Genomic DNA, 72089 nt, shown 5'->3' on the forward strand with positions numbered 1-72089 from the left:
AACAACTCCTTTATTTGTGTTATACAAACATGAGGGAGTATTATTGCTTGGTTACTTAGAATATGCCATCATCCTCCCCAGCACAGCTTCCAAAGAATTGGAAATTGTGGTCTCTAACTGGGCAGAGACTATGACTGGGGGTGGCCTCTGGTTCTATTTAAATTCTCCATTCCATTTGCCAACCTTTCTTGGGGATCTTTCCCTATTCAAAAGTCTACCTCCTCCCACTCCTCTGGCTTAGTCAGAATTTTTCTGGTTCCTTCAACATACCAGAAAAGCCCCAGAGTTAGGCTGAGGGCAAAGAAAAGGTGTGGCTGTAAGCAAACAAGCATGAAGACTTGGTTGTTGGGAAAGAATTTGGTTGGGGGAATTTCACTCCAAATATTCCTATTCTCTCTCTTTCTGCTTTGTTTTAGACAATTTCTGATATCCAGTGAGAAACAGAAGGAGAAATATTATGGACCTGAGAGATCACTTAACAGCCCTAGACTGGGAGGGATTGACTAATTGGCTTTTGATGTCCCAATCAGTAGGAACTATGATGATACTTTTTTAGGGGAGTTGTCTATATGCACAGGCAGAGTAAGAGGCCACCTACATGATATGATTATTTTTAGAGTGCTGGGAAGATCTCTCAGCTTAAATATATTTCTTCTATTGCCTATTACTGTTGTCAGAAATTATGGCATTAAAAATTCATTTTTTATCTTAACTTTTCTAAGTTCCTCTTAAAATGCAAATTCTTTCCCAAGTCTTCTACACATTCCTCATTTCTTCTAAGTCTTTCATATATTAATGGGAATTACTTTGTGATGGGGTGAAAAAAGTCCTGGGTCTGGCATCAAAATGTGGGATTTGAATCTAGATTCAAATCTTGATTCTGCTATTTATTATCAATGTAATTGTGAGCAAATCAAGTCTTTTCTATCTCTCACATTTTATGATTCCATTGTCTTTTTCCTTCCAGTTTTCACAATTCTATAATTCAATTTTATGACATTATAGATAAGTGATACCATTCAGTACCTGAGGGGAGGGGAGCAGAGAAAAGAGAAGATCTGGATTACAGAGAAACAAAAAGGTGGAAGCCTGGAGTACAGACTATTCATATTTTTTTCATTGGTCCTATACTATTTCCATAAGAGTTTCATGAGATCATACATTTAGAACTAGAAATGATGTTAGAGATCATTTAGTACAACCTGGGTGTTGAGTCAGGGAGACATCTTCCTGAGTTCAAATCCAACCTCAGATACTTACTAGCTGCATGACCCTGGGCAAGTCACTTTATCCTATGTGTCTCAGTTTTCTCATCTGTAAAATGAGCTGGAGAAGGAAATGGCAAAGCATTTCAGTATTTTTGCCAAGGAAGACCCAAATGGGGATCAGGAAGAGGTGAACATCAACAGCATTCCAACCTTCTCTCTCTCCCTCCCTCCCTTCCTCCTTCTTTCTCTGTCTCTCTCTGTCTGTCTCTGTCTCTCTATGGCTCTCTGTGTCTCTCTTTGTGTCTCTGTCTCTGTCCCTCTCTAACAGATAAGGAAACTAAGGCACAAGAACATTAAGCAGGTTTACCCAAGATCATAAAAATAATAAGTAGTCAGAATCAGCATTTTATCCTAGGTATTCTGGCTCCAAATATAATGCTCCCTTCATTGTATCAAACATTGCTTAATTCAATAAACATTTATTGAGTACTTATTGTGTAAAAGAGACTGCTAGATAGGAGGGGAAATGCAAAGATGAAGAAGACACTGTATCTAGCCTCAGTAAATTTAGAATTTAGCTGTATACAAAGGCACATGGAAAGTTAAATAATATGATCAAATAGTCAATGTAAAAAAAGTCAATACATCAAGCATATGTACTCCTAGAGGACAGTCAATAAGTATTATTTTCTACTGTCCAAAGTCTACATGTATATACATGTAGAATATATGTATACTAGTATATTATATACATATTATGTATATGTTTATGTATGTACTATGTATATTCTATATATACTAGTATATAGTGTATATATAATACACACATGTGGAATGTATGTATGCTAGTATATTGTGTATATATATTATGTGTATGTATATGCATGGTATACTATGTGTATATGTATGTATATAAATTATATATACTAGTATATAATGTGTATATAGTACATACATGTAGAATATATATACTAGTGTATTATATATACTAGTATACATAGTACATACATAAACATATATTATATATATATGTTTATGTATGTACTATGTATACTAGTATATAGTGTGTATATAGTACATATATACACATGCTATATATATATACACACTATGGTATATTTTATATAACATAATATATTATTACTAGTGTATATATACGCTATTACTAGTATGTGTATTTAAGTAGTATATGTATATTTTTGTGTCTAACTCTTTATGATCCTGTGGATCATAGCAGGCAATATTGCTCATGGGGTATTCTTGGCAAATATACTGGAGTGGTTTGCTATTTCCTTTTCCAATGGATTATGGCAAATGATGATTCGCCCAGGTCACACAACTGCTAAGTGTCTGGATTTGAATTCAGGTCTTCCTAACTTTAGGTCTGGCACTCCAACCACTTCGCCAAAGAATAGTTTCTTCTCTTTCTCCTATAAACAAAACAAAACAAACAAACTCAGTTTTGTTGCTACAGCTAGATAGTGCAATGGATAGAATACTGGACCTGGAACCAGAATGTCTTGAGTTCAAAATCCCCTATAGATGCTTACTAACAGTGTGATCTTGGGCAAGATATCAGCTTTTAGTTGTCTCCATTTCCTCAACCTTAAAATGAGCATAATAATAGCATCTGCCTCTCAGAGTTATTATGAGGAATAAGTGAGATAATATTTATATAGTCCTTAGTATGGTGTCTAGCATATATTAGGCATTTAGTAAATGCTTATTTTCTCTCTTCCTTATGTTTGCACATCACAGTCATTTCTAAATATGCCTTAAATCAGTAATCCCTCCCTTATAACAAAGAAAAACATACAAAATTAATTAATAGAGACCTCATCTGACTGTATATGAAAAATTCTGCACCTGTAGTAATCTGTTTTCTGAAAAGGAAGAGGTTTCATTTCCTCTTTTCAGGACTGGTTATTATAATAGCCTAAGTTGTTTCTTTGGTGTGGTGTTCAGTTTTTCTTGTATTATTATAAATATTGCTTCCATTCACACCCATTTTCCCATGTTTTCCTGAATTCCTAATTTCTTTATGCCACAGTAATATACCATTAATTTTGTATACTATAATTTGTTCAAGCATTCCTCGGTTGTTGGGCTCCATTCCTCTTTTTTTCCCCTTCTTTTTCCTTCTATTTTTGAATTTAGAGCAACTGTGAAGATGGTATTGGGGTGTGTGAGTGGGGGAGAGTAATAGGTGTGGAGAATCAGCCCAATGGACATGTTTTATTTCTTGATTTATTAGACCAGCAAAGCCATCCTTCAGAATAATTCTATTAAGTTCATCTTCAGTGGATCCCCTTTCTAATAATAAATATGTGTTTATGGTGCTGCAAAGTCTATATATAATTCCCCTCATAGTGATCCTCATATACATTTGCGTTTATCCCTATTTCAAAATGAAGAAGCTGAGGCTCAGAGAGAACAAAACCCATTCATGGTCACACAGGCAGAAAGTATGGAAGTTAAGATTTTTTTTTTTTTTTTTGGAAGTCAAGATTTGAATACAGGGCTCCAGATCCCCAGTTTGGCATTACTTCCACTACACCATTGTGTTTCTGTGTTTTCCCATTCTAGGACTGTGCATTGTCCCATTCTCACTGGTCTTCTCTTTATTTCAAGAAATGCTTTTGGCTCTGGGGTTCCTCTCCCAGGGGCATTTGCCCTTGCTTCCTCATCTCTCCTTTGGGAAGAAAAGCATTTGGTTTTCCAGGATTATCAGGAACAAATCCTGGGATGTTCAGAGGTTGGGATTATCCCTTACACTCTAGAAACCACACCTATAATTTACTTGAGACTGATTCCAGAGAACTTCTTTGTCTTTGCTTCCCCACAATGGGGAAAGTCCTTCCTGGCTTACGTGGAGTCCCTGAAACAATAGAATTCCTAAACCTAAAAGCTCTTACAGATTCTGTCCAAATTGCTGATGATTTCTTTCTTTCTTTCTTTCTTTCTTTCTTTCTTTCTTTCTTTCTTTCTTTCTTTCTTTCTTTCTTTCTTTCTTTCTTTCTTTCTTTCTTTCTTCTTCTTCTTCTTCTTCTTCTTCTTCTTCTTCTTCTTCTTTTCTTCTTCTTCTCTTCTTCTTTTCTTCTTCTTTTCTTCTTCTTCTTCTTTTCTTTTTCTTCTTCTTCTTCTTTTCTTCTTCTTCTTCTCTTCTTCTTCTTCTTCTTCTTCTTCTTCTTCTTCTTCTTCTTCTTCTTCTTCTTCTTCTTCTTCTTCCTCTTCTTCCTCCTCCTCCTCCTTCTCCTCCTCCTCTTCCTCTTCCTCTTCCTCCTCCTCCTTCTTCTTCCTTTTTCTTCTTCTTCCTCCTTTTTCTCTTCTTCCTCTTTCTCCTTCTTCTTCTTTACCAAAGTGTCTTAAAAGCAGGTCCCATTTGCAATGACTTCCATATCTGTTCCATTCAATATAACTGACATCTTGCATTTGTCCTTTGCTATTCATATTGACAGGATAATAGGACCAGGAAGCAAGATAGGGAGACAGTTTTGGAATATGTGTTGGACAATGGCAGAGTGAGAATGATCTCAGTTTTCCCACGATAACATTATAGTAGCTAGCACTTATATAACACTTTAAAGTTTACAAATATCTCATTCTATTCTTACAACAACTCTTAAAAGGCAGGTGTTAGTATCGTCCCCATCTTATACAGGAGAAGTCTGAGACAGTAGCACAGCTTGTAAATGCTTTAGGCAGGACTGAAACTCAGCTCTTCCTAATCTTGGGTCCTCTAGCTGCTTGTCCCAGTTAAGGTGAGAATTAAATCAAATTCAGCCTGCAGAATTCTCAGTCAGAGTCCCTGATTTCCAGTCATAACTTGCTCTTAGAGTCTTCCTTCTCTCTGATCAGAGGTATCAATCACTGATGTTATTTAATTATTCAGTTATGTCTAACTTTATGACCCCATTTGGTGTTTTCTTGGTAAAGACACTGAAATGATTTATCTTTTCTTTTCCAATTCATTTAACAAGTGAGGAAACTGATGTAAACAGGGTAATGTGACTTGTCCAGGGCCACATAGCTAGGAGTATCTGAGGCCCGATTTGGTCTTCCAGTTAAGTGTGCGAGAATCCTGACATCAGACCCAGAGCTCTATCCACTGTGACACATCACATGATTAAGAACAATCTAAGGCATAACCCCTCCCAGGGGACGCTGTGAAGTGCTAGGATACTGTAATGAATACATTCAGGTGTTAGCCAGTGGGTAGGACAGGTATTTTGGGTTGAGGTGGAATTTCCGGGTACTTTGGAAGCTAATCCCCGTTCCATATTTTGATAATTGCCTGTCAACAGTTAAGAATGCCCTCCTTGAGCTTGATGTCACCACCCTCACCCTGAAAATCAACATTGTCAGCCAACAGAGGTAGGATGGAATGGGCTGGGGAGCTAGACTAATTTCTGCTTGGTTTGGCCCTTTCCAGAGATAACTGTTTCCCCATGTCTTTGAATGCTCTAAGTTGGTACTCCTACCCTCTTGTACCTATTACTTGATGGTAACCCTGTCACTCTGACCCCTGCCCCTTCACTTGGGGAAAATAAGGCTTTAGGCCTTATGAGGGACCATGTTAGGGCTGCACACATCACAGAAGAAAGCCTTTTCGAGGATTTAACCCAACTCCATATTTTTAACAGATGAGAAAAGCTGGAATTCATAGAAATGATTGCTCAAGGTCATGTTAGTGGTAACTATCCGACCCAGGATTAAAGCCCAAGGCTTCAGCTCCAAGTTCAGTACAAAATAACATGCTGCCTCCTTCTGTTTTTTATTAATAGTTAAAATTTATGTAGTACTTTAAAGTCTGCAAAAAACACTCGGCAAATATTATGTCATTTGATCATCATCATCATAATTCTGAGAGGTAGATGCTATTATTATCATCTCCATTTTACAGATAAGAAAACCAAGGCAGGCAGAAGTAAAGTGACTGGTCCATCATCACATAGCTAGTGACAAGATCTGAATGCAGGGCCTTCTGATTCTAGGCTCACTTTCCCCTCTGCACCAACCACTGACTTAATGGGGTTAAACAGCTGGTTAGGGAGGACATCAAGAATAGAAATCAAGTTCATCACTATTTTCATTACAACACTTACTCTGGCACCTTCTGGAGGGAAGTGGAGAGGAATGATTTTAATGGGGGGTGGGGATGGTTATGAATTATTTGTGAGGCAGCAGAATGAAAATGAAAATTATTCTGCTTCAGAGGTTTTAATGTACACACAGACTGAACAGTTTGACTCTTTTGCCCTCCCATTAAGCTTTCAGCCATTCCAGAATTCAGGAAAAGATTTTGGGCTCTGCCACTGAGGCCTATGTATGAGCCCTGTTCTCTTGCTATCCTGTCAGATGCTTTTCCTGCCTCTTTGAACTTAGTATGATGGGGATCAGCCCTGGGCTATTGTCCAGGAACTTTGGGACCCTGGACAAACACAACTATTTTTCCCACCTTAGCTTTTAGATATGGTTGAAATCTGATTAACATAAAAGTCAAAGGCAAACTTGGAGGAGTAAAGAAGGCACCAAAAGGCAAACTGCTTAGAACACTGATGAGATGAGAAATCCTATTTGTTTTGTTTTGTTGATGTTGTTTTGTTTGTTCTAACTGAATATCTATGAGCCTCAAATATTTCTCTGCAGCAGCTGGTAAAGATACTTCCTTTCTCCCTGGCCAGCTGCCTCTCAAACCTGGCTATCCACCTATCTGAAGCAGTATGAGAGGTCCGCCTGACCTATATAATAGCCTTGGGATAGGCTTACTCTGAGTCAGAAGAGGGAGAACAAAAGGTCAGGGGGTAAGTTTTGGTGATATTTATAACAAAGAAAGCCTCCCTTTTGTGATTACATTAATGGGGATATTTCAATTAATTTAATCTATTTAAAAAACAATTGATGAGATGAAGCCATAAAGTGGAAGAAAAAAGACTGAATTTGCTAACAGAAGTACTGGATTTGAATCTGTCCTTTGCTCCTTTCTCCTTCCTCTGTGACCCCAAATAAGATCTGGGCCTTAATTTCTTCATTTGTAAAAAGAAGGGCTTTAGCTAGATCATTCCTATCGTCTCTTGCAAACAGGAATGCTCTGGAGCCAGCTTTCAAGGCCCAAAATTATTAATCTTTTCATTAATATATTTTATAATATAAACATAATAGATGTTATTATATATAATTTATGTAACATATATTATACATCATATATAATGTAAATCTTACATGATAAAGTGTAATTTTTTTTGCAAGTTTAATAGTATTTTATTTTTTCCAATTACATGTAAAGACAATTTTAAACATCCATTAAAAAATTTAATCCAGGAACTAGAAAGTAAGTGAAAGATCAAATTTCCAAACCCTCCTCACTGAAAAGATGGAGAAATTTTCTTTCTTCCTCTCTCCCCTTCATCTCTACAATGGTAAGCAATTTGACATGTTTTATATATATGCAATACAAGATGTGTATCAGACAGCTATAAAACAAAGGTATTCTGTGAGGCTTGGAGGTGGGGGGAAAGGTTCCTAATTTAGAAGAATCAAGAACATTTTGTGGGAGGAGGCAGTGTTCCAATTTTAAGTGTCACAAGATCATGAATTTAGAATGGGATAGCACAATCCTCACATTTTAAAAATGAGAAAGCTGAGACCCAGAGAGGTTAAATGCCCCAAGCTCACACTATAGCAAAAGGCAGAACCAAGGTTTAAGCCCAGGTTCTCTGATTGCAAATCCATAAGGCACCATGTAGCAAAGTGAGATCAAGGTTCTGAATAATAGTTTTTCACTAAGGCTAGCTCACCTATAATAGTAGGTTATGTACAACAAATGTCTCTTGATTAGGAAGAATCCCTGGTTGGATTTTAAAACCACACAAAGGCTGGCTAATAGAAGGATGAGTTTTAGGCCCTGCCTTGGGCATGCTGACACCTAGAAGATATGAGGTAGGTCTCTATTCCTCAATGCCAGGAGTTCTTCACCTTTTTTGTGTCATGGATTCCTTTGGCAAGCTGGTGAAGTCATTCAGAATGATATATTTAAATAATTGAAGGAAATGCTAAATAGTCAGAGGTGAGGGAAAATAAGGATATATAATCCTTCCCCCCTGCCCCCATCCAAATGAGGGACGTCCTGGAATTGTTCATTTAGGAGTCTATGAATTAGTGGCCTGGGTATTCTAGAGAATTGGAGGCCTGGCTCTGCCCCCCACTATCCGTGTGACCTTGTATAAATTCCATTCTCAGTTTCCTCAGAAATAAAATGAATAATTTGGACTAGATGACCTCTAAGGTTTCCTATTCCCCCAACTCCACCCCCATGCTCATTCTGATGATTTCTTTGATAGAAAATAAATGTACCTGCAAGGTAACAGGCCTAGGGAGTAGAGATGCAATTTTCTTGCTTCTTGGCCTGAGGGAGAAATGAGGAGGAGAGGAAACCAGAACCATGTGTCACCCTGTTAACAATGTCAGAAAGAAGGAGACAGACCTTCACTGACTGAGGGTAATGAACTGGGAGAACAAGAGAAACTGTGGGAGGCAGGGGAAGAGTCATCAGCTATAAATAAGGCAGGGGACTCTTCCTGCAGAATGGATTTTCTTGCATTCCTTGAGCAAGCTCAGCAAACATCTGAACACTTCCATTGCCCCCAAATGTCATCATTTCAGATAGTTATCACACTCTTTACATAAACCGGGTCTCTTTTCACTCAAAACTGCTTTCACAATCATTATTTCATTACATCTTCATGACATTACATGTTTCAGGATTTACAAAAACAAAAGAGGCCAAAGACTTGTAGATTTGCCATACAGAAGTCTCTCTCCTGTATAGGGATAAGAGATGGTTCAGTGGTTAGGGTCTGGAGTCAGGAAGGTCTGAGTTCAAATCTGGCCTTAGACATTTACTAACTGTGTGTGACCTTGAGCAAGTTCTTTAATTCTGTTTACCTCAGTTTCCTCATCTGTAAAATGAGCTGGAGAAGGCAAGGGCAAACCTTTCCAATATCTTTGCCAAGAAAACACCAAAAAGGCTCACAAAGAATCAAATGACTGAATAAAAATAACAAACTAGAAGTAGTAGAGTGGATAGAGTACTTCATCTGGAGCCAGGAAGACCTGAATTCAAATCCAGCATTATATACTTGCTAACTATATGATCTAGGTAAATCACTTTACCTCTATTTGCCTCAATTTCCAACTGTAAAGTAGCAATAATAATAGCACCTACTTTGCAGAGTTTTTGTGAGGATCAAATTAGAGAATATTTGTAAAACATATAATACAGCATTTGGAATATGTAAATCCTCCCTTTATATAATGAATATAAACTTTAGGTACTAGATGTAATAAGCAGCAAATAATGTCACATGAAACACTATATTTTAATGGAGAGGAAATGATGTGTCACCAGTGTAGAAGCCATTTCCCAACCAAATATCTGTGTATAACCAGAACACTGATTTGTTAGGCTTAAGAACAAAATTAAGCCAAAATTAAGAAATAATAAAGTTGAAAAAATATGGTGTGAAGTTACAACAACTCACAACAAACCTATTTAAGCAATCTGTTGATGTTGAAAAATGGGAAATGGATAAAAGGATAGATGTCAACATAGAAAATTGTCAAATGGGTTTACAAAACACTTCAGAGAACAAGCATTTGAATTCCTTGGGAAAAAAGAGAGATATGACAGCCTTCAGACATACTCTTAGAATACAGGATCAAAGATTTGGAACTGGAAGGTATTTCAAAGGCCATAAAGTTTAATTCCTTATTATACAGAGGAGGGAACTGGATATCAAGGAGGTCAAGTAATTTATGCACAGATGACATAAGTGTTACTGTTTTTGTTTTTTGTTTTTGCCATCTTGTTGATTCCATCAGGATTTTAACCTAGTTCCTCTAAATTTAAACCCTACTGTTTATTCCACTGTCACATTGTTTCTTATATAAAATTTTATTTGTAAAATCTTGTAGAAGAGGAAGGTAGAAGAACATGAGCAGTATTGCCTCAGTGGGAAAGGAGAAAAGAAGATAACAATTGTTTATTAATCACCTACTGCATGCCAGGCACTATGCTAAGAATTTTACAAATCTTATTTCATTTAACCTTGACAATAACTTTGTGAGATAAACTTTATTATTATTATGCTCATTTTACATTTGAGGAAACTGAGGGAGACAGAAATTAAGTGATTTCTCCAGGCTAGTAAATGCCTAAGACTAAATTTGAACTTAGATCTTCCTAATTTCAAGTCTAGTACTATCCACTCTTCCATCTAGCTGCCCCCCCAAATGTTCTTCATAAGGAAGATAAATTCACCAAAGAAAACATAGATAGAAAAACCAGCTGAACAAATATCTAGAGAAAATGTTAGCAACAAAAGTTGGAAGGCTGTAAGGGTTCAATTGATATCCTTGATAAAGGCAGGAAAGGGACAGTTTCAGAGAAAACTAGGAAAAATTGTATGAGCTGATGTTAGGTAATATAAACAGAATCTTGAGAGCAATTTATATGAAACCAGCAACATTATACAAACAAAACAAACAAACAAACAACAACAACAACAACAACAACAACAACAAAACAAAGACCAAAAACTTGGAAAGACCTAAAAAGTCTTATCAATGTATTGACCAATCACAAATTAAAGGATGTACTTCTTAAGAGAGAAGTAATGGATTCAATGTAGAGAATAAAACATACATTTTTGGTAACAACAAATGCGTGGATTGGTTTTTCTAGAATATGCTTGTTACAAGAATTATGTTTTTCTTATATTTGGGGATGGGCATTTGTGTAGAAAGGAGCTAGAGATAGAATTATCAAAACAACAACAAAAAGAAAATATGGTCATTGAAGCATTAAAAAAATACACAGAAGCAGAGCCAAGAGAAAAGGCAGGGAATCACTGCAACTCTCTCAAATTCTCTTTCAAACAACTTTAAATGATGCCTTAAAAGGATTCTGGAGTGGCAGAATCCAAAAAAGCACAGAGTGAGGCAACTTTCCATTTCAGCCCAACATAACTTAGAAGGTTGGTAGGAAAGGAATGTCTCAATGGGGTAAGAGCGTAGCACAGTCAAGAATAGTCAATGCCCTGACAAGCTAACAGCAGACCTTGGGGGCAACTGAATCAGATATTATGGCTTCCAGGACTCTTAACCTATAGACTTTAAGGATCAGACAACTAGTCAGAAGGAATTTATAGAGATTATTTTGTTGGTACTGGATGTAGGAATCTGTTGCATTGCTTATATACCAATCCCAGTCAAAATCCTGACTTCAGTCCCAGGATGAGAAGTAATGCTATTATATCAGAGCTTGGGACTATAAGGGAGCAAAGATCCTGATCACAGTTCCAGTGTGGAAAAGTATGATTACTCACAGAGTAGAGCATAGCTGAAGAGAATAGTAAACACATCTTTCCTTAGATCTTATTGCCTTCGAAGAACTAAAAACTTATAGATCCTCAGAACTAGCTCTGAAAACAGCTGTAAAAAAACCCCAAAACCTTCTAAAGCTTGGGACAGTGTCCCCACACCGCAGGACTAGAGCCCAACTTTAACTTTAGTTAACAAAGTTAACTTTAACAAAGTTAAAAGTCAAAAATTAGATTGGAAAAATGAATAAGCAACAAAAAAGGAACCTGACCATAGATCAGGTGGTGACAGATAAAGTCAAAATAAAAACTTGTAAAGCAACAAAGTCAAAACTACTATGTCCAAAGCCAAAAAAAAAAAAAAAAAAAAAAAAAAAAAAAGCCAAATTGGTCTCAGGACCCAAAAGAATTCATGGAAGAGCTTGAACAATAATTTCAAAAATCAAATTAGAGAGATAGAAGAAAATCTGGGAAAAGTAATGAGAGTGACATAAAAAAATCACACACACAAAAAGAGACAACAGCTTGATAAAGAATCCTGAATCATGAAAAAATACTGAAGAAAATAATCCCTTGAAAAACAAAGTCAACCAAATGGTAAAAAAGGCACAAAAATCCACTGAAGAGAACTTAGAAATCAGAATTGATCACATGGAAAATGATGTGCAAAAATTTGATGAAGGAACTCCTTAAAAAATAGAATTGTTGGGATAGCTAGATGGCTCAGTGGATAGAGCACCAGCCCTGAAGTCATGAGTTCAAATATAGCTTCAGATATGGAACACTTCCTAGCTATATGACCCTGGGCACTTAACCCCAATTGCCTCAGCAAAAAAAAAAAAAAAAAAAAAAAAAAAAAAAAAAAAAAATTGTCCAATTGGAAAAGGAGATACAAAAGCTCATTGAAGAAAATAATTCCTTAAAATTAGAATTGAGCAAATGGAAGTTAACAAAACAAAATCGATAGAATGTAAAAAATGAAAGAATACATGAAATATCTCATTGGAAAAAAAACTCACCTGAAAATTCTGGTGAGATAATTTAAGAATTATTGGACTATCTGAAAGCTATGAGCATTAAAAGAGCCTACACATCATCTTTCAAGAAATCACCAAGGAAAACCGTCTTGTTGTTCTGGAATCAGAGAATAAAATAAAAATGGAAAGAACCAATTACCACCTGAAAGAGATCACCAAATGAAAACTCCTAGGAATATTATAGTCAAATTCCAGAGTTCCCAAGTCAAGGACAAAATATTGCAAGCAACTAGAAGAAAACAATTCAAGTGTTGTAGAGCCACTGTCAGGATAATACAAGATTTGGTAGCTTCTACAATCAAGGAGCAGAGGACTCAGAATAAGATATTTTAGAGAGGAAAGGATCTAGGATTACAAACAAGAATTTCTTACCCAGCACAACTGAGTCTAATTTTTTAGGGGGAAGGGGGAGAAATGGATATTTAATGAAATAGAAACTTTCAAGCATTCTGATAAAAAGACCAGAGCTGAATAGAAAGTATGATTTTCAAATATGAGATTCAAGAGAAGCATGAAAAGGTAAACAGGATAGAGAAATCACAAGGGATTCAATAAAATTAAACTTTTCATTTCTATATGGGAAGATGATAATTGTAACTCCTATCATTATTATTATAGTAGTTAGAGTATACATAGACAGAGGACATGATTATTAAACATGATGAGATGATATCTAAAAAAATGAAATTAAGTAAAATTATGATAAAAAGGAATGTATTGGAAGAGAGAGAAAGGATGAGGTAGAATGGGGTAAATTATTTTACATAAAAGCTTTTACAATGGAAGGGAGGATAGAGTAGGGGCAAGTGCTTGAATTTTGCTCTTATCAGAATGGGCTTAAAGAGGAAATAACATATATTTAGTTGGATATAGAAATCTATTTTACTCTGTAGGAAGTAGGAGGGGAAGGAGACAAAACAAAGTGGTGGGGCTTTTTGATAGAAGGGAGGGTGGATTGGGGAAGATGGAGAGAAAGAGTAGCATAAAGGGAGGAATAAGATATGAAAAAAATTATAGGACATTTTTTTCTGATAAAAACTGCATTTCTCAAATATAAAGAGAACTGAGTGGAATTTTAAAAAATAAGAACCATATGTAAAATTGATAAGTGATCACGGGTTATGAGCAGGTAATTTTCAGATGAAGTAATCAAAGCTATATATAGTCGTATGAAAGTGTTGTAAATCACTACTGATTAGACATATGTAAATTAAAACAACTCTGAGGTACCACTTCATATTCATCAAATTGGCTAATATAATAGAAAATATTGGAGAGGGTATGGGAAAATTCAGACACTAATGCACTGTTGGTGGAGTTGTGAACTGATTGAACTATTCTGGAGAGAAATTTGGAAGTATACCCAAAGGGTATAAAACCATATGTACCCTTTGACTAAGCAATACCAATACTAGATTTGTATTCCCCCCCCCAAAAAAAAAACACCAAAAAGGATAGGAAAATGACCTATATGTACAAAAATATGTATAGAAACTCTTTTAGTTGTAGCAAAACCAAAACAAAACAAAACCAAAACTCTGCAAATTGAGATGTCCATCAATTGGGGATATATCATAAATTGTGGTAGATGATTGTCAATATTATATTATATAAATGATAATCAAGATGCTTTCAGAAAAACTTGGAAAAACTTAATTGAGCTAATGCAAAGTGAAATGAGCAGAACTATGAGAACATTGTGTACAGTAACAGCTATATTATACAATGATCGACTGTGATTGACTTAGCTATTCTCACTAATACAATGATCAAAACAGTTCTGAAGGACTTATGATGAAAAATGCTGTCCATTTCTAGAGGAAGAACTGAAACTGGAATACTAATGAACATATACTTTTAAAAATTTAGTTTCTTTTTCTTTTCTTTTCTATTTTTTTGGTCTGTTTTCTTTCACAACATGACTGGTATGGAAATATTTTGCATGATTACGAATGTATAATCTATATCAAATTGCTTCAATTTGGGGGGGAGAGGAGGAAGAAAGAATTTGGAGCTCAAAATTTAAAAAAAAGAATGTTAAAATTGTTTTTACATATTATTGAGTAAAGTAAAATATTAAAAATGCACAGAATGGAACTAAAAGAAGTTCAGAAGGAAACCAGACAAGTGGGGTAGCTTTGAAAGTATAATATATATCTTGTATTTTAAAACCAAAAGGCAAGTTGTATGTAAGCAAGACTCATGTTTTTACACATAAGCTTCTTTTTCTGTTCTATTCTATACAGAAAAATGTTCTTTTTTTCTTTCTGGGTCTTTGTTAAATTTGGAATTTTTTTTTTTTTTGAAGAAGGAAACAGACAGGCTTTTACAAATGATATTCCACAGTATACCAGATTCTTATAGTTACACAATAACTAAAAAGTGTAGGGAATATAAGATCCCTCTGTGCTTATTGTTTGTTAACTATAAAAAGTATTTAACGTAGCAGAACAAAACACCACCCAAAAGGCTCTTCTCCAACAAGATGTCTCTAGTCAAAATCATTGGATTTTTTGAAAGATGTAACAACAAAGATAACTTTGTTTCACAACCCTCTGATCATTTATATCAATCAAGGCATGAAAAGAGAGTTATATGCTTGCTAAATGTGTTTGTCACTACCAGGAAAGATACCTATTACAGAGCCCAGGAAAAAGTGGTGTTCCCTATACATGTGATGAGGTCTTCCAGGTGCTCTTGTGCTTTTTAAAAAATGATCCTGTGCTGATGGCATTAAGTAAACTACATAACATTGCAAAATCTCCTCAAAGAGATCAATACTTACTTTAAAAAAAGTTTGGCTTAACTATCCAAGCAGGAAAAATCAAATGGCTGAAGAAATCTATTTGTCTAGATTCTGATATGCACTTGGATGGGTTGCCCCTAGAACTGGGGCACAGAGAGAGAGAGAGACAAATAGACAGACACATAGAGACTGGTAGACACAGAAACAGAGACAGAGAAAGAGAGAGACACAGAGAGAAGGCAGGGAGAAAGAAGGGAAGAAGGGAGGGAAAGAAGGAGAGAGGGAGGAAAGGAAAAAAAGGAATGAAGAGAGAGATGGATGGGGTGAGTACAAAGAGAGAGATACAGAGATAAAGGGACACAACACAGACATACAGAGAGAGACACCCACATAAAGATTGGGAGACAGATAGAGATAGAGAGGGAAAGACAGAGACAGAAAGAGCAAAAAATAAAATAGACCAAAAAAATGAAGGATGGAAGATATTTTAAAAAAAATAATTTTATTAATATTTTTATTCTTATATTACCCATATTTCTCAATGTATTCCTTTCCCTTTCTCCTCCCAGTCCTTACTACAAAAAATTTAAAAAGAAAACAAAAGCAGTTTGGCAACCATTTGCCAAAATACCCCAAAAGTCTGATGCTATATGTAGTGTTTCATATGTATAGTCTATCACCTCTGCAAAGAAATAGGGGGAGATGCCTTCTCATGTCTTGGAGGTCAAACTCAGTCATATAATTTTTCAGCATTCAGTTCATCAATATGGATGTATATTACTTCTGTTGTTTTTATATTGCCTATATTTTCCCTGCATCTTCCCTCTAATTACTTCAAGAGAGTTGTCCCATATAAAAAAGATTTTTTTAAAGAAAAAGAAAAAAAAAAGAAAATAATTGAGTAAAATTAATATCCTTAAAAAAAAAATCTGACATTATATTCAGTGTTTTGTATCCATGTTTGATCTCCCTTCTACCATTCTGCAAAGGAACAAAAGTGAGATGTTTTCTCAAATCCCTTCAGTTTGGGTTGTTTCATTATTATTCTTTCTATTTACATTGTTGTAGTCATTGTTCATGTTATTTTTCTGCTTGTGTTTACTTTACTTTACAGCTAGATGACACAGAGGATAGAGCACTAGCCTGGGAATCAGGAAGATTCATCTTTTTCAGTTCAAATCTGGGGCCCCAGACATTTACTTGCTATGTGACTTTGGGCAAGTCACTTCATCCTGTTTGCTTCAGTTTCCTTATCTGTAAAATGAATTGTAGAAAAAGGTGGCAAACCACCCAGTATCTGTGCCAAGAAAACCCCAAATAGAGTCACAAAGAGTCACACATGACTGAAGAACAACATGTCATTATATTCATGTACCACAATTTGCTTAGCCATTCTCCAAATGATTCAAATATACTTGATTTCCAGTTCTTTGTTATCACAAAAATTGCAATTATAAATATTTTATTAAACCTATCTGTCATTTTTGGCCCCCTTGGATGATATGCTTACTAGGGAGATCTCTTGACTCAAGGGTATTTTAGTTCCTTTCTTTGTACAATTTCAGATTTCTTTCCAGAATAGTTTGACTGATTCATAGCTCCACCAATAGTGCATCTTTGTGTTTCTACAACTAGCAGACTTTTTTTTTTTTTTTGCTAATCCTAAAAATGACTGTGATGTAATGACAAAAAGGCACCAATAAAATGTATTTTTTAAATAGATGGACAAAAGGACCAAATTCCATCCTAGGCCTTCCCTGTCCTTGAGACTGATCTATCCATTCAACTTGCATAAGACAAGGGGGAAAAAGAAAAAGATTGCTTCTGTAGCTAAACTATTTTAAAATGGTTCTCCTGATCAAATAACTCCCCTAAAATACCACAAAGCATTAAAACCCCTACTTCAATATCCTTGATCCTTTAAGGTTCTTTCTAATTCAATAAACAGGATTTCAAATCCTGCCTCTTCCTTTCCCCCACCCCCAAACTAGAGAGGACTTGCTTTGCCTTCCCTTTTCAGGCCCCTCTTCCAGGCTCTTTATTGAGCTGTGCAGGCTTATGGCTCTTTAATCTTGCCGAACACATGTTGAGAAGAATAAAAGCAATTTTGTTTAGGAAACCGAAGGCTGAGCTCAGCTGGAAATGAGCTTTTTGGGTAATCTCACCTCTTTGCTCTGACCAAACAGGCCACATGGGTTTTGCCAAGTCACCCTTGAAAGAACAGAAAAGATTTATGTGGTCAACACAAGGAGAAGACCCTCCATTTCAGTTTTCCACTCCAAATCCCTAGGATTCTCTCCCTTTTTTTTTCCTCTGGCCCCTAAAATCATCTCCTATCCTAAGGGTTGCTGGGGGGATCAAAGCTAATCTGAATGTAATTCCTCTCCCAGTTTCCCGTGCCCTTAGCAATGCATAAATACAGATTAAAGGGTTATATAAATGTAATTTTCTAATTAATCAGCTCAAAACTGACTACTGTCTGGACAGGGAGATACAAGGGGATAGGGCTGCCTTTACGTGTTTTCCCTCCCAAGTCAAGTCTTAAAAAGCAAGTCATAAGCTCACTATTTCCTTACCCTGAACTCAGTCGAGTCAGGGAAACTGAGATGCTCTGAAGCCTCCTTAAGTGCAGAGAATATCTGATCTGATCTTCCTTCTGGCATGGAAGGAATACTGGAACAGTATTTTTTCTGATGTACCATTTGGGGATGGTTTAGGTAGTGCAGCTTGTGGACAGTGACAGAGAATGTGGTAAGAAATCAGTTATTTTGGGAGCCTAGGAGTACTCCTGTACTTTGGCCAATGCCATCATGATTAGGTGAGTTCCTATTGAGTGTGCTCAGGGTTTTTGGTTTAACTAATGAAAGGAAATATGATAGGATCATAGATGTGAAACTGGAAGAGGCTTCAGAGACTATTCATTCCATTCTGCCCATTTTACAGACAGGGAGATTAAAGGATTTTCCTAAGGTTGGTAAGTATCAGAGGTAGGATTTCACCCTCAGGTTCCTGATTCTAGAGCCAGTGTTTTTTCTACCATACCTCAACTCTCCTCCCTAACTTTTTAAACTGTTTGAACAGTTTAGGTCAAGTAGTAATAATAATGATAGTTGAGTACTTCAAAGTTTGCAAAGAATTTTAATACATATCTCAGTGGAACTTGTCAAAAACAAAAAACTAAAACCTTGTGAGGTGTGAGATATTATTATCCTTATTTTACAGATCATAAAGTCATAGACTTAGGATTGGAAAGTGGAAAGAATCTCTAAGAGATTTATTTAATCCAAATCCCTCATTTTATAAATGAGGAAATGAAGGCTTCAGTTTATATAGACATCATAAATACATATTTACATGCACACACACAAATATGAGTGGACAAATATACCAATTGGATTAAATATGGTATTATTTTTATTTATTTGATATTTTATTTTTCACAATTATATCTAAAAACAATTTTAATTTTTTTTTTGGAAATTTCGAGTTCCAAATTCTCTCCTTCCTTCCTCTCCCCACTTATTCAGAAAGCAGCAATTTCACATAGGTTATACATGTCATGCAAAACATATTTCCATTAAATATCGTATTTACAAAGGACACATTATATACCAGGCATTCTTCTAAGTGTTGGGAATACAAATAAAAACAGAAAAAAAGACATTCCCTTTCCTCAAGGAGCTAATGAAGAGAGACATCACATAAACAGAGGCTGCATAGACAGATAAAACAACAAAGACAACAACTCAGAAAAGTGGAATGCTTTGGAACAAAATGGAAATGTCCATAGAATCAGGAACAGAACCAGGTCAGAAGTGGATATGGCTGGCATGTATGGCAGGGTAGGGTAGGGGGGACTTCTTTCAATGGAGGTTCCAGGGATAAATTCACCAATCAGAGACACTAAGCAAGTCAAAAGACCAGGGTTTAAATCCTGGCTTTGTTTGGTATTAGTCATATTAGGGATATGACAAGTCACTTTTCTTCTCAGTTTTGATCTTTTCATCTGTAAAATGGGGATGATAATACTTACAATTCATCTCTTACAGATTTGTGGGAAGGCTGAAGCATGTAACTCTAAAGTATCATATATTAGTAACCATTATTAATAATAACACATGGAAGGTCAGAACAAAACCAAAGTAAATACATGCTCATTAAAAAAAGATCCATCTGAATGAGCAAAAAGTTTCAATTTGGTTTTGGCATTTATATGGCCAATTATTCTGATAGTTTTCCAAATATTGAACCAGCCCTGCATTCCCGATATAAATCCCAGCTGGTCAGAATGTATGATCCCAATAAAAAGTTTCAGTTAAATATACTTTCAAAGTCAATCAAATTAAATGATATTTGTAAAATGTTTAGCACAAAGAGTTTAGCACATAGCAGGTAGCTAATAAATGCTTATTCCTTCAAAGTAATAACATTTTTGTACTTGAGTATAGACTAAGTATAAGCTAATATTATATGGCCAAGTAAAAGTTCTTAAGGGGGATGCTTTAATGAATAAATATCAACAATTTGTTTTGTGTCTATGTAATTCAGTCTTTGGATAAAAATTTAATTTTTTTCCCTTAAACATATCTTGAATCTAACTTAAAACTTTCTCACAATAGGCAATTCAACAGCCATTTTTTAAAATAAAAAAAATTTATTTAAAGCTAAATACAAGATAAGAAAAAACAAAATAGAAAAAGAAAGACAAAAAAGGAAAATTAAAAAAACAAACCACAACATTGTCATGTGCAGAGGAAGGATTCAGAATATGTAACAAAAATTTCCATTTCAAGAAATCATATGTGATAATAGAATATATTCATGACTATCCATCTTTGCTTTCTTGTATGTTATTCTTTTGTTCAATGCTGTGCATTTGTTACTTTATACTTTTTTCCCCTTTTATCTCCCCACCTTCCCCAAGCATGCTATAGCATGTAGTTAAGCAGATGTGTATATGTATGTGAGTGTGCACATAGATACACCTACACACATATACATACACATATCAATAACCAGTCTAGACCATACTAAGGAAAAGGCAAAGATAATGCCCATGTCATATAGATGGTAACTGCTAGGATCAGAATTCAAATCTATTTCTTCAAATAGAATAGTTTCTATTTTTCAATTTAAATATAATTCCCCCCTCCCCAATTAGCAAGCATTTATTTTCTCTTCTTCATTAAAAACACCTTCTAATAAATTTGCATAGTCAATCAAAACAAATGCACACATTTTCTTCTCACTTTTTGGTATCCAAAAATATGTCTCATTTTGCAACTTATATCCATCACCTCTATCAGAAGATTGATAGCCCTCTTCATTACTAGTTCTCTGGAATTGTAGTTGGCTTACTATATTGATCAGAGCTCTCATCTTTCAAAGTGGTTTGTCTTTGCAAAGTCATTGTAGAAATTGTTCTCTTGATTCTGTTCATTTCATTGTGCATCAGTTCATACAAGTTTTCTTGGGTTTCTCGAAACCAATCTTGCATCATTTCTTATAGTTCAATAGCATTCCATCACAAATCTATATCTACATCTGTATCTATAGCTGTTCAGCCATTCACCAATTGATGAGTCTTCCCTCAGTCTCCCATTATTTGTCTCCCTCAAAAAAACCTGCTAAATTTTTTTATTCATATGGATACTTTTCTTCTTTTGATCTTTTTGATAATACCAAATTAACTCTCTTAATGAGGTCCTTGCATCATAGAGGAAATCTATGAACTAGGAGTCAGAGTTTGGAGGTGAAGGGGCTGCAGTGTTGGCTAATGAAGAATATAAAGAGACATGTTAAAACAAAGCTATGACTGCAATTCAGGACAGAATGAGAGGGCAAGTGCAACACCAATCATTGCAGGAGGAGAGAGCATTTCTGAGAGTGTGGTATGGGGGTAAATCCGAGGTTTTTTTGAGATTTATATAACCTTGCTCAAGCCATGTGGCCTGTTTCCTCATCTATAAAAATGAAGAAAATTTCTTTTATTTTTAAAGACTAGATGGAACTAGATGGTCCGTGATGACTTTGTAAGGACAGTAGATTTTATGAAGGGAAATTTGGATACGCAGAAACCTCAGAAATCCTAATTTTACCCCTTACTTTTACAGATGAAAAAAAGTGAGAATTGGAAAGATTAAGTGATTTACCTAGTAACACAACTACTAGTAACTGAGCCTGGATTTGGATTTGTGACTCCTGACTCAAAACCCAAGCTCTTTCTACTGTACCAGTCCAGTTTTTTGAATTGCTGACAAATTCTCCATAAAGATGATGAGGGTGAAGTACAAGGAGGCAAAGATATAAATAGAGAGACAGTGGTGGAAGCCTATTGGTCAGGTAGGAGGGATGGCAAGCTTTTTTGTTTTGACAAATAATAGTATAAGCCAAATGGAAGGCTTATTATTCCTGAAGGCCTTGGGAGTTTTAGCCTAGAGCTTTGTAGAAGACCTTCATGGGGAAGGAGATTCTTAGCTGTCAGAGGCCCAAGGGGAAGACCACATGACTTTGAGCGAGGTCTCTTGTTTAAGATGTCCCAGCATGTGATGAGGACTTTGGCCCAAATCTCCCTGGTGAGCTGAGGGGAAACCATGGCTGCTGTCACTTTAAAGATAAAATGAAGCGTTCATTAGCTGGCCTATTTTTTCAGGTGTGTTCTAATTGTACTAATTAACTCTAAGGTAGATTTTAGCACTTCAGCCTCCATTTCTGCCTTCAAATGCCAAAACAAATCTTGCCATAATTACCAGCAATCCTTTTCATTACCGGCTGCCTAATTATCCTATTAATAGCACATCCTAAGAGACTGTATTTGCTTGGCAGGCAAATATTTGTTTTCAAATGAGCAAACACAAAGACAAACTGCTCTGTTTGCAGAAGGATTCTGAAATGCAAAATGGTTTATATTCATGGAAAAAAAATAATCCAAGTCAAACCAAATGCTTAATCCATCTGAAGCATTTGAATCTCACTCCCTCTCCAGTCCCTCCCCAGGGGAGGAGGAAGAAGAACTAGAGGGTTCTTTAATACACTCCTGTCATATTGTACTGGAAAACAGCCTTGATTGGATCAGCACATGGTCCAGGGGCAAAGGGCAAACTATATAGCCAAGCAAAATGCCAGTTGGAGGAGAGCTTCAAGATGAGTCCAACTACCTCATTTGACCAAGGAGGGAAACTGAGGCCCATAAAGATGAGGCAACTTAACTTCTACAGGCCTCAGTTTCCCCTTTTATTGAATGAGGGTTTGGGATTTGATGATTTCAAAGCTCTTTTCCAGTTCTAAATAGATGATCCTAAGACTTGGCAATGTGACAAACTCTTTAGTGGCCATGCTGGGTTTGGGATCCAGGGCTCCTGCCTCTCAAGGTAATGCTCCTTCCACCATACCAAAATATCTCTCAAGAAAAGTCTTGCAGCACTTTGTAAGACTGGCCAGCCCTGTTAAGCACAGAGAAAAGAGGGCAGGTTATTTTCCTTCTGTGACTCCTGATTTCCTCATTTGTATTTTAAAAAAAAGAGGGGACTAGACTAGATGAATTTTGAGTTTCCTTTTGTGAGATTCAGATAAATGGGTTTTGGGTGAAGGAGGGAGAGGATGAGGGAAGGGCTTGACCTATGATTTCACTGGTATAGGAAACTCCCAATGAAGAAATTCCTGGTGTCAAAGCAGACTCTGACTTATGGTTATTGAGAGTTTCCTGGGACAGGAAGAGATTAAGTGCCTTGCCTGGGGTCCTTTATCTAGTATATATCTGAAACAGGACATGAACCAGTTCTTTCTGATCCTAAGGCCAGCTCTCTATCTTCTAAAAACAAAGCCTCCTATTTGCATAAAGCCTTATAATTCACAAGGAAAGCACTTCCACGGACATTTGGACCTTAAAACAACACCATAAACTGAACTAGATCAGCCGCATTAAACAGATAAGGAAACTGAGTCTCAGAGAGCAGTTTGTCCAGGATACTGTAGCACTGGGACCTGAGCCTAGAAGTCTTGTTTCAGGGCCTTTGTTCATTAACCTAGGTAAGGACTTTACATCCCATTCTTCCCAAGGTGAGGATGAGGGTGGAACAGGCAGTGGATGTAAAAGCTAATGGCAGAATCTCAGGTATTTGGTGGAAGGGTGTTGGGTGGGAAAGGACCTCTCCTAAAGTTTCTAAATTCAGATCATGTAATCCGGTTCCATATCCCCCTGTGTTCTCTCTGCTCATACTTCCCACCTCATTGATAAGAGAACTCCTGTTTTCAAAGGTGTCACTAGGAGCAAGAAACAAAATCAAAATCCTGCCATGAGTGATATCACCAGGAAAGGGGTCAACAGCTCAGAGAAGGGGTGACTCTTGGCTTCCATTGCTTTCACCTCCTTCAACGCTAAACTCCTTTGTGTACTTTTTGTTCCCCAGTCTTCCATCTGGCCAATCTAGAGGTGTAGATGATGACTTTGTGCAATTCCAGGAACCTCTGTCTACCTGTACAGTTTCACTCTCTTACTTGACTTGATTTCTTTTTTTTCTCAGCAGCTATTACTTTATTGCTATTTTTTTTATTAAGACCTTTTATTTTCAAAACATATGCATGGATAATTTTCCAACACTGACCCTTACAAAACCCTGTGTTCTAAACTTTCCCCTCCTTTTCCCCACCCTCTTCCCTAGATGGCAAATAATCCAGAATATGTTAAAACATGTTAAAATATATGTTAAATCCATTAAATCCAATGTATACATATTTACATAATAATCTTGCTGCACAAGAAAAATCAGATCAAAAAAAGAAAAAAAATTAGAAAAAAAACAAAATGCAAGCAAACAACAACAAAAAGAGTGAAAATGCTATGTTGTGGTCCACACTCAGTTCCCATACTCTTTCTAGGTGCTTGATGGTTCTCTTCATCACAAGATCATTGGAACTGCCCTCAATCATCTCACTGCTAGAAAGACTGACTTGATTTCTTAGAGGGCTTCTTAGGAGGAGTTGGAGACCTTGGTCTCTGGACCAGAATCATTTGACAATTCCTGCCCAACTGCCCAACTTAACGTTTGAAGCTAATCTCACAAAGCCTTTTTGGAGCTCCTGTTGGAAATAAATTTCTCTCATTCCTCACACATCGTCTGTAGGTCTTAATCACCTCTTAACATCAGGATCACAAATCTGCATCTCCAAAGGACATCAGAGATCACTGAATCCATTTCCTCTCATTTTATAAATAAAGAAATCGAGACCCTACAGAGATGAAGTCATTTGCTCTAAGACATATAGAGACTAAGTATCAGGAACAGCATCTGAATCCAGGCCCTCTGATTCTAGTTGTTATTGTTCCAGTTGTTCTTCCAGTTGGATAAACATCTGATGCTTTATGACTCCATTTGGCCTTTCTTGGCAAAAAATATTGGAGTAGTTTGTGTTTTCTATTTCCATCTCCAGCTCATTTTATAGATGAGGAAACTGAGGCAAATAAGGGATAAAAAACTTACTTGGAGCCACACAGCTAGTAAATATCTGAGGCTGGATTTGAATTCAGGTTTTCCCAACTCCAGGTCTGGCATTCGATCTATTCAGCCACCCAGCTCTGATTTCTAAATCAGAGCTAATTTCAACAGACCATTTTGTTTCCTCTTTGTTCTGTCCAAAATTAAGATTTACTAATCTGAAACATTTTGTTCCCCATTCCATTAGAATGTAAGTACCTTGAGAACAAGCACACTTTCTTGGTTAAATTTCTTGGTCATTATATTCCCAGGGGTCCAGCAAGTCATAAGTGCTTAATAAATGTTTATTGAATTAAATGATGTTGTTATGAGATTTTTGCAGTACAAATGGGAGATGGTATGACCAGGAAGTCAATCCTTTAGTGAAGGACTGAGGTTGAAGAGGTTGTGATGAAGCATCAATTTAACAGGGTTTGAAGAAAATTACGTGCCTGGGGAAAAAAGGGAAGGTCTAAATCTGGATGGACAGATACTACAATCCTAACAGGATTGCCTTAGTGACCAAATTTAAGGCCTAGGTAGGTCAGAAGTAGAAAAAGGAGTTGACAGCTGGGGAAAGTCAACCTGGAAGTTTGGCAGAGCACACAGGGAGGAGCAGTGAGTACTTGCTGGGTGAAGTAGCCTTGTTTCTATGTTCTAGCCATATTCCCTTCTCCAAGTTCAACATCAAACCAATCTCCCATCTTCATTATTTGGCTCAGAAGATGGGTGGTCTTATTTCTCAATTTAATTGCTATTCTCTAGCTTGAATTTATAGGCTATTACCTATACTTGGAATCCTCTCTCACCTTTTTCTGCCTCTTGAAACCCCTATTTCTTTTCGAGGTTTAAGTTAATTGCTAACTCTGAAGGAGGTTTTTCCCAATCTGCTTCCTCCTCCACCAGCTGACAGCATTCTTCCCTTTTATATTTCTCCTATTTTCTCATTCCCACTGAAAATACTTACCATACATTTTAAATTTATTTGTCTTCCCCCTCCATAATGCACATTGTTGTTATTGAATCATTCCATCCTGCCCAAGTCTTCATGACCTTGTGATTCATGGGATTTTCTTGGCAAAGAAACTGGAATGGTTCCCCATTTCCTTCTTCAATGGGTTAAAGCACAGATAGTAAGAATCTGAGGCTAGATTTGAACTCAGATTTATCCTAACTCTAGGCACAGCACTCTATCCACTGAGTCATCTAGCTGCCTCTCTTGTACATAGTAAGCACCAAATAAATGCTTGTTTAATTTAATTGAATATCTTTTTCTGCATCCTATTATACAAAATTGTTGAAAATATCAAATGAGAGAAAATGTATATAAATCACATTATGAACTTGAGAGCTGTCAATGTTAATTATTATCATTGTTGATGATGGTACTGCTATTTGTGTTATTAGTATTGAATTTACCTTAGTAAGCAGTTAGTGAATTTTTATTGAATAATCAATTACTCCCCAATAAGGCATATATGGCTAACAATAAATTAATGTATTATCTCTCTGAGATAACACATTTGATTTTAATATCGGTGAGACCAATCATTATAACAATTCTGAGAATCTCAGCAACCCCAGCAGATTGGTGACAAAGATATTTTTGGAGCGAGCCTTTTGGCACTTTTTATGTTACACTGTGTTGGTGGCCATTAATTACTCATTAATAATGACAGTTCCAGATCAGGTCATACCTCTCAGTCTGGAATGAGTTACCCAACCGGTTACCTGTGCCCTACAGAAGGCCAGACCACATGCATTCTGAATCATCCAGTCATCATCCTTTCACCAAGCTCCGCCCTGCTTAGCCCAGCTTAGAAATGATCTCATTGAGTGATTTGGCCATAGCACAACTCCAAAAGTCATTTTAGGAGCCTCCTTCTAATCTCCCCTCAAGTTCTGACTGTCTGTGAACACAACCTCCTTCCTGAGAACATTCTCTTCCTTGGCACATTGGTGTTTACCTGACTGGCAGTGCCGGCCTGAACCCAACCAGGCTGCCCTCCAGCTGAGACACAGCTTGAGCCAAAGGAAGTACCTTGTGATCCTGGAAAGCTTGACACTAATTCTTCATCCCTTTCTCTATTTCATGGGCAACTGGCCCACAGTGTTCTGTTCTGAGTCACTGAGAAACCCTGAGCTGATCTTGAAAACAATTCATGGACTTACTTCCCATAGTCTCTTTTCCTATTGGGGCCAGTTCTTTAGTGTCCCACAATCCCTCCCATTGGTGACAGGACAGAGGGTAGATATAGGATATATTCAAATTATTCTTAGATGAAGGAATAAATGACTACTTCACCATAAGACAGGTTTAATTAACAATATCTTAGTTTAATATTTTAATGTTCAGAATATATTTTATTTTAACCAGAGTCTACTGGGGATACAATGATAACTTTTAAAAAATTCACTAATGGTATAAACTTTTGGCACCTTAGTTGTTGTGTGGAATTGCTGTCTCTCTATATTAGAGGTGTCAAACACGTGCCAGCAACACTCCCAAGAATGTCCTGAATCAGATTAAAATTTAATTGGGAAATATTTAACAATATAAATAAAAATACAAAACATTTCATTTTAAACTAAGTCAATATATAACTTACAGGGATTCTTACTGTGGAGTAGTGACATCTCTCTCCTTTACTAATAAAGTTTGATATCACTGGCTCACAAGTTGGGATTAAGTCCCCTTTCCTCAATTTCACCCTCTTTGTCCCTGAAATTTCACCTTTACAGCTTTATTCCTTGAGGTTACAGCTTTAAAAATCCCCTGTTAAAACAGATATTCCTAAAAGGAGGAACATATTCAACTCTTACTGGCCATTAACATTGGGACAAAAATTAACTTCTCATTAAGCATCTGAATGGGGTAGGTAGTTGGCTGAGCAGATAGAACACAGTCAGGAAGAGCTGAATTCAAATCTAACTTCAGACACTTACTAGCTATGTGACCCTGGGTAAATCACTTAACCCCAATTTCCTTCAGTTGCTCATCTATAAAATGGGGACACATTTCAGAAGGAAATGGCAAACCACGCCAGTATCCTTGCCAAGGAGACTCCATGGACAAGTTCATGGGGTCACAAAGAGTCACATATGACTGAACGCAATATTATTGTATTCATTTTGGAATAGGTCCCAAAATAATAATAATGACTATTACTTTCTTCACAAAAATTCTGAGAGGTAGATAGCAAAGTAATTACTATTCTTTTTTTAAGTAATATTTTATTTTTCCCAATTACATATTAAAAACAATTTTAACATTCATTTATTTTTTCTCAATTGTATTTTGTTTTTCAACATACATGAAAAGATAATTCTCAATATTTATTTTTGAAAGATTTTGTGTTTCAAAAATTTTTCTTTCTCCACTCCCTGACCTTCCCCTCCTCAAAACAGCAAGCACTCTGATATAGGTTATATATGTACAATCCTTTTAAACATATTTCCATATTTGTCATTTAACATTCATAACATAAAATTTTGAGTTCCAAATTCTTTTCTTCCTTCCATTCTTTCCCCTGTCCTGAGATTTTAACGAATTTGATATAGATTATATGTATATGGAATCATGCTTCCCCCTCCCTCCCCCCCAAAAAACCAAAAAACAACCCACTCCAGACCAAAAAAGCTCTGCAAAAATAAAGTGAAAAATGGTATCCTTTGATCTCCATTCAAAGTATATCAATTCTTTTTCTGGAGAGGGATTGCATTTTTCATAATGAGTCCTTTGGAATAATTTGGGATCATTGTATTGCTCAGAATAGCTAACTCATTCACAGTTAATCATCATACAATATTGCTCTTACTGTGTACAATGTTTTCTTGGTTCTGCTCATTTCACTGCATCAGTTCATGTAAGTCTTCCCGGATTTTTCTGAGAGCACCATACTCATCATTTATAATAGCACAATCATATGCCATAGCTTGTTCAACCATTCCCCTATTGATGGGCATACCCTCAATTTCTAGTTCTTTGCCACCACAAAAAAGCTGCTATAAATTGTTTATATAAATAGATCCCTTTTCCACCCCTGTCTCCCCTTTTTCCCCATTTCTTTGGGATGTGGATCTAGAAAAAGTATTGTTATATTAAAGGATATTATTACTATTATTCTTGAGCTGGTTTTTCAGCTTCTGATCTTTCCTCCTCTCAGATCCATTCCATTCTCCACAAAAGTCTCAAAAAATATTCTTCCTAAGGCATAAGCTAAATTTTATTTCTCCCTCAAACAAAACTTGCAGTAATCCCTTATTGCCTCTATTACAAAACATAAATTCTAGCCTATCAAAAAGTAATTTATAGTCTAGATCCAACTTCTTATTCTGATCTCATTTTATTTTATTCCTCCTTAAACACAACATTTCAGCTGTCTGTTCCACCAGCTCATACCATCTCCCAGCTCTAGGCTTCTGTATAGGCTGTCCTTCATATTTGAAAAGTACAACTTTCTCATTTCTATCTTTTGAAATGAGGGCTTGGCTCAGGTGCCACCTCTTCCATGAAGCTTTCCCTCATGCACTCAGCTGAAAGTATTTTCTCCTCCTTCAAACACCTCTAAAGTTTTGTCTAGATCAGAGGTGTTAAACATATGGTTACAACTCTCCGGAGTACAGCTGAACCAGATTAAAATGTAGGTCCTATCTGATTTTAATGTGGTTATATATTAATGTTAAAAAAAATACATAAACATGTGTGGTTTTCTAATTCACTATGTGGCCCACAGGGATTTATTTCTGTACATTTATGTTATTATGTATTTTTCCCCCTCTCCTTTCCCTCACCTCAAACTTCTGTTTGAAAGCAAGGGCTATGTTATTTTAAAAGTTTTGTACAGCACCAGCCCTGAAGTCAGGAGGACCTGAATCTGGCCTCAAACACTTAACACTTCCTAGCTGTGGGACCCTGGGCAAGTCACTTAACCCCAATTATCTCAGCCAAAAAAAAAAAAAAGTTTTGTATATATGTTGTCTTTCACTATCCTTTGCAAATAGTGGGTGTTTAATAAAAGTTTGGTGAATTGAAAACCCAATTTATAGAAGAGGAAACTGAAGTGATGGCAGAACAAATAGTTGCTCAGGGTCACAATACTAGAAAGCTCTAGAAACAGGATTCAAACCAGGGCTACACTAATTTTTCTACTGCACCTTTCATATACCCAAAGGTTATCTCATGGAGGGAAAATGAAGAAGTAAGCCGGAAAAAGTGGGTCTTGCACTTGCAAGATCAGGACTTACAATATGGAATCCTGATAATTTACAAGAGTAGCATTTGAATCATGAGTTCCTTATGTAAGACTTGCTACAAAAAAAGAAAGAAATATACTTCAGCAGTAGGGATGAATGGCAGAAAAAACAAATCTCACCTATTATAGCCTTATATAAAAAAACTACATCTCCCAGAATGCAGAGTGCCATTAAAATGATACTGCCCTTAAAGTGGTTAGAATCTTCAAACTCTCTACACTGTGAGGTTTTTCATTTTTAATGCTTATTAATGTTTTTATTTTTGTTTTATAAATATACTTCATTTTAATGTTTATTTAAAAAAATTAATTCCAAATTCTTTCCCTCCCTCTAATTCCTCCTCCATTCATTGAGAAAGCAAGCAATATGATCCAGTAACTATTTTACACGTGAAATCATATTAAAACATTTCCATGTTAGCCATGTTGCAAAAAAAAAGCAAGAAAAATAAAGTGTAAAAAGTGTTTTTTCAATCTATACTTAGAGTTCATGAGTTCTTTCTCTCTGTACATGGATAGCATTTTTTTATTTGTGAGTCCTTCAGAATTGTCTTGGATTATTGATTAAAGTATATAAATCATTCATAGCTGATACTGTTACAATATTATTATGTAAAATATTCTGGTTCTGCTCACTTCACTTTACATCAGTTCATATGTCTTCCTACATTTTTCTCAAACCCTCCACGTTGTTGTTTCTTATACCAGCATAATATTCCATTATAATTACATACAACTTGTTCAGCCATTCACCAATTAATGGGCATTAGGATTTCCATTTGGGTAACCTGATGAAACGAGCTGCATTTAGCCTCAATCCTCCAGATGAAAGAATGATGAGATCAAAGATTCTTACCATCATTCACTTCCTTGAATAGAACAATCATAGACTTTTAGAGATGGAACCTTAGAGATCATTTTTCTACCTTACAATTGACTTCAAAAAATCCTAGTCCAAAGCCTTATTGTAATGCAAGTGCTTAAAAAATATGTCAACAGTGCAAAACATGGCAAGTTTTCATCAATCTACAAGGTTTTAAAGAATAGTCTGAGTGACTATGGCTGTTTTCTAAGAACCAACCTAGTTAAGTACAGGAAAACTCATCAGTAGGCTGACCACTAGATTACTTTCTTGATTTTTTGCCATAGAAATATTATGAATCATACTCAATTTGGCTTCAGCATTGAGAATAGCAGAATAATTGGGAAACAGGGCAGAGGATGCTAAGAATCATATACTTGTAGCCTTTCTACAAACATCTCTTGCTGATTATCTAAATGTGAGATGTTTGTCCACTGAATAGTGTGAATGGTCATGTGACTTAAGGAACTGTATCTTGTTGATATTGACATTTGTTATATAAAATATTTATTACATAAAATTATGAAGGTTTTGCATGAATAAAACCAATGCAATTCGAGTAGGACAAATAAGGAATTTATTAGTTACCACATGAGGTAGGATGTTAAATGCTAGAATACAAAAACTTGCAAAAAGAAAAACAATTCTTGTCTTCAAGGAACATATAAATTCTAATAAGTGAAGATAATGCAAAAATGGAGTCTAAAGGAGGAAGGAACATGAGGGGAAGGAGAAGCTATCCTTTCATTCAGAGAATCAAAAGCTGGAGCAAAGAAAGGTATGAGCATGGTTGTACTGAGTACTTCTTAAAATAGAAGTTCTGGAGAGAAACTCATTAATTGGAGTAAGGGATAAAGACATCTTCTAGAATGAGAAGGTGGCTAAGCTGTTAACAAGATCATTGATTTAGAGCCATATTGGTAATAGATATTATATCATGCTCATGTTATATTGTATTTTATATGTATACAAATATGTGTGTGTATATGTATATATATATATATATATATATATATATATATATATTTGCACATATATTTTGTCAAGTATCTTTGATAGAAATCTGATATTCAAGACACAGAGGAAATTTAATCTTCACATAGACTACATAGATATATATTGATATAAATATAAAACTTAGAAACATTCCTCTGATAGGTCAAAAACATTTGTAGTTTACTAAAGAAAAAGTTGAATCTATTAAAAACTAGATTGGGAAAAAAAAAATCTTGATCACTAATAAGGAGAAAATACAAGCTGAACAACTTTGATGCTTCATCTCATACACAGTCAATTGGCAAGATGATAAAATTTTGAAATCATCAATGTTGAACCGGCTATGAAAAGACAGGTATATTAATAAATCACTGGTAGAGCTTCATATTGGTACAGCACTTCTGGAAAGTAATTCGGAATTATGCAAGATAAGTTACAAAATTGCTCTGACCCTTTGACTTAGTGGTCTAACTACAGGGTCTACTATTTGACTCCATAGAAATCAAATACAGAGGGAAAAGTTCTATTAAGTATCAAAATATTCAAAGAACTTATTTATTTGGGAAAAAGGATTAAAATAAAATGAGCTCCTATCAGTTAGGGAATTGGTGATCAAATCTGTTATATAAATACAATAAAATATTATTATGGCATAAGAAATGATAAACATGATGAATTCAACAAAGTTGGAATACTATATGAAGAAAGAATAAAGCAGAATCCTAAGAATAATTTATATTACCCCAATCATGTAAAGGAAAACAATGTGAAAGGTCATAAAAATTCAGGTTAATGTAATGATCTATCTTGATTCCAGGACTGATGAAAGGAGGTTTTTTTTCTTTCTTAAAGAAGTGATAGACAAAAGATGCGTTAGACATGGTTAATGTGTTGGTTTGTTTTGCTCATCTATTTTTGTTTAAAGGTAAAGGTTTTGTGATAGTAGGGGAGCATCAGGAAAAGGCAAAGATTTAAATCACCTCCCAAAATCACTAATAAAATATTTTAAAAGAAAATTAATGAAATGAAATAAATGAAAGGATGGCTCATAGATGTTATTCTGAAAAGAAAATAATTTATAATAATAATAATAATTTATAACTTTTATTTTTATAACATCTTCAAATACAAACCTGTCCAATACCCATTTCTTACCCCCAACTCTTATACCCAGGAAACCATGTCCTAAAACAAAGAATAGGAAACAGAAAAAACATAGATCAGAGACCATATTTTATGCATTTTTGTTTATTTCTAAGCCTGCTTTTGGCGGGGGAGAGAGGGATGATACTTCTTTCCTACAGCTCTAGCATAGTATCTTGCATATAGTAGGTCTTCAAAAAAGACATGGTTGATGATGATGAGGAGGAGATAAAGTGCTTCCTTCAGATTATCCCTTCAAAGTGAATAGTGCCCACATTATCATCCCCATATAATAGATGAGAAAACTGAGATTTAATGAGATTAAACAACATGCCCTAGAATTTGAAGTTTTTAAGCAGAGCTGGAACTGGGTCAGAATAATGGGACTTTCCCCCCAGGGTGCTAGAATTTAGAGATGCTTACAGCACTTACAATCTTTTGGAAGTGTAGAAATAACTGAGCTTAGCACCTAGTTAACAAGAATAATTAGTTAAATTAGGAAGCTACCATATGGCAAACTTCCTCCTTTTTATACCTCTGTGGATCTCCTCCTTGGCCCTATCTCTTCCATTGAATTGGTCTTCCAAGCTGATGGAAGTATGTTTTTTGTGCTGCTTGCTCTGATTTGAGACTGTATTTAGGGCTCTCCTTCTAAGAGTCTCAGGAAAAACTTAAACCCAGGACTTCTGGCCCCACAAACAGCCTTCATTTCCATGTGCCCCTAGAGCAGTGCCCTGCTCTATATTTGTAGAGTGGACTTTATTTTGCAAAGCAGAATATTTTTTCCAATTATTGCCATTTTAACTCTATAGCAGGCTCGGTGGAATTGATTGGGTAGTGATTATTTTTCCCATTTTAAAGATGAGGAGAATGAAACTCAGAGACGTGTGAAGTTATTTAGTCATAATCATAAAGCAAGTTAGAAGTAGAACTGGGTTTAGAAACTAAATCTTTTCATCAGGAGTCTTTCTTCAAGGTCATGTCTTGAGTTGCCTCCTTGAAAAGACAGAATCTTGGGATAGAAACATATTACAGGATACGTAGCTAAATGGCTTATAAAGTACATGGAGCACTGGCCATGGAGTCAGGAGGACCTGAGTTAAAATTTGACCTCAGATACTAGTTTTGTGACCCTTGTGAAATCATTTAACCCAAATTGTCTTGTCTCCTCCCCCCCCCCAAAAAAAAAGGGGAAAAGAAAATATAAGGGTAGGGGCTGGGATTCCTGACCTTGACTCCCATTAAAATCTGCAGTATCAACATAGCTTTTAGGTCTATTCTTTGTATTCCACCTATTTCTATCACAGGAAGGACTAGATTTTTTTTAATACCTCTGAGCCAGCTTTGAGTGGTAGTTTAATTGTCTAGGCTATGTATCAAACCCATCTCCTAACTACATGATGAATTATTAAGCTTCTCCAACTAATTGCAGCTCATTTTTATAAACAGCCAGCCTCATTGGGGCTTGTAATGGTGCATGCAGCTGGGCTTCCCCACTTCATAAATACACAGGGAGGGGATTGTGTTGCATAAATGGTTAAGGGCTTCACATACTACACAGACACAATGGTAGAGAGCATCCTGCCAATAACATCAGGGAGAATCCTGAGGAAAAAGAATATGGAAAAATTCTAAGGCTGGAATATTTGGGAGAATATTAAGCCCTCTTTTAAGTTTTCTTTGCTTAAATATGTTCAGGTGATCATCCCTCCTTCTCTGCATATATCTTGTATTTGTACATTATTGCCCCATAAAAAGGCCCACACTATAAGAGCAAGACTTGGGATTTTTTTGGCCTTTGTATCCCTAGTGCTTGGTACAGTGCTTAGAATAAAATAAACAATAAACTCTTCCTTCCTCTATTAACTAACTTTAATTTTCTTTTTAATAATATTTTATTTTTCCTCAATTACATGTGAAAAAATATTTTTAACATTTGTTCTTTCTAAATTTCAAGCTCCAAATTCTATCCTTCCCACCCTCCTTTTCCCTCTCTGAAATGGCAAGCAATTTGTTATGTTAGAAATTGAGGGGATTCCCATCAATTAGGGAATGTCTAAAAGAGCTATTGCATATGATTGTGAAGGAAAGTAAGAGAGAGAAAAGAAAGGAAGAAAGAAGGGAGGGAGGAAGAAAGGAAGAATAGTATGCTCTAGTCTCTAAGATACTATCAATTTTTATTGAAATTATTACTAGTCATATGAAAAAGTGTTGTAAATCACTATTGATCAGAGAAATCCAAATTAAAACAACTCTGAGGTACCAATACATACCTCTCAGATTGGCTAAGATGACAGGAAAAGATAATGATGAATATTGGAGAGGATGAATACTGGGACATTGATAATTGTTGATGGAGTTGTGAACTGATCCAACTATTTGGGATGATGACCCCAAATTCAAGGTAATCTGTGAGTCTGCACTCTCTAAACTATAGCTCACAGGTCCCTACTAAACTACTTAATAAAGGTAAGAAATCCAGAGAACACAATCAGCTCAAAGTAAAGACATTTACTGAGATGACATCCTCAGAACAATAAATATTCACACACACACACACACACACACACAAATCTTGGTTGTATTTTCCCAAAAATACAAGCAATAATTGAGAAGGCTAGGCTCATACAAAGAGTGCTCTAATGGACACACACTTAGGAAACATGACGGAGGCAGCTCATCCATTCGGCACTGACAAGCCCCGTACTCTTCCTTCATGTAGGGTTTTTATGCATCTTCCCTTGGGTATTCCTAAGCAAATCAGTCTTCTGGGCTCCTTGGTCCTCTCTTTGTTGGATATTGTAGCTTCTATTGGTCCGAATGCCCTGCTGTTCGATTCCATGAGCAGTGTTTGTGCATGTGAACACAATTCCTCCTTCTCACCCCCTACCCCGACTCCCCAAAGGTAAGGAATGATTCTCTCTCAAGGACAGGGTTCTTCTTTCAGGCAGGCTCTGTTTCCAGTGCCCACAGTTTTCAGAGTTGTGTATCTAGAATAACTTCTTAAAGAATATGCTTTACTTTTGAAAGGGTGTGGTCAATCCATCCCCAGTCAAGGCTGTTCACCCTGTAATACCATGGAGCTTGAGTGAAGAACTTCTTCACTCCTTATAAAGGGTGCAGACTGTAGTTATTTCTTTTTTCTTTGTTTAAAAATCTCAAAATCTTTTGTCATTGTCATTTTGATGTAATATGAAACCTTAAAACTTTTGGTTTTGGAGTCTGCTTTAGGAAACTCCCAATCTGTCTGATTCTGACCACTCCTTAGCCAGATAGCTTCTGGTCTTGGGAAACTCCCACAGATGAAACTCCTGAAACATTAGTGAATAAGACTATTTCTCAGTTCATTGCTGACTGATGATCTGGCCAGTGATAATCAAATTTCAAAGACGACCTGAGATTTATCTGGAGATTACTCCCCAGCCTTGCCTTCAGGCCATAGAATTAACATATCTATGATTGAAAGCTGTATACCTGTATCTCCTTGCTTCTGTTTCTCTACTGGATTTCCTTAGAATTCAGTCAACTTGGTAATGGCATCACATTACTTTCAATAATACTTTTCCCCCAGACTAGGAGATGGGTTCAAGCCTGCAAATTCTTTTGAGACACTGTCTCTGTGACACTGGTCTGGGACTTTTGCCATTCCCCTTCCCAGCCTCAACAATTTGTCACTTTTGTAATTTCATCAGCTGGGCTGGTGGGAGGAAATAAATCACTTAAAGATCTCCTGACCAGTTTCCCTATCCATGTAAAGCCCACTTTGAGAAATCTCAATCCACGAAATCACAATTAGTTCCAACAGATTTCACAGGGCATAGTGGGTAGAACACTAAACTTGAAGTCAAGAAGACTTGAGTTTGTAGCTGTGTAACCTTAGGCAAGACATTTAAACATTCAGAGCTTCAGTTTCCTTTTCATCAAAATGGGGACAATAATACCACCTACCTTATCTGGCTGCTACCAACATCAAAGGAAATAATGGATGTCAGTTGAATTGCATAGACGTGTTACAAAATGTCATATAAATGTGAACTATTATCCACATGGTGGGAGGAAGGATTTACATTACAAAAGGATTCTTGACTTGCTAATAGTTCTCTGGGAGGTACAGAAGAAAGAATCTAGAAATAAGAAGAACCACTTTCAAAAGTCAGTTATATCTCTTTAGTACTTGTGTGACCTTGCACAAGTCAATTAACTTCTTTGTGTCTGTTTCCTTATCTATGAAGTGAGGAGGATAGACTAAATGACTCCAAGGAGCTTTGCCTTCCAGTTCAAAATCTGTTCCTTCAATCCCACTATTAGATCTGTATTAGAAAGAGATTTTTAAAAGGGGAGGGGGCCAAGTTAAGGGGTGGAAAAGGACCTATTTATACAAAAATATTTATAGCAGCTCTTTTTGTGGGGGCAAAGAATGTTCTTGTTTCTTGCCCTTAGTTCTCAAAAAGGACCAATTGCATCAGGAAGGGGAAGCCCTGACTTGCAAGTGAACTGAATTTAAGTGAGATAGAGCAGTGCAAAGTAAATAACCTCATTCTCTCCTCCAGAATCATCTGGGTCCAGTGTGAAGAGTAAGAGAAATCGGGTTTCCACAGATATTGTCAAAAACAGGATGAAGGGAGGGGCGAAGTATGTTGTTAAGATTTTTCCAACCTTTCATTGTGTGAATCAAGTAACTGGCTAAACAATCAAGTATCTGACAAAGGGGTCTGAGCTTAAACTGGCCCAAACCAGCTAGGGGATCAATGACAGGACACAAGCCATTTGACATATGGAATGGGCAATAAAGAGGATTGTAAATCCTACCATTGTTACTCTGATTGTAAATCTGCCCTAATTCTAATTTGGATTGTAAAATCTGACCAATTGCAACTTACTCTGACTGTAAATCCAACCATCTGAACCTTGAAGGTAAGGAACCCAACTAACAGTATGACGCTTGCTCCAGCTTCATTGTTCAGTGTGTATCTCCCCAGTGAGCACACCTGCTTCTCCTGAGAATCACTGAATAAAGAATTTCTCTCTCTCTCTAAAAGAGCATTGGCTGTAACACTACTGGGCCAGCTCACAAGTGGGGAGGCAGTGGGCAGCAGCAGCCAATCACCAGCTTACTCTCCAATCCTGCCGAGTTCCTCAGAGTCCATTGATAACATTAGGATGACTGGAGATGGCCCTAGATGCAGTGGGAGACCATGACCTTTTTAAGCTAAGGTTTTCCCAAGTCTCAGTTTGTCTGAGGCAATATCCATGCAGTGGTTAGGGGTAGGTAAGAAATGAGGCAAAAACAAAACAAAACAAAACAAAAAAAACCCAAAAAACAAAACCCTCAACATCATTCTGGGAGAGGAAAACCTTCAGCCTTTCTGATCGGGACAGAAATAATTGCTATTTACACTCACTCTGAGCTATCAAAACTCAAACAATGACCAAGTGAGTCCTGGGCTGGGACCTACTGTTGGCCAATCTGAGAGAACCAGAATGATTTGAATTCCAGGACATGGTCAAATGGCTCAATTTGAATCCTAATGGGCTTTATCAGAGCCTAGTTTTCCAGTGCTATATTTCAAGAAATCACAAATAAAATTACATACAGAAGAAATAATTGTCCTCCCCTTTTTTTAATGATAGCATAAAGAAATAGTCCCAAGTCCCAAGATATCTTGGGAGGTTTCAGAAATGAAAATTTACATTCCCTTGGGCAGAGCACCCACAGGTAAGAGTATGATTCTTCATGTGAACAAAGGGAAAGGAGGAAAGGAAGGAAATAAGGAAAGAAAGAAGGTGACAAAATTGGAAATTAAGGGGTTGTCCATCAATTGAAGGATGGCTGAAGAAGCTGTGGTATGTGCTTATGATGGAATACTACTGTGCTATAAGAAATGATGAGTAAAATAATTTCAAAAAAAAATAACAGCAATATTATTCAATGATCAACTATGAATGACTTAGCTATTCTAAGCAATTCATGACCAAAAAAATGCTTTCTACCTTCAGAGAAAGAACTGATGGAATCTCAATGCAAAATGAAACATACTATTTTTTACTTTATTTTAAATTTTTTTTTGAGGAGGTCCATGTTTTCTTTCACAACATGACTAAAATGGAAATATGTTTTGAATGATTGCACATGTATAACCTATATCAAATTGCCTACTGTCTCAAAGAGGGAGGATATGAGGGTGGGAAGGAGACAATTTAGAACTCAAAATCTTTTTTAAAAATGTTAAAAATTGTTTTTACATGAATACAAAAAAATCTATGCTTCCCTGGCAGAGGAAAAAAAATTTCATTGAGGCAGAAAAATGCATTGAGTCTTTTAAATTCTGGTTTCTCTTGGGAGCATTAAAGCCCTCTTGGTTTGGCACAGTTTTGAACTGAAAAGGTTCTTAGTGATCACCTTGCCTAATTCCCTCGTTTTGCAGAAGACTGTGGTTCAGAGAATTGATTTCTCCAATATTATGCATGTAGCAAGTGGCACCATCAAACTTTGGGCTTTTAGTTCTAAATCCAAGGCTTTTTGAGCTAATATAATTAAAATTACAATACTACCTAAATTAATCTACTTACTCAGTGCCATATCAATCAAATTCCCAAGAAATTATTTTACAGAGCTAGAAAAAATAATGACCAAGTTCATCTGAAAAAACAAAAGGTCAAGGCTTTCAAAGGAATTAATGAAAAAGAATGCAAATAAAGGTGGTCTAACTGTACCAGACTTAAAACTATATTATAAAGTAGTGACCAAATGGTACTGGCTAAGAAACAGAGTAGCTGATTGGTGGAATGGGTTAGGTTCACAAGACACAATAGTCAATAACTATAGCAGTTTTAGTGTTTGATAAACTCAAAAACCCCAACTTCTGGGACAATAACTCACTATTTGACAAACATTGCTAGGAAAATTGGAAACTAATATGGCAGAAACTAGGCATTGACCCACATCTACCACAGTATATAAAGATAAGGTTGAAATGGGTTCCTGATTTTGACATAAAGAGTGGATATTATAGGTAAGTTAGAAAAACAAAGGATAGTCTACCTCTCAGATCTGTGGAGAAGGAAGAAATTTGTGACCAAAGAAGAACTGGAGATCATTATTGAACACAAAGTAGATAACTTTGATTATATTAAGTTAAAAAGCTTTTGTACAAAGAAAACTAATGCAGACAAGATTAGAAGAGAAGCAATAAATTGGGAAAAAATTTTACATTCAAAGGTTCTGATAAAGGCCTCATTTCTAATATATAGAAAGAATTGACTCAAATTTATAAGTATTCAAGCCATTCTCCAATTGATAAATAGTCAAAGGATATGAACAGACAATTTTCAGATGAAGAAATTGAAATAATTTCTAGTCATATGAAAGGATACTCTAGATCATTATTGATCAGAGAAATGAGATCTCTGAGATACCATTACACACCTATCAGACTGGCTAAAATGACAGGAAAACATAATGACGAATGTTGGAGGGGATGTAAGAAAACTGGGACACTAATACATTGTTGATGGAGCTGTGAATGGATCCAACCATTTGGGAGAGCAATTTGCAACTATACCCAAAGGGCTATCAAACTGTGCATACCCTTTCAAAATGTAACAGTGTTTCTACTGGATCTGCATCCCAAAGAGATTTTAAAGTAGGGAAAGGGATCCACATGTCAAAAATGTTTGTGGCAGCCCTTTTTGTAATGGCAAGAAACTGGAAACAGAATGGATGCCCATCATTTGGAGAATGGCTGAATAAGTTATGGTATATGAATGTTATGGAATATTATTGTTCTGTAAGAAACAATCAGTGGAATGATTTTAAAGAGGCTTGGGGAGACCTACATAAATTGATGCTAAATGAAATAAACAGAACCAGGAGATCATTATACATAGCAACAACAAGACTATATGATGATCAGTTCTGATGGGCGTGACTCTTTCTAACAATGAGATGATTCACTCTCATTTCTAATAATGAGATGAGCCACTTGTTGGCTCTCATCAACAAAGGAGATGATTCAGATCAGTTCCAATGATGGAGAGAACTATTTGCATCCAGAGAGAGGACTACAGGGACTTAGTGTGGATCACAACACAGTATTTTTACTCTTTTTGTTGTTGTTCACTTGCATTTCATTTTCTTTCTCTTTTTTTTTTCTTTTCTGATTTGTGTGTAGCATGATAATTGTGGAAATATGTATAGAAGAATTGCACATGTTTAACATATTGGGTTAATGTCTGGGGGAGGGGGTAGAGGGAAGGGAGGGAAAAAATTTGGAACAAAAGGTTTTGCAAGGGTGACTGTTGAAAATTATCTATGCATATGTTTTGAAAATAAAAAGCTTTAATAAAATAAATAAATCCAAGGCTTTTCCTCAAAACACCATATTTAAAACAGTCCCTAATAAAGGAAATCAGAATTATCAAATACCACTTTCAGGACAGGGAATAGAAGTGTATATTTATATATATACATACATATATATGTGTCTATGTGTATATAGATACAATATAATAATTTATTTATATGCATATAATGTTATATGTGATTATACATGTGTGCGTACATTTGCACATTTATGTGTTATGTGATATACTCATACTGTATATGTACAATGGCCCCCCCCTCAGTTATTCATGCCCATAGATGAGCACAAAGCCTAATATGGGAGTTACTAATAATCCAGATTATTTGAATCTCCCATCTCTTCTCTCTGTCTCTCTGTCCCTTCCTTCTTCCCTCTCTCTCCCTCTTTCCTTCCCTCCCTCCTTCCCTCCTTCCTTCCCTCCCTCCTTCCTTCCCTCCCTCCTTCCTTCCCTCCTTCCTTCCCTCCTTCCTTCCCTCCCTCCTTCCTTCCTTCCTTCCCTCCCTCCTTCCTTCCTTCCTTCCCTTCCTCCTTCCTTCCTTCCTTCCCTCCTTCCTTCCTTCCTTCCTTCCTTCCTTCCTTCCTTCCTTTCCTCCTTCCTTCCCTCTTTCCTTCTTTCCTTCCTTCCTTCCTTTCTTCCCGCCTTCCCTCCTTCCTTCCTTCCTTCCTTCCTTCCTTCCTTCCTTCCTTCCTTCCTTCCTTCCTTCCTTCCTTCCTTCCTTCCTTCCTTTTTCTACATTTTTCATTATCTCACTGCTTTTTTGTCTTCCTACTTTCCTTCCTTTGTCTCTTCTTAAATTTTTTTTTAGTATCTTAAACCTCACCATCTCTCAGATCTTATCCCCACTAAGACCTGGAATTTTGAAAGTCCTTTTTTTGACTGTAACTTCCAGCCTTTCTGCCTTTTTCAATTTGGCTTTACTTGCCTCTGAACTAGCTTTGATCCCATGATCAGTCATTTAACATTTTACTAGTTAATACCCTAGAATCCCTTGTTACACTGACTTTCACCCATTGCTGACCTTAAAATCTTTTATCTCTGGTAATCCTTTATGATCAGATTTCTCTGTTCTTTCTCTGAGACTACAGAGCATCATTTGAGAAAATAATGAAATCTAGCTGATTACTTTATATGAATTTATGGTTTATAGCTTTAGTTGTGGCTTTGTTGCTTCCCACCTGTCTATGTTTGTCCCTCATTGACTCCCAATTTTACTCTTTACAAGCACCTTTCTAAACCTTTTTTTCTCTTATCATCATCAACCAACCACTCCTACCAGGTGATACCTTCTCCTTCTTCACTGGGATGCCTGAAATAATTTGATTTTAAATTCCTTCAACTACTTTCCTCTATTTCTCAAAGTTTTTTAGTACCACTACCTCCAGTGTTTTTCCTTTCATTGCTAGAATAGATGTTTTTACTGCTTGCTAAGAATAATGCTTCATATTTTGACCTTGATCCTATTATCTCCTCATAATCTTTTCTTTAATATTATATTTAATATATATCCTTGCTCTCTCATATACATCATTAATTTCTTCCTCACTACCACCTCTTTCTCAAATTTCCTACAAACCTGCTCAAATTCCCCCCATCCTAACAGTAACAACAGCAACAAAAATTTTTCCTTAATCCTTTGATATAATTAATCAATAGTCATTTATTAAATGCTTACTGTATAGCAGATGATATAAATGAAGGAGTGAGTGAATGAAATGAACAAAAAGCATTCATTAAGCACTTACATGTACCAAGCACTATAACTGTTGAACATACCAATAGAAAAGTGAGCTAATTTCTGCTCCCAGTGAACTCATTTGCTAATTGGCACAGCAATACATATAGCAATGTTTGGCTACAGGGTGGATAGAAAGGTCTGGGTTTCCTTAGGGTGCATTACAGGACAGATGACAATATTCCAGAATCTAGACGGCATAGCAATAAGGAGATGATAAGACCCCACAGATTAAAGGGTAGGTACTGTGGATACAAAACCAGAAATGCCATAGTCCCTGTCCTCAAGAAGTTTAAATTCTATCAGGAGAAATAGCTACAGGGCCAACTTCTTGAAAAAGTTGTCTATATCTGATAGCTTAATCTAGCTTCTGTCCCCACTTTAGTTGAAGATCATTAATAAGCTCCTAATGGATGGCCAGGTGTAATGGTTTATTTTCAGTTTCTATCTTCTTTCTCCTTTCTGGAGCTTTTGACCACAGAGACCAGTGGATATACCATCTTCACTTAAAGTTGGAGATAACACATCCTCCTGGCTCTCTTCTAACCACTCTAAGTTACTCCTCTGACCTTCTTCCCTCCCTCCCTCCTTCCCTCTCCTTCTCTTCCTTCCTCCCCTCTTTCTTTTCTTCCCTTCCTCTCTCTCTCTCTCTCTCTCTCTCTCTCTCTCTCTCTCTCTCTCTCTCTCTCTTTCTCTCTCTCTCTCTCTCTTAATGGAGCTGTTCACCAAGAGTCTGTTCTTGGCCCCGTTCGTTTCTCCTTATATACTTCCTCTCTGACAAATTCTTCAATTATCACTTCTACACCGGTGATTTTTAAATCTATATTTCCTGGTCTGACTTCTCATCTGAGCTCCAGTTTCAGGGCATCATCATCCAGATGTCTCATTAGTACCTCAATGTGGATATGTAATAGAACTGAACACACCTTTACTCTTAAATCTGCTCCTTCATTTGACTTTACTATTTCTATGGTTCTACCATTCTTCTCATCATCATTTGTAAGCTTGGAATTATCTTTAGTTTATCTTTCTTACTTGAGTTTCCAGACCCTATTACTTTTAATTCCTGCAATGTATCACATATGTATGACAGAGAGAGACTACTGGCTCTGGAGTCACAGGACTGAGTCCTACTTCTGACACTTACTACTCAAGTAACCTGTGTTGTCATTTAATAGGATAAGACTTCAGTTTCCTCATCTGTGAACATGAGAGGATTGGGTTGAACTAGATGCTCTCTTAGGTAGAACTGATTCCTTACAGCTCTGAAACTATGATTCTCTGAAAATGCATTATTACTAAATTCTTCATTATCTTTTCCTGGATAATTAATAATAGCCCCCATAATAATTTTCCTTCTTTATAGATATGATCTTGTCATTCCTTCAATCAACTATTTTTAGCAATTCTATATTGCCTCAAGTTTTCCTAATATCTGGATTTTAATGACCTCAACAATCTGATGTCACTCTATCTTTTCAGTCTCTCCAAATGGAGAGATGTCATCTGAGGCACTCAGCATATGTGCCAGACCTCCATTATACTAACAAGAGGCTTTCTTTCATTCCCAACTCCACTCCTTTTATTAATATCTTTTCTTGAAATTATTTTGTATTGATTTTCTATATTTTATATTTCCAGAAATATTCTATATTTCATACACTTATTTCAATGAATATATTTCTCCTATTAGAACTCAAACTCTTTGAAATTAGAGACTATTCATCAAACCATTTGACACTGGCTAAGAAATAAGTAGTCGACAAGTGGAATATTTTAGGTTCACAGAACAAAATAGTCAATGACTACAGCAATCTAGCGTTTGACAAATACAGATTTTGAGAGAAGAACTATTTGCCAAAAACTGTGGAGAAAATTGGAAACTAGTATGGCAGAAACTAGGCATTGACCCACACCTACCACATATATCAAGATAAGGTTGAAAGGGGTTCATGATTTAGACATAAAGAATGATATTATAAGTAAATTAGAAACACAAAGGGTAGTCTTCCTCTCAGATCTGTGGAGAAGGAAGGAATTTGTGACCAAAGAAGAGCTGGAAATCATTATTGAACACAAAGTAGATAATTTTGATTATATTAAGTTAAAAAGGTTTTGTACAAACAAAACTAATGCAGGCAAGATTAGAAGAGAAGCAATAAATTGGGAAAAAATTTTATATTCAAAGGTTCTGATAAAGGCCTCATTTCTAAAATATATAGAGAATTAATTTAAATTTATAAGAAATCAAGCCATTCTCCAGTTGATAAATTGTCAAAGGATACGAGCAGACAATTTTCAGATGAAGAAATTGAAACTATTTCTAGTCATATGAAATGATACTTTAAATCATTATTGATCAGAGAAATGCAAATTAAGACAACTCTGAGATAATACTGCATATCTCTCAGATTGGCTAAGATGACAGGAAAAGATAATGATGAATGTGGGAAAACTGGGACACTAATACATTGGTTTTTTTTTGTTTTTTTTTAATAGCCTTTTATTTACAGGATATATACATGGGTAACTTTACAGCATTAACAATTGCCAAACCTCTTGTTCCAATTTTTCACCTCTTACCCCCCCACCCCCTCCCCTAAATGGCAGGATGACCAGTAGATGTTAAATATATTAAAATATAACTTAGATACACAATAAGTATACATGACCAAAACATTATTTTGCTGTACAAAAAGAATCAGACTCTGAATTATTGTACAATTAGCTTGGGGACACTAATACATTGTTGATGGAGTTGTGAATAGATCCAACCATTTGGGAGAGCAATTTGGAACAATGCTCAAAAAGTTATCAAACTGTGCATATCCTTTCATCCAGTAATGTTTCTACTGAGCTTATATCCCAAAGAGATGTTAAAGAAGGAAAAGGGACCTGTGTGTGCAAGAATGTTTGTGGCAGCCCTGTTTGTAGTGGCCAGAAACTGGAAACTGAGTGGATGCCCATCAATTGGAGAATGGCTGAATAAATTGTGGTATATGAATATTATGGAATATTATTGTTCAGTAAGAAATGATCAGCAGGAGGATTTCAGAAAGGCCTGGAAAGACTTATATGAACTGATGCCAATTGAAGTGAGTAGAACCAGGGGATTATTGTACACAGCAATAGCAAGATAATATGACAATCAATTCTGATGGACGTAGCTCTCTTCAACAATGAGGTGATTCAGGCCAGTTCCAGTAGACCCATAATGGAGAGAGCCATCCTCTCTCAAGAGAGATGACTGTGGGAACTGAGAGTGGATCACAACATAGCATTTTCACTCTTTTTGTTGTAGTTTGCTTGAATTTTATTTTTTCTCATTTTTTTGTTTTTTACTTTTTGATCTGATTGTTTTTATGCAGCAAGATAATTGTATAAATATGTATGCCTATATTGAATTTAACATATATATTTTATCATGTTAACATATATTGGATTACATGACACCTAGGGGAGGGGATGGAGAGAAGGGGGGAAATGGGAACACAGCGTTTTTCAAGGATAGATGTTGAAAAATTATTCTTGAATATGTTTTGAAAATAAAAAAAAACTTCATTAAAAAATAAATTAGAGACCATTTCACTTTTTTTGGTTGTTTTCTTAGTGCCTATCACATCGCTTAATAAATGTTTTTTGAATGAATATTTACCAAATAATTCAGGGTAGTGGAAATAGCCAGAAGCATCCCCTCACATAGGAGTATCTTGTGGCTCAAAGGTAAGTCAAATTGAGATCTCTAGTCTTTTCTTTTCCTCCTTCTGCCATGAGAGATTTTACTTCTTGTCAGGAGGAAAAACAGTATATTGGCCAGAAGTGTGATCATTTTGCCCTTTAGAGAAGAAATACTGGTCAAGAATTATATCTATTAATATCTTAAACATTATTAGTCTAGTGGATATAGTTTTCAGGTTCAAGCTAAACTTTTAAAACTATTTTTATTTCATTAAATATTCCTCAGTTAAATGTAAAATACTTTTTAACAATCATTTAAAAAATTTCTCCCTCTATGTATAGAAGAATTGCATATGTTTAACACATATTGGATTACTTGACATCTAGGAGAGGGAAGGGGAAGGGAGGGAAAAAATTTAGAACACAAGATTTTGTAAGGATAAATGCTGGAAATTATCTATGTATATATTTTGAAAATAAAAAGCTTTAGTTAAAAAAAATTCTCTCTCATGGTTATACTTCCCCTAGAAAGCAAGAGATTTAATACCTATTATGCATGCAAAGTCATGCAAAACATATTTTCATATTAGCCATGTTGTAAAAGAAAACATTGACAAAAAACTAAAACAAACAAAAAAAATGAAGTAAATTAAAAGGTATGCTTCAACCCACATTCAGAATTCATCAGTTTTTTTGGGGGGAGTTTCTTTGGTTGGAGTAATATGATTTAAATCTAGAGAGGAAAGTGGGAGCCAGACCAGGGAGCTAAATCTACTGTCATTGCAGACTGAAGCATACAATAGCATGTTTACTTTGGGTGGGGGTGGAGGTGGGAGGGTTTTTTCCCACAACATAACTAATATTGAAATATGATTTACATGACTGTACATGTATAACCTATATCAAATTGCTTGTCTTCTCAATGAGGTGGGGAGGAAAGGGAAAGAGGAAGAAAAATTAGAAAATTAGAATTCCAAATTTTTTTTTAAAAATGTTTTAAAATGTTTTTTTACATGCAATTGGGAAAATAAAAATCTATTTTTATGCTGGGGTAAAATATAAACAGCCTGAGAAAGGAAGGATAAGCAGTGTCTACCCTTAACCCCTACACTACAAAAAGGGGCAAGAGATAGGGAGAGTTAGTGGTAGCTTCTGGAAGAACAGGAAGGATGGAGTCAGAAACAGAATTAATTCTAGGTCAGTGTTGTTAAACTCCCTGCCAGCACACCACCCACAACACTCCCCAGTGCATCAGGAACCAGATTAAAATGTGACTGGGAAATATTTAACAAAATAAATAAAAATACAGTAAAACCTAGATTATGTTACACTTTAAAACTAAGTCAATATGTAGCCCACAGGGATCCTTATGTAAAGATTAGTGGCCCCGGGTTTCTATTTGCATTTGACACCGCTGTTCTGGATGGTCAGCTTTTCATGTCAGAGGAGCGGGTTAAATTCTTCAATTAGATAACTCTTGGCTATGCATCCCAGCAAGGAGCAGAATACATATCAAAAAACAACCCAACCCACTCCCAGGCTTACAAGAACAAGGGAACGTTAGAGCTGGACAGATCTTTGGAGATCACTGGAGATCACCTAGGTTAACTTTTCACAGATGAAGAAACCAAGGCTCAAATAACCAGTCAAGGTGGTAAGTAGCAGTGATCCATTAAAATGCAATTTACTCGACTCCAAGGCCAGCATTCCTTCCTTTGCACCAGGCTGTAATAACCTTTCCCTTACTGTTAATGGCTGAAACCTTGCTAATGTGGTGGACTAATAGTGCCTTTAATCTTTGCCCTCAGAAGTTGGAAGTAGCCGTAGAGAGATAAAAGCTACAATAAAAAGCACAAGCCAGTCAGTCAAGATTTTATTAAATATTTGTTATGTCCCAGGCACTGGACTAACTATCAAAAATAAGATCCTTACCTCAAGGAGCTTACATTTTAATGTGTACAAACCAGTACAAGTCAAGGTCACCAGATGGTAGCAAAGTAAAAAGGCTTTAGTGGGTGGACAGTAAACTAATATCTAGTGGCTGCCCTTCCAGCCAGTGACCAATTGACTCATAGATGCTGCATTTCACCTCTGGACTCAGGAGGAGCGGACTCCAAGACTAGGAAGGAAAAGGTTGGAAGGGGAGGTAAGATGCTTGGATGGACTCACCCAACCTTGAACACAATGACTTTTCAAAGCCACCAGCACTTAAAAGCTGCCTTTGAAAGATGAGCAGAGACTTGAGCCATCAACTAAGAGATTATTCAATCACCAAGGGCTTATTGGTATTCTTAGTATGAACCCAGGTCTGAGCGGTGCACTACCAAATCAATCAGCAAGCTTATAGTTGAGATCACGGTGTTTGAAACTCAGAAATGATGTAGTCTGAAGCCCTCTCTTTATATAGTATTTTATTTTCCCTAAATTACATGTCCAGACAATTTTTAGCATTCATTTTTATAAGATTTTGAGTTTCAATTTTTTATCCCTCTCTTCCTTCTTTCCATTCTACTAAAAATGGTAGGCAATTTGATATAGGTTATGTATGTGTTATCATGTAAAACATATTTCCATATGAATCACAGTTCCACAGAATCCTACTATGAAAGAACATACAGATCAGAAAACATTCTATCTGCATTCAGAGTTCAATCATTTTTTATCTGGTTATGGATAGCATTTTCCTTCATGAGTCCTTTGTATTTGTCTTGAATCATTGTGCTGCTGAAAGTTGAACCCTTTATAGTTAATTGTCATACAGTGCTGCTGATATTGTGTACAAAGTTTTCCTGGTTTTGTCCAATTTGTTTTGCATCAGTTAGGATAAGTCATTTCAGGTTTTTCTGAAATCTGCTTGTTTATAATTTTTTATTGCATAATAATATCTCATTATATTTATATACCACAACTTGTTCAGCCATTTCCCAATTGATGGAAATCCCCTTAATTTTCAATATTTTGATACCACGAAAAGGACGGCTGTGATCATTTTTTGCCTATGTGCTTCCTTTCCCCCATTTTATGATCTCTTTGGGAAATAGACATAATGGTGATCTTGCTGGATCAAAGGGTAGGCACAATTTGGTTGCCCTTTGGGCATAGTTCCAAATGGCTCTCTAGAAAGGCTGGATGAGTTCATAATTCCACCAACAGTGCACTAGTGTCCCAATTTGCACATATCTTCTGCAATATTTATCATTTTCCTTTTGATAGATGTGAGGTGGTACCTCAGAGTTATTTTAATTTGCATTTCTCTAAACAAAAGTGGCAGATTATTTCTTCATAGACCTATAGATAACTTTGATTTTTTTCATCTGAAAATTGGCTGCTCATAGTCTTTGATCACTTATCAGTTAGGACACAGCTTGTATTCTTTTAAACATGCCTCAATTCTCTCTACATATTTAAGAAATGAGGCCTTTATCAGAAACATTTACTGTGAAAATTATTTCTTAACTTTCTGCTTTCCTTCTAATATTGATCTAATATTTAGTTTTGTTTGTACAAAAGATTTTAATTTTAATATAATCAAAATTATTTATTTTGTATTTTACACTGCTCTCTATCTCTTGTTTGGTCATGAATCCTTTTCTTCCTCATAGAGCTGACAAGTAGACAATTCCTTGCTTTTCTAATTTGTTTATGTTATCAACTTTTATGTCTAAATAATATACCCATTTTGATCTTTTTTATTTTTAATTTAATAGCCTTTTATTTACAGGATATATGCATGGGTAACTTTACAGCATTAACAATTGCCAAACCTCTTGTTCCAATTTTTTACCTCTTACCCCCCCACCCCCTCCCCTAGATGGCAGGATGACCAGTAGATGTTAAATATATTAAAATATAAATTAGATACACAATAAGTATACATGACCAAAACGTTATTTTGCTGTACAAAAAGAATCAGACTCTGAAATATTGTACAATTAGCTTGTGAAGGAAATCAAAAATGCAGGTGTGACCCATTTTGATCTTAACTTGGTTTTATGGTGTGAAATGTTTTATACCTAGTTTCTGTCCTATTGTTTTCCATTCCCACCAGTTTTTTGTCAAGTTAGGAGTTCTTTTTCTGGGGTCTTTGGATATTTATCAAACACTAAGTTAAGATGGTCGCCGACTACTGAGTGAGCCTTGAACCTACCGCTGAAAGATTCAAAGGATGCTCCAAGACAGAAACCGTTACAAGTGTGTGCAATGATGGGTAAGTGAGTATATGAGATGTGTTCAGAGAAAGCAAGAAGAGCAGGTTGGCTCTGGCACAGAGAATTTTCATATGGGAGAAAGAATAATAATGAAAATTCAAATCCATGCAGAATTTTTGGGGGAGGCAATTGGGATTAAATGACTTGCCCAGAGTCATATGGTTTCTAAGTGTCTGAGGATAGATTTGAACTCAGGTCCTCCTGACTTCAGGGCCAGTACTTTATCCAATTTATCACCTGGCTGTCCTGTTTATGCAGAATTGTAAAAACTTGCAAAACGCTTCCTTGACAATTCTGTGAGTTAAATAGATCAAGTATCATTATCCTTGTTTCACTGAGGGAGAAAATGAGATAAAAGTTAAATGATTTACTCAGTCACATAGGAAATGGAAGATTAGGCGGATCTGTATTCAAATCCCACATTTGACGTATACTGTAAATTTGACTATGGCCAAAACACTTAACCTCTTATGGTATAGGTCACTCTTTAAGCAAACAGACATTAAAAAAATGAATATGAATCCAAGAGAAGGTGATGACAAACATTGGTAGGGAGTGTTTCCTCACCCAGGAGCTCCCTTTGTCAATGAAATCACAGGTTCAGTTTCTATCTTTATCCACAGTAGTAATGTCAAATCTGGTCTTGAACCAAAATCTTTTTACTTCCAATCTCTTTCTATTATAGCATCCTGAGGGAGAGGGTGATAGGAATCAATGAACCCATTAATCAGGAAATATTTATTGAGTAATTATAATATGCTCAGTATGGTTTTTGGATAGCATATGGTTGACCCATGTAACAAGTATAATTTAAGAATATTCCTCTTAATTCCTACTGGGAGAGTTTTGAAGATAGAAGCATGACTTTCTTGATGGAAGGGCAGCCTTTCTGGTACATAGGTAGTTTAATCCTGTATTTGACTAGCTGGATCAATGCCCAGGACCCCAGGCTATTTGCTTCAACTATTTCCCAACAGATACTTCAAGGCTGATTCAGGCTCTGAAGTTCTTGCTTTATGTCATGGCTTCATGTATTCTGTGGAGAGTGGGTTTGGGAAAAAAGGATAATTCAGCTGAGAGAAATGACAATATCCAGCAATGACATATGGACATTGAGTTTCTAATTCCTGGACATTGGTAGAGGGCATTTGAAGGGAATTTACTGATATACCATTATCCCTTTCACATTGCAGGGATCAAGACATGGCACTCCTGTAATCTGGAAAATCTACCTAGAATGTTTTTGGCCCTTCCTTCGTACCAGAGAAGAAATCTAAATTATTATGGGATTAAAGAAAAACTGACACCATATAATACTATTCATATATATTTATGCATTATTCAGTTTCTAAACTTTTTTCTGTGTCATCTATTAACCTTTGTGTATTGTCTACAGTTTTTACAAAAATTCCTCCAAATTCCCACTTCATTTCTTACACTAACCCATGATATATTAAAATCACAATGGGAAAAGTCACAATGTGGAAGTTATAACTGTATTATCATCAGATCATAAAACCCTGAAGCTGGAAGGGACCTTAGGAGAGAACATTTTTTCCAATATATTCATTTTTTGGTGAAGAAACTTACTCCCAGATTGGGGAAGTACTTGCCTAGAGTCATGCAGCCACACATTCAGACGCTGGTTCAAGGCCCATTTGGTGCCCCCATGAGTTGGGAAATTGTTTCGTTAACATGCATGTCTCTCAGATAAACACAGTGTCTGTTTGATGTGGGATGCTGAAGGCTCTCCCTTGTCCAGTGGGGTCACCAGCACACATTTTCCAAGTCTTTGTTTTCACATTCTTGCAACTGTCTGCCACAGCCTGGTGCCGGCGTGATGTTTAAAACAAGTCATGGTTGCGTGTCTAAAAGCGATCCGTGACAAATTGTACAACAGTATGTCATGTTGATGCTGACTGACAAATGCCTTTGGGAGACTGACAGGGATCACAGCTGCGTCTGGGTCCTTAGATTACAAGCAGCAAGTGAGAGGCAGAGTGGCGGGAATGTCTGAGAAAGCTGTCACTGCCTTATAATTAGATCTCAAACCAGTCTCAAGTCCCCAAAGGCTGAAATTTCTCTTAAAGGCAACTCAGAATCTGGAAGTAGGCTGATGTACTTACTCAACTGGTAAGCAGGAGATGAGTGATACTTTGATTTTAAGATGCTAGGAAGAGAATAATCCAAAGAGAAATTGCCAGTCTCCGGGATGCTAGTGTCATTTTTTTTGTTATTGAGAAATTTTACAGATAAAAGGCTGCAAGAGATGTTGAGGAGGTAGAATTAACAAGATTGGAGGCTGATGGTATAAGAGAATAATAGATTTAGAGTTCATGGGACAAACCGGGAAGCTGAGGTTCAGATAAATTAACTTACCCAAAGTAACAGAGATAGCAAATGGCAGGTCTGAGATATGAACCAAAGTCCTTTAACTCCAAACCCAGCACCCTTTCCATCTCCTCATAGTGAGCAGGATTCAAAAATGATTCCAAGATTATGTCCATGGGTGACTGAAAAATGATGGTTTCCTCATCAGAAATAAGGACATTAAAAGGAGGTAGGTTAGAAGATATTGTGTTCAATTCTGGATATACTGAGTTTGAAAATTTTAAAACCTTTAGATGGATATGAGTCCATGTAAGCAGCTGGTGATAAAGGCATGATAAAGGCATAAGTGGTACAGTGAATAAAGTGCTGCATCTGAGTCAGGACGATTCATCTTCCTGAGTTCAAATCTGACCTCAAACACTTCCTAGCTGTGTGACTCTGGGCAGATCACCTAACCCAGATTGCCTCAGTTTCCTCATCTGTAAAATGAGCCAGAAAAGGAAATGGCAAACTACTCCAGTGTCTTTGCTAAGAAAACATTAAATGGAATCAAGAAAAGTTGAACATAATTGAAATGACTAAACAACAATAGACATAGAGTTGGTGATAAAAGAATAGAGTTTAGGTAAGCGAGTAGCCCTGCATATATAGCTATTAAGAGTCATCTCTGTAGAGATGATATAGGCAGAAATTACAAAGACACATATGTAGGCATGGCCTAAACAAAAGATTTCTAAAAATCTGAACTACTCAAAAGTGGAAGGGTTAACTTTGGGAAGAATGTCTTTCCTTCCTAAGTAGAAGCTGGATAAGTGCTTGTCAGGATGCTGTGGTGAAGATTTTAGTTCAATTATGGATTGGTCCAGATTGCATTATAGTTCTTTCCAACTCTGAAATTTTGAGTCTAACTGAATTCTACATCATTCATTATTAAAAACAGAACAAACTGAAACCAACCTCAGATTCAACTAGTCTTGTTAGATTATTTTTATTTGGATTCATTATTAATATACATGTTCACATGCTGTTACTAATATATGTTCATATTAATATAATATATATTTGCATATATGCAGACATATACATTAATATATATACATTTATATTTATTTATTTACAAGGGGCTTGTATATAATTTTAAAAGACTATATACACATATGAAGAGGAAATATGTATAAATATAAGGGATTATGTTTATATAATTCTTGATCATTTTTGCAACATACTTCATATGCATCATCTCATTAGGTTTCTATAATATAACTAGGAGATTGATTCTCAAATGTTATAACCTCCATTTTGCGGGTAAAGAAATAGCCACAGTGCAGTTAAGTGACTTGTACAAGATTACACTGTTAAAGGCAGATTATATTTTCAAACCTCGCTCTGCTGACTGCATAGCTAATACTGTTTTCTCACGTGTCTCAATGAGATTCATAGAATGAGCTGGTTCATAGGATGAATTGATTCATAGAATGTTAAAATTGAAAGAACCAAAGAGATCATCTAGTTAAACCTCCACATCTGACAGATGAGGAAACTGAGGCTCGGAGAGGGGAGGTGATGATCCAAAATCCCAAGGCTGGTAAGTGGTAGAGGCAGGGCTATAGCTCATCCCTGCTGACATGTTTAGCTTCCCACTACATCACATTGCTCCTTTGGTCTCAGTCTAAACCCAGAACAGATAGGATTTTTAAGTCAGATTTTAATGGAAAAGAGAGTATATAAGGAAACTGACTTGAAGGATGGCTCCTGAAAGTGAAAATCCTTAGCAATATACACCACACACACACACACACACACACACACACACAGTCTCTAAGCACCAAATCAATTGATCATCAGCAAATTTGAATGAGCCTGTTTGTTCACTCTAATGGAACAATATAAGCAAACCACTCCCACTGATACCTAATTTACTAAAAAATAGAAAGAGTTTTGTTTTGCTTTTTTTAGAATAAGTACACTCACTCCCTTCTTTATCCACCTTGCTAGGAAATTGGAAGTTGCTACAACACTATGTAATAGGAGGAACCTTGCATTGTAAATCTACACACTTGGGTTGTAATCTCAGCTTTGCCACTAATTGTAAATCCTTGTGACTTTCATCTCGTTGGGTCTGTTTCTTCATTTATAAAATGATAGGATTAGATGAGATGATTTTAAAGGTTGCTCTCATCCTCTGGTTTTATGATTTCCTCCCTCTTGTGACTTCTCTCTGACCCAGTTTCCCAAGTTTGAGCTATACTGTCTATTGCCACTGGCCAAGGTGTGGTGTGCTACCCATATCTCCGATGGGTCCCCTTTCTAGGAACTCAGAGATTTGCACAAAGGAGTAGACAGGTCAATAAGGCTTAAAAAAATCAACTGGTTTTAACTGGGCAAATTTTAACTCACACAGGAAAGATGCTTCACTTGAGCAACTTAGGGGAGGGTGAAGCATGAGGAAGAAGTAAAGGTTCAGACGGGGTGGGGTCAACAGCATCACAATCTTCAGAGAGACAAAGATACTCTTGGATCTCCAAAGAGACAGGATCCTATGTGTCTTAAGGAATGGGGAAGGGGGAGAAAATGTTTTTTGTTTGTTTGTTTATTTTTTATTTATTTATTTATTTATTTTTTGCTGAGGCAGTTGGGGTTAAGTGACTTGCCCAGGGTAAGACAGCCAGGAAATGTTAAGTGTCTGAGACCAGATTGAACCCAGGTCCTCCTGACTTCAGAGCTGTACTCTACCCACTGCTACCTAGTTGCCCCGGGGGGAGAAAATCTTAAGGCAGATTGTGAGAGGGAACAGAGAAGAAAATTTTCTGATTATTGCCCTTGTTAATAAGTCCTTCCCACCTTCCCCACTGCCATGCAGGTACACATAACAAATTGATTCAGACATACATGCTAAAGAGGGACAGGTTATGCGCAGGGCACTTCTGGCGTCATAGGCAGGCAGGTACCAATTAGTGAGGAAGATGCAAGTTTCCAATAAGAAGCTTCCAGAGAAAGGACAGAGTGCTAGTCAGGAAGAGAGGGTGTGTCTAGAGCAGGGGTAGTCTGTCACAAGCAAAGCTAAACTCAAGAAATTAAAGTCTTCAGGCTTTTGCATATAAAAAAACCTTTTCTCAATAATTCAGAGAAGACAAGTTTACTGTTTTACAAAAGGATCTGTTATAGGCAACTAAACAAATGAACCAAAACTGCAAAGGAAGAAAGAAACAGGAAAGAAAAAATTGCAAAAATAGAGGAGTGAAGAGGTGTTTACAGAATATACAATCCTTAACTAAAAGCAGGCAGTAGGCTGCTTTGGCTAGAACTGTATCAATCCCCATAATTTTTTTTACCTTCACCTTATCCAAGAGGGTTGTTTTTTTTTTTTTTTTTTTTTGGGGGGGGGAGAGGGTCTCTGGGTTCCTGAAAGTTCCAGAAAATCCCTTTAATGAAAAGTTCCTTCATCTGTTGTTCTAAGTTAAAATTCAGGTCTTTTCTCACCAATGGCCATATAGCTCTGATTCCTTGCACCATCTTTCTTTGGAGCTTCTCTGTATGTCTTCTGGTTTCACCAATCATCAATCATAAGCATTTTCACCATCACCATCAATTACCTCACAATTGTATGATTCAGGACATGTGACTGACTAAGCCTCTTAACTTCTCTAGGTCTCAATTTAACCATCTTTAAAATGATAGATTAAAACTAGATGACTTCTAAAGTCCTCTAAATCTATGATACCTAAATCACATCTCCTCCTCCAGGTACTGAATACTTCTGTCTCTTCCTATTTCAAATTCCCAAATTCTAAGAATCATAAAATCTTAGGATGTCAGAGTTGGAAGATTGATCATTTAATCCACATCCCTTGCTCATTTGATAGTGAGACCACCTACTGAGTTTCTTATTTTTATGAATCTAATTTTTAGGTCATTTCTTTCTTCTTCTTCTTCTTGTTCTTTTTTTTTTCTTTTTAATAGTAATAGCTTTTTATTTTTCAAAATGCATGCAAAGATAGCTTTCAACATTTACTCTTGCAAAACTTTGTGTTCCAAATTTTTCTCCCTCCTTCTCTTCCTACTTCCCTCTCCCCTAAACAGCAAGTAATCTAATATATGTTAAACTTGTGCAATACTTCTAAACATATTTCCACATTTATCATGTCTTATCCCATTTATTAAAGAAATATTTAATTCACCCTATTCTGTGGCTGGTAAATTCCTACCTTTTGTTCTTTCTAAGCTCCATGAGTTACAAAGGTCAAGTTACAAGCATTCTCAATATAGGCTTGGATTTCTCTCTCAGGAATGAACGTGTCTGATCTCATGGTCATGAGGAGCTGGGTTTTCCCCTTTCCAGAATGGGCTTCTTAAGTACCAGGACGCCATAGGAACCAATAGGTTTGCTCCAAAGGATGCAAAGAATCCAAGCAGATTTTTTACAAGGCCTGAACCTTAGAGATTCATAAATACCAAAGGGCCTGAGCTTGCAGGGACTCCAGAATCAAAAGAGTGACCACCTGAATGTGTCTTATTTCCCAACATCTTAGATGAGATTACATCACTATCTAAAAGTTCAAATTCAATATAATTCAGGTGAAAAGATCTAATAATACAGATACCTTAGCTAAGGTCACCTTACCACCTCCACCTGCTGCTCATACCTCCAGTTCTCCAGAATTTATAATGAAAATCCATGGAAGTTGTTCCTATACTGACACCATTACAGAGCCTGGGAAATTGGGTCCCCCACTTCCTGGTTTGCAAATTCCTATCTCTTATTACTCTTATCTCTGAGAATCAGACTTCTTATCTGCCAAAGCAAAATACTTTTCCTTTGCCACATTTCCTGAGACCTCACCCCTGTCCATCTCTTCTAGGTCTTCAAAGTCCATATGCACCTCTTCCTATTTTGTTCCTATTTTGGCCATTGAGACCTTGCACCTACTTTTTACAATCTTTCCTTGATTCCTGCTGCTTCTCATATTTTTTTTTCATCTTCTGTTGCTCAGTGAAACCTGGATCTGTTCTGAAAACTTTATATTTCTGATCACCCCCTCCAAGGCTCATCCCCTTCTCTCATGTCTCCTGATACAATCAGGAAGAAGTTTGACTCACCCTCCATCACCACTGTAAGAAGCCTTCATTTTGCTACCATCATTTTGCACTTTCTTTCTTTGAGATTCATTACATTTATCTATGTTACTATCAAGATCCCTGTTCTCATGAACTAACAGGGATCAGTCCCTGGCTCATAGTGCTCTTTATTCTCTAGGTCATTACTCTCATATTTGGGAAATTCAATGTACATGTTAAAGTTGCTTTGTACATCCAATTCAGCAAGAATCTGTCTCAACTTCCATGACCTGTCTATCTATATTTTTTTTGCTGAGGCAATTGGGGTCAAGTAACTTGCCCAGGGTCACATAGTTAGGAAGAGTTAAGTGTCTGAGGCCAGATTTGAACTCAGGTCCTCCTGACTTCAGGGCTGGTACTCTATCCATTGTGCCACCCAGCTGCTCCAATCTATATTTTTTAAAAATAAATTTTATTGAGACATTTTATTTTTATATAACCTAAATTCACCCTTATATCCTTCTTCTCACTTAACAAAGAATAATTTTTGAAAGAAAAAAATTAAATTAACCAAACCAATCACTACATTGAAAATATATGTTTTCTGCAAATCTGAAAATATTTTCAAACTTACATACCCATAGACTCCCTCACTTTTGCAAAGGCATGAGCAGAGATTCTTCTTATATTTCTTTTGAGGGGCTGTATTTGTTCTTTGTAATTTTTCAATACTCATTTTTTATCATTTTGAGGTGGCGCTGCTTCCCTTTACATCAGTGAGATCATTATATACATTATTTTCTTGGCTCTGTTTTTTTTTCTTTTTTCATTTCATGTAATTATTTCCATGTTTCTCTATATTCATTATATCATCATTTTGTATAGTGTAGTGATATTCCATTATATTCATACACTACAATTTTACTATTCTGCAATCAATGAGCATCTACTTTGTTTCAAGTTCTTGGCTATGAAAAGTACTGCTATAAATAATTTTGTATATTTGGGATGTGTTATTGATCTTCTTCTGGAATATATGCCTAATGGCTGGATCTTTAGGTCAAAGAATATGAACATTTTTATCATTTTCTTTATAGAATTTGACATTGCTTTTTTATAATAGTTCAGCATCTCAATCAACAGTGCTACTATTTAACCCATCTTTCCATGTAGCCTCTTCAACATTGACTATTCCCATCTATTGTCATCTTTGCTAGTTGTGAGGTTTGATCTTAGACCTGTTTTCACTTGTTTTCTTCTGATTATTATTAATTTGGAACATGCTTTCATATGGTTGTTTCATAGGGTTGTAATTCTTTTCTTTTCTGAGATCTGTTTGATCATATTCTATGACACTTGTATACTAGGGATTAGCTTTATATTTCAATTCACTTTAGTCTCTCCTATCAAAGGCCATACCTTAGATCTTTCCAGTTTCTGGGATACTACTACCTCCATGACTGCTGAAATTCTACTCCACCCCCCTTCCACTCCCCTCCTCTCGCTCTCTCTCTTTCTCTCTCTCTCTCTTTCTCTCCTTCCCCTACCTCCTTTTTGTAGTTTACTCAAGATTTTTACTTCCTCTGCCTCTCTGTTCTCCCTTTTCTGGCCCTAATTTTTTTTTTCTTCTTATGAACAAATGAGGTTAAAGTTTCTCTCTGCTTTCATAGTTTGGTTATAGATGGAAGTTCCATCTTCTCTCTTTTAGTTTAGATTTCAAGGAAGCTTTAGATTGGTGATAGTGGTAGGGTATTCCTTTACACATTTTTCTTTCCATTAAAAGAAGAGGAGCACATCTGTTTTCAGAGTTTTAACTGAAGATATGGTATGAGAAAGAAGCTTCTTCCCCCTCCCCCCAAAGGTGAATCTTTACCCTCAGAAAATAATTTCTTTTGGAACACAGAACAACCAGGTAGCTAAGTAGAGCCTTTAGTCTGTCTCTGAAACTACTTCCTCAGGTTAAAATTATCTATATTATTAATCCAAGTCTCTAACTGACTAAGCGTTAGAAAGCCCTTACAACTTCTAATTCCATTTTGAAGATCTGTACATTTAAATCCATATCAAGAGACTGTCAAAGATTCCCCTAGATCAGTAAAGGTTAGAGGCGCTTGGTTGTCCCCCTCTCACCAAGATCCTTTAGTCATCCATATAAATGCTTCTACTTCTCATAATTTAATAGCTTCTAACCTCACTATTCTACAGAAATTTCTCTTTTTTTTTTATTTTAAAAATGTTTTTAATAATTGTTTTTTATTTTTAAAATACATACAAAGATAGTATTCAACCTTCACCCTTGAAAAACCTTGTGTTCCAAATTTTTCTCTCTCCTTTCCCTCCATCCTCTTCTAGACAGCAAGTAATCCAGTATAGGTTAAACATGTACAATTCTTCTAAACATATTTCCACATTTATCATGTTGCACAAGAAAAATCAGATCAAAAAGGAAAAAATATGAGAAAGAAAACAAAAAGCAAGCAAACAATAACAAAAAAAGGTAAAAATATTATGTTGTGATCCACATTCAGTTCCCATAGTTGTCTTTCTGGATAAGGTTGGCTCTTACAACCACAAGTCTATATTGGAATTGATCTAAATCTCCTCATTGTTGAAGAGTCCATCAGAGTTGCTTATCATGTAATCTTGTTATTGTGTACAATATTTTCTAGGTTCTACTCACTTCACTTATCAGTGCATGCAAGGCTCCCCAGCCCTTTCTGAAATCATTCTGCTTATCATCTCTTATAGAACAATAATATTCCATTACATTCATATATATAACTTATTCAATCATTCCCCAACTGATGAGCATCCACTCAGTTTCTAGTTCCTTGTCATTACAAAAAGGGCTAATACAAACATTTTTTGCACATATGGATCCTTTTCCCTTTTTTATGATTTCTCTGGTATACAGACCCAGTAGAGTCACTCCTGGATCAAAGGGTATGCACAATTTGATAGCTCTTGGGGCATAGTTCCAAATTGCTCTCCAGAATAGTTGGATCATTTCACAACTCCACTAACAATGTATTAGGATCCCAATTTTTCCCCATCCCCTGCAATATTTATTATTATCCTTTCTAATCACATTAGCCAATCTGAGAGGTATTTGGTGGTATCTCAGATTTGTCTTAATTTGCATTTCTCTAATCAATAATGATTTATACATTTTTTTCATATGACTAGAAACGGTTTTAATTTCTTTGCCTGAAAATTGTCTTCATATCCTTTGTACATTTATCAATTGGAGAATGGCTTGTATTCTTATACATTTGATTCCATTTTCTATATATTTTAGAATAAGGCCTTTATCAAAAAGCTTTGGTTGCAAAAATTTCCCCTCAATTTTTTGCTTCCCTTCTAATCTTGGCTGCATTGGTCTTGTTTGTACATAATCTTTTTCATTTCTGCAAGAAATTTCTCTTTTCAAGGTAATCAATTATCTTTTAACTATTAAATCCAAAGACTACTTCCTAGTCATTTTTATTTTACCTCTCTAAAGCTCTTGAACAATCCTTCCTCCTGCATACATTCTTTTCCTTTGGTTTCTATAACACTGTTCTCTCCTAAGTCTAGTTCTACATATCTGAGTGTACCTTTTCAGTTCCTTTTGCTGATTCATCATCCATTTTCCTGGTTGTCTCTCAATGCTTTATTTTTTGTCCTCTTCACTTCCTGATTCAAATCATCTCCCTTGATGATTTCATCACCACCACCACCACCACCCCACTTCATGGGATCATTTATCAAATTTATGCAGATGATTCTCAGATTCACAACTGGTTCTCCTGAACTCTAGTCCCATGCTACCAAATGACAAATGAACATTTCAACCTGAACTTTCCATCAGTTTTTCTTACTCAATGTGTTCAAAATAAAATGCACCACCTTTTCCTGTACACCAGTACTTTTCCCAAATTTCCCTGCTTATGTCAAGTCAGCAAGTAATTATTAAGTATTTATAATGTGAAAGGAACTTTGCTAAGTGCCAGAGATACAAATATTAGTAAAATATTAGTCAGTCCCTGGCCTCAATGAGCTTAGAGTTGAATGGGAGAACAACCACATAAAAAGAATATATAAAAAAGAGAAAGAAATGAGACTGTACCCATTCAGGAGTATAGTGGTAAAGTCTAGAGAATCAGAAGTAAAAGCAGGAGATATGACTGAATTGGGTCCTTTTTTAAGATGGAGATACAGAAGAAACTCGCCAAAAGAACTTTTGTATTCTTAACCTTAATTTGCACTTTCCTCCACCATCTAGATTCAGGGTTGCCAAATCTTGCCTTTCTACCTACCTTCACAACATTTTTAGAATCTTTATCTTTTCTACTCATAAAGCCAACAACCTAATTTGGGCTCCCATTATCCCTTACTCTGACTACAGTGATAGCATACTATTTAGTCTTCCTCCTTCCAGTCTCTCTTTTCTCTAATTCATCCTACACTCAACTAAAACATGCTAAAGTATGGGACTGATTCCATTATTTCCCTGTTCAAAGGCCTCAGTGACTTCTTATTGATATTAGAATAAAATATAGAGTTCTTAGCCTGGCCTTTAAGGGCCCTAAACTATTTTACTCCAACCTACCTTTTAAAATTTGTTACATTTTTCTTTTCATGCATTCTATAGTCAATATAACTTGACATCCCATCTCTTGTCTTAGTACCTTTGTATAAGTTTTTCCCTATGTATGAAATGCACTCCTTCTTTCTTTCTACTTTTCAGAATCTTTATCTTCCTTCAAGACAGAACTAATTTCACTTTTTCTTTGAGAACTTCCTTGATCTCCTGGTAGTTAATTCTTCTCCCCCAAATTAATTTGTATTTATTCATCTGTGTTCATTTGCCTCCCCCTTCCACCATAAGAATGTAAATTTCTTTAGAGTAAAGACAGCAGTTAACCCTTCGACATTGGTGAGTTAGGAGCAACCTCTCCCACCCCCCTGGAAAATTCATGTAAAAATTTCTGATCCTCTGTACTAGAGAACAGTCTGAATTTTTTCTTTTTCTTTTATTTACAGTATTTACTGTATTTTTACATTACCTTATTGTAAAATTTAGGTTAAGTATTTTATAAAAAAACTTGTGTTTTGTCTGCTGGCCTTTGAGTGTCACCTGCAGTTTCTGCAAAACTCCCCTCAAAAGTCCCACTTACATTTGTATGTCAATCCATAATATATGGAAACCGCAACTGGGAAAGTCACAATATGGAACAGATAACTATTTCATTCTTATCTATGTCTCTCTAGCATGGCCTTTTGTCTCTTCCTCATAGTTAGCATTTCATAAATGTCTGGTGAAGGGAATTGAATGCTGAGGATTCTAGAAGGGACTTAGTAGTGGAAGGATCTTGGGAGATCATCTAATCAATTTATTTAATTTTCACATCTCTTTGACTCATTTTGGGACAGTTAGGTGACACACTGGATAGAGCACTGGCCTTGGATTCAATAAGATTCATCTTCCTGAATTCAAATCTGGCTTCAGACACTTTCTGTGTGACCCTCAATAAGTCCCTTACTCCCATTTAATGGGGGGTATTTTATGAGGAAAATGTAACTCATCTGCAAAATGAGCTGGAGAAGGAAATGGTAATTCACTCCAGTATTTTTGCCAAGAAAATCTCAAATGGGGCCATGGAAATCTGGACAACATTGAAATACCTGAACATTAACAATATGACCTAAGTAAGGCAAGAACTACCTATTTTTCCACTTGCTATTTCATATGATAGAGGTCAAAGTTGTATAATGAAGACAGTAGCAAAGGAGGCATTTAAAGGCTTTTGTCCTGAGAGTGGTTGCTTGTAAATCATAACTGTGTGGGTAAACATTTAGGATTTCTCTGATCTATTGACTCCCCCTCCTCTCAGAAGGTAAAAGGCAGATGACAGAGCCAAGGAGGTTTTAAAACAATAAATGAATTAAAAAGGATTTATCCCTCACTTGACAGATAAGGGAACAGAAGTCTAGAGGGTTTAAAAGATGTTCCAGATCCATGACTGTAAGAAACAAAGATGGGCTTTGAACCCACATTCTCTTATCTGAAATCCAGGTCTACTGGAAGCATATTTGTGAAACACTTGTAACTTTTCCCTTCCTTACTGTTTTTAATCCCATCTGGTCCCTCCCCTCCCACCCAACACACCCTGTCTACTATTGCTGTTAAACAGTTAAAAGCTTAGAAAATCTTTCAAGATCTCAGTGCTTATTTTAGGGACAGGAGGATTCTGAGCAAGCTGGAAAGAGGGATGGAGCCAATATGGCAGAGAAAAGGCAAGATTAAGCTGAGGCTGTAAATAGTTTTCTTCCACCATGATCCAAATAAGAGGAGAAACTATGATGAAAAGGTAGGGGCTGTCAACTGGATGGATCCCTGGTAACACAGAATTGCAGGATTGGAACTAGAAGAGATTCTAGGGATCATCTTGTCCCATCTCACCATTTTATATGGAACTTGTAAACCTAGAGCAAATTACAGCAGTTCAAGGCCCAGATAGCACTCTACTCTCAACTTTTTTTCAAACTCTTATTTTCTGATTAAAAAAAATACCCCAATTTCCTTAGCCAACCTTGCTGGAGACACAGCAGCCAACATGAGTCCTGGCATAGTATTTTATTTATTTATTTTTTTCATTGCTTTTTTTCTTCAGTGTGCTTGCTTGGGGAGAATGAGGGGACAGAAGTATGAGGATATGACTTTAACACAGGGTGAATATTATTGATTTTGTTGTTGTTGTTGTTTACAATACCACTATTTTTGGGAATATAACCCTAGCTCTGAGGATATGTTCGAACTAATTTTAATTGCTTTTCTTTACAGAGCCCATTGTTAAATTTTCAGTGTGAGTATTTACATCCCAGAAATCAGTGATCTACAAATCAGGGCTCAATTTATTTTACTATAGTTTAGACTTAATAAAGTGTTAATAATACTAATTAAACTTAAAAGTCTGTGTGCATATATTTTTCCTCCAGAGACCAGTTTTAAACATTTATCAGCATACCTCGGGTTTGCTCTATAAACACTGTCTGAGCTCAGCAGCAGTTCAATATAAGGCTCAAGCAATGAAGTCATCACCAGATTGGTTGCCCAGTGACTGGGCTAATAATAATCATAATGTCAATGATAATAATAATTACTAGCATTTATATAGCACTTTTAGAGTTAGCCATTGCCAAGTGCTTAAATCCATGATATCTTTTGAGCCTCACAATACCCTGCCTACTCCCTTTCCTATACACTGTGAACCTTCCTTTGTGACTAGGAATAACTGGGAAGCAAAGTGAGCCACATAGGGACTTGGACAGCGTATTCAACAATTCATACCCACAAGTCTCCCTATGCTCTCTAAGGAAAGGAAGGAGGCAAATTAGTGTTTCTTCTGGCTCCAAAACTGATCATTACAAATACACCATAACAGGATTTGTTTTCATGTTCTTTTAACTGATATTACTGTGGTCACTAAACGTATTGATTTCCTACATCTGTTTACTTCATTCTGTATTAGGATGTGTTTTCCTTTAAAATGACTATACATGACATACAGTTTAGAGAGATGTGAATGCAGGATCTTTCTTAGGCACATTAGAGATTAAATAAGCTATGGTGATAAATGTGCGAAAATGTATTCTAAGATCTCAGCAACTCAGAAACATGTTTCTGGATGGTAGTCTGTAAATTGTGTGCGTGTGTGTGTGTGTGTGTGTGTGTGTACAAATACAAATGTATGTAAAATGCATACACACCCCACAGTCCTGCGGAGTCTCCTCCCTGCTCTCACACAGCTCAGTGGGTCACACACAGGCACAGCATGGAGGCAGAAGACAGAAAAACAAGATTATAGATGTAATTTATGCACATCAATTGACCACAATATATTGGCACAATTTCCAGGCAGTGGACTGCCAGTAATGACTATAGTTTAAATACTCGACAAAGTGACAAAGCCCATTAAGGGGCTTCTGTCCTGCTGAGTCGCCTGATTGTGCCCTCTTGCCTTCGCTCACTAGACTGCTCCTAGCTGCAACTCAGAGGTGGAAGATTCTGAATCTGGAGATGTCTAGGGACCTCTCTGGGATTAGGGATCTTAAACCTGTCCTAGATCCGAGTTTGATTAACTCTTTCTTCATCAAGATTAGGAACAAGTGTTCCAACCCGATTATATTTGGGAATGATGGAGAGTGAGCATTCAGGGGATGGCTTCTACCAAACTACTCTTGTTACTCTTTGTCCTTTGTTCTTGAGAAAGATCAGGACATCAGGAAGGTGATGTCTTGACTTATAAGTGAATTGATTTGAAGTGAGGGAGGGCTGTGCAAAGTCACCTGCCTCACTTTCCCCTCCAGAGCCATTTGGGTCCAGTGGCCAGATACAAATTGGGATGATGAGAGATGGCCCTGGATGCAATGGAAGACCTTGGTCTTTTTTAAGCTAAGGTCTTTAAAGGGTCTCAGTTTGTGTAAGGCAATACCCATTTAGTAATTAAGGATAGGTAAGAAATAAGGCAAAGAAAGGCCTCTTTTTACTTAATTAAAAAAAAAAAAAGTTAAGTTGAGAGGGGAAGAGCTTCAGGGTTTTTGACCAAAATAGAAACAATTGCTATTTACATTCACTTTGAGCTATCAGAACCCAAACTATGATCTAGGGAGGCTTGGGCTGGAACCTATTGTTGGTCAAGCAATAACAGCCAGAGTGATCTGGATTTAAGGAATAGTCCTTAAGGAAGAAATCTAACGTATTAATCTGAAGAAATCAAATTACCTTAGTTGGGCTTTGAAGAATGGATGGAATTTGGACAGATCTGGAGAAGAAAGAGCATTTTAGGCATTAAGATCAAGCATAAAATAAAGGGAAAGCATGACTAGAAAGTGGTGTTCTTGGGGGGAAAAAACTGATCTAGGAATTAGTGCAATTTAAACTCAACATGTTTACATATGTAAACAAAAACTCAAGGTGTGAATTGGATTTTAGGTTGTATTAAAGGAAGTAGTGTCCAGAATTAGGAAGGTGGTAGTTTTGCAATACTCTGCCCTCTCTAGACTCCATCTAGAATATTTTATCTGGACATCCCAGTTGGAAGTTCACTGAAAAACTGCCATCCAGAGGACAGTTGCCAATTAAGTACCTGGAGATCAAGGAACTGGTAATGCTTAATCTGGAGATGGGAAGATTTAGGGAGTTTTTGATCACTATACTTAAATATTAAGACATAGAAGAGGGTTTAAATTTGTTCTGCTCCACACCTCCTCCCCCTAGAAGTATAGAACTAGAAATGATGGGTGGAAGGCACAAAACTGTTTAATTTGCTATGAAAACACTTTTTAACAATTTGTATTTGTTCAGTTGTGTCTGACACTTCATAACTTCATTTAGGGTTTTCTTAGCAAAAATAGCAGAAAAATTTGCCATTTCCTTCTCCAGCTGATTTTACAGATGAGAAAACTGAGACAGGTTTCATTGACTTGCCCAGGGTCACATATAACTTAATATGTGTCTGATGCCACAGTTGAACTCAAGTCTTCTTGACTTCATTACTATTACTCTATCTGTTGTGCCATCTCAGTGTATTTCTAACAGTGAGAGCAAAAGCTAAGTTACTGCTAAATTCTAGGACTTTATCTACACAAGCAAAGTAGTTCTTGGTCCGATGAAGTCCAGATTTCTCTTTTTCCTGATTTCCCAAGCAAATCTGGGAGGATTAACGGGGCTTCAGTGTATATGGACTTATCAGGGCCCTCGGTGCACTCCCTGCTGAAGAAAAAGATGCAACCCAAGAGGTCACACCTGCAGCTAGCTGTCTCTCTGCCTCTGCTACAATCTCTTGGTGCTTCTGTGGCTTCAGCCCCCGTTTAATGACATGGAAAGCAAGATGGCTCCAGTGGGGAATTGGGTTCTGCAAACTGGATTCTGCTGACAGCAACCTTCTCTCAGGTGGGCTTTGACAGCAGCAATGTGGAGGCAGTGTCTGGGGGGAGCCATGCTTGGGAAAGCATTACCATAGTTGACAGGATACCTGAAGCAACTACTTATTGCTTAGCACTTTTTTTTTGGTCCTCCTCCCACCTTCACACACCCTTGAGCATCAATCTTGACAATTACACCATCCTTCCTACCTTTAAAAAAAAAAAAAAAAAAAAAAAAAGGTGAGAACCACAACATATTTCCTGCTTAATTGTCACAGGGCTGAGCTGTTCTAGTCCATCCTCCTGCAAGATAATTAACTTACAATTTCCCCCACCTCCGCACTAGTAAGTGCAGCTAAGCTCTGGGGGGAAACCAATTAGAACTGACATTATCTCTTCCCCCTCCCAGCTTTATTTAATTATTATAGTTCTGATTTCAAGGGTGACATACAATGATGATGGGTGACCCATCATCAGGTCACGTCCCATTAAATGAGACCAGTCTATCAAGTTTGAGGCAGCTGATTGCTCAATAGTAATAACAGAAAGGGATGAGAAATACAATTGTTTTGAAATAGGTCTGCTGAGGAGCGATCACTTAATCATATAGATTCCTGAGGTTAGGATAATCTTGATAATTCACATTTACCTCTCCTTTTAAGCTTTATAAAGAACTTTAGTCACAACTATCCTACATGGTGGGGAAAGTGCAAGTATTATGCCCATTTTAAAGATGAGGAAACTGAAACTTGGAGAGATTAAGCCATCTGCCCAGGGTCACAAAGTTAACATTAGCACTGGGTCTCATGAGGTCATAAATTTAAGAGCTTAAGAAGAACTTAAGCTTCTCATTTTGAGGAAGAAAAAAAAGAGCACAAGCTCACTGACTAAATCCCGCTCTGTTCCAGGGCTCAGCCTGAGGTTTTTCAGTTTGTAGCTGAGTGGGATTAATCAGAAGGCTTGTGTTCAAATTTTACTTGCTAACTGTGTGACAAGTCACTTACAGATTAAGTGTGCTTTCTGCTCAGTCAGCTACAAATTGAAAAAACCTCAGTCTAAATTCCCAAACAGAGTGGGATTTAGTCACTTAATTCTTTGGGCTCAAAATGAGAAGCTTAAGTCGTTTCCAGCTCTTAAGTCTACAACCTCAGGAGACTAAGTTCTCTACCTCTAAATCTATTGATTAGGTAATGACTCTGGGAAGCAGCTGGTGGGGGAGAAGGCAGTTTCTGTGTTGGAATCAGGAAGACTGAATTCAAATCCTACCTCAAATACTTATCAACTCTGAGATATTGGGAAAGTTTTAAACTGTTTCTCCCTTAGTTTCCTCATCCCTAAAATGGGGATTAATTAATAGCACTTACTTCCTAGGCCTACCGTGAAGATAAAATGAAGTAATATTTTAAAACACTTTGCAAACCTTAAAGTACTACATAAATGTTAGTTATTATTATTCTTAGGTACCAAAGAAATTGGAGGCTCATAAATAAACAACTGGTTTAAACCACAACACTCAGGGTCAATACTATCACCAAAGGAAAAAGGGGTGGAGAGGACTGTCCTATCTTTTCCCCACATGCTTCTTTACTTGCCCTTTGGTGACACTTTTTAACTCTAGAAGATTGCACTTTCTTTTCACTTTATTCAAATTCCCCTTTATGGAACTATTTGTTCTGTCTTTCTAAACTTAGTAGCTGGCTTCAACTAGGTTGAAGTGGCTGGGTCAAAGCCAAGTAACTGCTTGCTGACTGATTGATATATTATGTTAAGAATTCTTAATCTTTTTTGCGTGCCATGGTCCACGCTGGCAGTCTGCTGAAACCTGTAGGATTCTTCTCGGAATAATGTTTTAAAATGCATAAAGCAAAATGCAAAGGATTACAAAGGAAACGGATTAGAATGAAATAGTTGTCAAAATATTTGTTAAAGGTCATGGACCTCAGGTTAAGAGTCCTGTATTACAGTACATATATACATGTACACACCCTAATAAAATTTTAGGTATGGGTCTATCTATATTTTATATCCCTAGGTATTTACCTATCTCCATTTCCAGATCTAACTCGCTTTTGTCCACGGATGGCCAGAAGGTCCTTAGATCCCTGAGATATCATAAAGGCATCTATGCCTCAGGTTTGAAAATTGTGGGAGGGGAAAGAAGATGCCCCCACTCCCCTTCTCTGCCCATCCTCCGGACACACCGAGCATTCTCTGGCAGCTGGCAATACAGTGAATAGAGCACTGGTTCTGGAAGAAAATCTGGACTCAAATTCTTCCTAACGGTTCTATACCAGATGTGTAACCCATGGAAAGCAATTTACCTCTGTTTGTCTTGCTTTCCAAAGCTGGACAATGAGCATAATAATTGCTCCTACCTGGTGGGGTTGTTGTGAGGACTAAATGAGATCCTCCTTGTCCAAGTGCCGGGTCCAGAGTAGGTCCTATATAAAGGCAGGATCTCTCCCCTTCCCGTGACTATAACGGGACATGACGGGCTGGATCCCTATCAGCCAGCAAGAGGAGAACTTCCTGGTATTAAAATATTTGCATCTCTAGAAAGTGTGTCCCTTGCTGCTCACCTCTTTTGGTTCCCCGGGCCTAAGCCTACCTTGCTCGGCCTGTTTCTGCCTCCCAGGGGCCTGACCTCGGGCTCCCACTCACTCCCGGTCCGGGGATGACTAAGAGATTGCCCGGGGACCGTTACTTTCCAAGTCCCCGCCACCACGGTCCCGGCCTCCCCACGGCTCGCCGGGCGCTCCCACGCGCAACCCCCGAGCGCTGATGGAGAGCGCGGCGGCCCGGCCGCCCGTGGCCCCGAGCCCCCGCTAAGACAAACACGCACCCCACAATTCACCGTGGTTTGTTTTCCCCTCCAATTCCAGATGGCCTGTCTGGGGAGGGCCAGGGCCCCTGGGTGCCGGGTCGGGGTTTTGTTTTTGATGAGCTATGCACATACGGAAACCCAAACATCTGGAGCCGCCATGTGCTGCCTGGAGAAGGCCAGCCCCCCGGAGCCAATCAGCGGCCGCGCGCTGTTGGGGGGGCTGAGGGGGGCTGCTCCCCGCCCCGAGCGCGGCGGGATGAATTATTCATGGCAGTGTTATTTGTGGAGCAAGGGTCCATCAGCTACTTTGATTAAAAATCCAATGAGTAATGAATATGCAAACGCCAGCCACCGCTCCGAGGAACAGATTTGTCAAATTGTCCATACTTCACCGAGATAAAGGAAAGCCTCCCGGGGTCCCGAAATTGAAAAACGGAACCGTCAAATCGCAGCATTATCTTAATTATCAAATCTCCTTGGCTGCGCAAATACCCTGCACCAAGCGGCTTGGGGGGAGTGAAGGGGGGGGGGTGTTTGTGCGCCCCTCCCTCCACCCCCACCCCTAAACAAGGAAACCCGGCGAGCTACTGGGAGAGGCGCGCACACCCGAGGAACCGCGTTTTTAATTCATGGGGTGACTCCACAGCCATTTAATTATTTTAATTAGGCTTAATTAGTGGTAAATTTACAATGATATGCTTGATACCTGGCATTAAATCTTTCATGCATAAATGTTTTGTTAAAATGAGAAAAAAAAGGCAAGTGGCATTTTGCCAGCAATTAGGGTGGAATGTACTAATGAAGGATTACTGCTCGCCAGTGATTCCTGGCGACAGCAGTTCGGGGAAAGTTGTTTGTGTTGGGCCCGGCGGACTGTAACTCCCGCGCT

The 72089-nt window shown here is 36.8% G+C and overlaps 1 long non-coding RNA gene across 2 annotated transcripts; it reads left to right on the forward strand.

The window, feature by feature from the left end:
- The first annotated feature begins 5351 nt into the window (after nt 1-5351).
- Nucleotides 5352-52510, forward strand: LOC116421833. 2 transcript variants are annotated; one of them, XR_004232389.1, is made up of 3 exons: nt 5352-5582; nt 6858-7012; nt 52275-52510. It is a non-coding gene; the product is annotated as an uncharacterized LOC116421833 (long non-coding RNA). The 2 variants fall into 2 exon arrangements; XR_004232388.1 differs by lacking the exon at nt 6858-7012 and adding an exon at nt 50922-51080 and having other exon boundaries at nt 52275-52490.
- The last annotated feature ends 19579 nt before the right edge of the window (nt 52511-72089 follow it).

Source organism: Sarcophilus harrisii, chromosome 2 (genome assembly GCF_902635505.1).
Source record: "Sarcophilus harrisii chromosome 2, mSarHar1.11, whole genome shotgun sequence".
Classification (NCBI taxonomy): domain Eukaryota; kingdom Metazoa; phylum Chordata; class Mammalia; order Dasyuromorphia; family Dasyuridae; genus Sarcophilus; species Sarcophilus harrisii.